Source organism: Hakea prostrata, chromosome 10 (assembly GCF_041222555.1).
Source record: "Hakea prostrata isolate BN-2017 chromosome 10, UWA_Hpros_2, whole genome shotgun sequence".
In the NCBI taxonomy this organism is placed as follows: domain Eukaryota; kingdom Viridiplantae; phylum Streptophyta; class Magnoliopsida; order Proteales; family Proteaceae; genus Hakea; species Hakea prostrata.
The window spans coordinates 2,672,084-2,734,191 of record NC_142609.1 but is presented as its reverse complement, the minus strand read 5'-3'; the positions used below and the strand labels follow the sequence as shown (position 1 = coordinate 2,734,191).

At 33.8% G+C, this 62,108-nt stretch overlaps 3 protein-coding genes, 1 non-coding gene and 1 pseudogene across 4 annotated transcripts; 2 read left to right on the top strand and 3 right to left on the bottom strand.

The window, feature by feature from the left end:
• Nucleotides 1-9,803: 9,803 nt before the first annotated feature.
• Nucleotides 9,804-11,718, bottom strand: LOC149001462 (rho GTPase-activating gacO-like protein). The gene is made up of 2 exons (XM_089138938.1): nucleotides 11,334-11,718; nucleotides 9,804-10,546 (listed from the first exon to the last, which is right to left on the bottom strand). The coding sequence occupies exon 2, from the start codon at nucleotides 10,497-10,499 to the stop codon at nucleotides 10,086-10,088; it is 414 nt and encodes a 137-aa protein (XP_088995064.1). The 5' UTR covers nucleotides 10,500-10,546; nucleotides 11,334-11,718; the 3' UTR covers nucleotides 9,804-10,085.
• A 12,337-nt stretch (nucleotides 11,719-24,055) lies between these two features.
• LOC149001461 (small nucleolar RNA U3) lies at nucleotides 24,056-24,273 on the bottom strand. The gene has a single exon (XR_016170500.1). It is a non-coding gene; the product is annotated as a small nucleolar RNA U3 (small nucleolar RNA).
• Nucleotides 24,274-29,516: 5,243 nt separating this feature from the next.
• LOC149001460 (uncharacterized) lies at nucleotides 29,517-35,512 on the bottom strand (annotated as a pseudogene).
• Nucleotides 35,513-49,616: 14,104 nt separating this feature from the next.
• Nucleotides 49,617-57,035, top strand: LOC149001459 (S-adenosyl-L-methionine-dependent methyltransferases superfamily protein). The gene is made up of 11 exons (XM_089138171.1): nucleotides 49,617-49,926; nucleotides 50,018-50,115; nucleotides 51,030-51,134; nucleotides 51,309-51,371; nucleotides 51,569-51,642; nucleotides 52,840-53,365; nucleotides 53,448-53,567; nucleotides 53,812-53,967; nucleotides 54,462-54,568; nucleotides 55,094-55,168; nucleotides 56,485-57,035. The coding sequence occupies exons 1-11, from the start codon at nucleotides 49,832-49,834 to the stop codon at nucleotides 56,575-56,577; spliced, it is 1,512 nt and encodes a 503-aa protein (XP_088994297.1). The 5' UTR covers nucleotides 49,617-49,831; the 3' UTR covers nucleotides 56,578-57,035.
• A 462-nt stretch (nucleotides 57,036-57,497) lies between these two features.
• On the top strand, nucleotides 57,498-60,741 carry LOC149001458 (transcription termination factor MTEF18, mitochondrial-like). Its single transcript, XM_089137285.1, has 2 exons — nucleotides 57,498-57,751; nucleotides 57,900-60,741. Exon 2 carries the CDS (start codon nucleotides 58,048-58,050, stop codon nucleotides 59,815-59,817), a length of 1,770 nt encoding a protein of 589 aa, XP_088993411.1. The 5' UTR covers nucleotides 57,498-57,751; nucleotides 57,900-58,047; the 3' UTR covers nucleotides 59,818-60,741.
• The last annotated feature ends 1,367 nt before the right edge of the window (nucleotides 60,742-62,108 follow it).

The following is a 62,108-nucleotide window of genomic DNA, read 5'->3' as shown; positions in this document are numbered from 1 at the left end:
CGGACTGGTTGGGTCGGGCCTTGTTAGAATTGGATTAGGCTTAGCCATTTTAAAACCCTAATAGGGATAGGTTGGCTTGGGTTTTAATTTCAGTTTATAGGGTTGAGTGAGAGTTCAAGGCTAGCTCGGCCTAACCCGACATGTTGACACCTCTACCCAGTGGAGGTTCATTGGGCTTCTAGAATAGTAGTGGATGACATTGTAATCCTTGGTTTTTAAGTTTGACTTAATTTTCTTTGACTTTCTTTGTTGACTTTGTAACGGGAATTTCTTGTTCTTGTTGGGGTAAACTTGTAACGGTAAATGCTCACTTTTATATTAAAGGGAGCTTTTAAGGTTGAGGCTCTCTAAATCCTGTGGGATTCTTCCCCTTTCTTAAGTCTTGATGCGTCCAAAATCTGCTCAGCCCTTGGATCTCCACGTGATGTCCTGCAAAACGAAAGCGTCAGATGTGGCCCGACCGCTGGGGTCGGGAGTCCACCTCCGAAGGCTAAGTCAGTTGATGAACTTAATCACAAACGGCTCTGCTAGAAGCGCAGAGCTAAGGAATGAAGAACTGGAAAAGGTGATCTAGATAGCAGATCGCGGATAGTTTAGGTTTATCAGTATGTATCTGAACCTGAGTCTCAGATAGTATTCTTCTTGATCGATTGATCCGTCCCTCACCTTGTATGGTAGTGAGGTTTATATAGAGTGTACCTTCGAATCTCCTTCGTTGGATGCACTTGAGCCTTCTTCGGGTAGTCGTTGGATCTTATCAGTTAGATCCGTTGAGCGATAGACTTCTACTAGTTTGGGCTAGTAGAGGACTCCTGAGATAACCTTTAGGTTATGCGATAATTATCCCTTCGATAATGATTATCCGCAACCGTCAGTTTGAGTCTGCCATCATCAGGGTGATTACCCTAATCCATAAGTAAGATTAGGGCACGCTTGTAGCCGAATAAGCTTTCTTCTTCAGCAAGCCATCTTCCTGATCCGGTTCGCTCGGGAGCGATTCGGTTTTCTCCGTCTCGACCGGGGTCGAGGGTCGGACCAGGTATGAACCCTGTCGGATCATAAACTCTCCATATCACAATATGCGGCAAAGCAAGAGGTTAATCTCTTGGTTTTCTTAAGCTGCATTTGTTTACTGGAATAAAGGCAGGTGGGAAAATTCTTGAAAAGAATGTAGATTTCTTACTTTTTCCTTAAATTCTAAAATTGTAGATTGTTTGGTTGCTTAGGGTAAGAAAGTGAGAGACAAGCTTCTTTGAATCAAGGAAATTTGTCTAGTGATGTGGCAGCCCAACTTTCCCACCCTGAGGCTTTTTAAAACCCCACAAATTTGGTGGGATTTTGTGGAAAAGTTTAAAAAAGTAAAAAGTTATGCCCACCACTATCACTTTCCACAAAACCCTTTCATTTTATTTCCTTCTCTTTCACCTCATTACACATGGGGCCCACATGTTTTTTTTTTTCCCACCTCACTTTTGCAAACAAACTCAACCTCAAAGAAATTCTCTCTTTTGTTTAAAATTTGAATATATTTTTTTTAATATTCACTTAGGGGACCAACTCATTGAAGTGGAGCTGGATCCATCAAGATGGGACAGTTGATTCTATCAATCTAAATCAGCAATTGAACTGGTCCAATTCTAAATAAGTTCTACCCATAAACACTAGATAACTACCCCATGGAGGCCAAACAAATATTGAGTCGATCATCTCTTTGTCAGGGAGCACTCTGTGCTCTTCGACGGTGTTACAACCACAAATCATGTGGGGTCCACAGGTAAAAAATAATAAAATATAATAATAATAAAAATTCATCACCTAAATCCTGTAAGGTCCCTACAATTTGTGGTCAATAGCTGTCAAGGGAGCTGATCCGGACTCAAGCAAATTTATTTAGGGCATGTTTAGTTATATGAGTCTGAAGATTTCAAATATCTAGAGATTTCAAATCTATGGAGTCATAATTTATTAAATTAAATGTTTGGTTGTGGAATGAAATCTGTGGATTCATTCTAAAAAACTATTTGATCGACATAATTTTTGTGAATGTGCAAATGTATAGCTTTTTTGAAATTTCTGGATTTCACCCTTACCCATAAATTTACAGAGTCACGTTTTTTGTGTAAAAAGGTGAATCTCTAGATTTCATGAATCTAGAGATTTTTACAATCAAACCGGTATAATTCTCAGATTCACGAATCGAGAGATTTCAAATCTCTGGATTCATGTAACCAAACAGGCCCTTTTGGACGTCCAGATGGTTAATATTTACCATACAACCTCTATATATGGTAAACCAAATCATAATATTTAAACCTAAAGACAGTCTAGTTTTACTGGGAAATAAATTCTTCGCTCTACACGGGAATACACTACCACAAGATGACATGTGAATTAGACCAAACAAACGGTCGGAGATTAAAAGAACAATTTTAAGTGATTTAAACTCAGAGGTGAGACCCATTTAAATTACACCAGCCCGTTTCGGAAAAAACCCACCCACCTATATTTATTATATATTCACATTTTGAAACCCCTAATTGAAAGTAAATTCACAAAAGAATGACCCATTTTGGTGGAAACAAGAATGAGAGAAATTTCCCAAATTTCAATTTCAATTTCAATGGATTATAAGAAAGTATAATAGAATATGGTATAATTACTATTGCCTCCTTATACTTTGGTTTTATTACTAATCAAACCCCATTCTTTGTGAAACTACTATTGTTCCCCTCAATTTTAAAGGTGTTAAGTGACTGTTAACATCAAATATAAAATGTCTATTTTTCCCTTAAAATTAAGAAGTAAAAAAATATGGCATTACCCTCATTTATAGAAACTATATTGCATGTCAATTATATACTTAAAATCTTATATTTTAGAATTAGTTTTGGATTTGGTGGGACCACATACTTATGATTGTTGAAACTTTCACATTCCAATTAAATTTTTCATAATCACCATGATGGAAGTTTTATAAACAAATTAGCATATAAACTCTAATTGATAGAAAATTTGGTAACATACATAATGATTAGCATATATTATGTGATTTTCAATTTTCAGGTTTGAATATTAAATTTGATATTTCTTAATATTTTAGTTTCTATTTAATTACATCTTTCCTTTATTTGGTGATTTAATTTTAGAGGGAAAAAAATCACATCTTTCCTTCATTTGGTGGTTTCTTTTTAAAAAAGAAAAGTGAAATTAAAGTTAATTTTTTCCTATTAAGGGTAGTATTATAACTTGAAAAAAGAACAAATAAGTAAAAAGATAATTGCAGAGTTATTTTTGAAAATTTGAAAAAATATATAGATGCCACATCATCTGTAAATCGACGGAGCTTGACGATAAGGGGGCATTAGTAATTGTTGACAAAGTTAAAGGTTGGAATAGTAATTTTAAAAAGTATAGGAGATAAAGTAGTAATAAAATCAAAATACAAGGGGACAACAGTAATTATCCCATAGAATATTTATGTGGTAAGTATCTCCATTTTTATTTTGTTACCTCAAGGAGTTGATTAATGAGCAATACCCAACCTACCTATTTAGGATGTTAGGATGCAGTCTGTGCTGCAGACGGATGTTCGTCTGGTCACAGAGACCCAGACAGAGATTCTCTGTGATCAGACGAACAACCATTTGGCTCAGACGGACATCCATCTTACGAACAGACTTAAGCCCAACGGCTATCTATTAAATAAAAAAAAGTGTGCCCATTTTGTACACTGACTTTGTACATACCATACAAGATTTTGTGTCAATTTTACCAGAGAAACATCTCCATCTGTGTCCAATCATACAAGATTTCAATACAGATTATGTGCTACATTTGTCCAATTTGGCACAGAAGCATAAAAAGTGCATTTTGTGCCAAAATGAAAATTTTTGCACAGAATCATTACCATATAACCCCTAACTTGCTTTCCCCAACTCTGATTACTTACCAATCTTCTTCGTTATTCATAGATAGACTTAGGGCGTGTTTGGAAACGAGTCAAAGAACAATTTTTAGTGTTATTTCATTCTTAGAAAGCCAAAAAGCATTTGGTAAGGTTCTTTTGTTTTCAACAAATGAACTGTCTAATGTTCTTGTTTGAGAAGACTTTTTGCAAAACAACTTTTACTTGTTTTTTCATTATTCAAAACAAAAAGCATGTCTCAAAATTATGTCAATGAACTCTTGACCCAAAATTTTGAATTTATTCCAAGAGAAGCCAATGTTGTGGCTCATTTCTAGGCACAAGTTGCCGTGACGATTGAGGCATCGTTAGATTGGCATCTCTCCACTGCATGGTTGAAGGAGTCTATTCCTCAGCTTGCTTATGAGTCTCAGTTTACTTAATCAAGTTTTCTACAAAAAAAAAAAAAAAAAACACTTGACCCAAATTTCATTTACACCCAACTTCTAACTCCTCACTTGACCCAAATTTCATTTACACCCAACTTCTAACTCCTCACAGTTATAAGAAACTACTTTATATATATATATGATAAAAACGTTAAAAATGATTATTGCAGAAAATATCATTCTTAGAAAAAACTGTTACCAAAAGCGCACTAAAAGTTGTGATTTGAAAGACTATCCAAGAGATTCTTGGATGCAAGACGCAACATCGCAATCTATTTTTGTTTTGCCAATGTTTATACTAATCATAGGATTGTGGGCTCACAGGCTCAAGGGGATGAGAGAGGAAAAAGATAGATTATGGTAACAACGGATGATTGAACCATAGACCTCCTTTAGACTTTAAGCTTTGACTACCACCCATTGTGCTAGAGGCACATAATTTCCTTTCACACCTTTTTGAGACATCCATTATGCATGAGGATGAGTTGCAAGTTCTTAATGACTTCCATCACAAAATAAACATACATGCCACTGCTCACTCATCTTTTGATCAATATCAACCGTTTGCAGATGACATAATGTATGTTACACTTTAACTTTCATTAAATCTATGAATGTGGATTGGGAAAAAGAATACTGAGATATGGGGGAAGCAAATAGATATTTGACTCCAAAGAATTCATTAAACTGCATTTTTCCAACTAGCTCAATGATCATTCATTAACTCACATTAGGCTAGTTCATTAACCTGCATTTCCTACATATGACCAGCAATCAACGTAATTCGTCGAATTTCGACTGTTTCAATAAATGACGAATAAAAACGGCCACCGATTTTTTGGCGATATCTAGCTATTTCTCTCCAAAATGTCGAATTTTCGCCAACCAATATATTGTCAAAATATCGATATTTTATCGATTTTTCGCGATTTTTAGGCGATTTCTCTTGCGATTCTATAGTGAAATCTTTAGGGTCAATGGACGATTTTACCAATTATGTCCCAATGATTCAAGACTCAAAATGCAACGTCCCAAATGTAATTAGGGTGGAAAATCTACATAGAATAATTTATAAAAATCATTCAAATTATAAAGACATTTTATACCAAAATCTTAAAGATTAATGAGCAATCTTACCAATTATATCCCAGTGATTTAGGCCTCAAAAGTTAATATGCCAAATGTGATTAGGGAAGAGTATATACATGAAAGAATTTATGAAAATAATTTAAATTATGAAGGAATTATGTAATGGAATCTTCAAGTCAACAGGTAATCTTTCTAATTATGTCCGAATTATTTAGGCCTCAAAAGGCAAAATGTTAAATGTAGTTAGAAAGGAGAATTTTGATGGAAGAATTTATAGGAAATAATTCAATTTACCAAATATTGACATCAAATTAGGGTAGACACAAAATTTCGTTCATTGCCTACAATACATGAACTATTTTGAGTTTTTTTCAGCACCCACTTAAGTTGGGTTGAAATAAGAGTGTCAATTGTGTACCGAAACTGTTTAACCGTACCGAACTGCATCGTCTAAAACCCTATCGTACCGCACCGTTCAAAATTCAGTAGGATACGTACCGAAATTGAATTTCTTCGGTATGGTTCCGATTTCAGGTACTCATGCCGTTGGTATGTACCAATACTGTACCAAATTAAAAGATATAAAATGTAATTTTACAATTAAAACACTTTACCTTTAACCTTATCCCTAATTCTCTGTTTCAATTTTTTCGTTTCGTCATGTGCCTCTCTTCTTAGATTTATTTGTTTTGTCTCTATTAATTAGATTTACTTGCTTTGTCTCTGTTAATATCATATTCTATCAATTGTTTGATCGCAATTTCATTAGGATCTTAATGAATTAACAACAAAAGTGATATGAGTTCGTTCGTACCAAAATTGTACAGCACTAGATACTGTGTTTAAACCATTTTTCTGCAACGATTAATACTGAAACCGTACCAAACTGTTTTTGCAAAAATGAAACCGTACCGTACCATGTGAATTCAGTACGGTACTGTTCTGATTTTCAATATTCAAAGTTGGTATTGTGCAGAAACCATACTAAATTACCGAAACCGTACCGATTGACACCAAAAATCCGTCACCACTACAAGTGTTGAACACCAGATGATCCTCATAGAACTGGTGGGGCTCAGTGTCAAGAAACAAACAACAACAAATTCGAACTTAGGCATGAGCTTAGAGGTGAAATTATAAACATTTGGAAGAAAAGGATTGAGAGAAACCCAATAATGGATCTTGCTGTTGCTGGTGGTGACTGAACGCTTATCAGAACGAAAATTCAGAAATCGTAAAATAGTCAGTCGTTCTGCTCTAGCGCGCTGCGAGTCCGGATCAGCTCCCCGTCAGGGAAGCACCGAGTGCTCCCCAACAGCTTCCCAACCACAAAAAGAGTGGGGCCCATAGGTGGAAAAAAAAACTTATGCTTTTCACATGTGGGCCCCACATTGTTTTTGTGGTCAGGAAGCCGTCGAGAAGCACTCTGTGCTCCCCTGACGGGAAGATGATCCCGATTCGCACGCTGCTAGGTGCATCTATCAGACTTTCATACAGTCATACAGGATACGCTATTTCATTGGTTCCGAAACCAAGAGGGCCTTCCTTGCTAAAAAGTCCGCACATCATTGGACAACAGTTTTGAAGAGAGATAGTGAATATCATCAATAATGGATTGGACCTCACAACTAGGTTAGGTCGATCCATTAAGGATATTGATAAGTAGCTGGCTATAAGACTCTGACTTCAGCAAATTCCATATATTTCCCAATCGCATAGAGCAACCCAGATCTGAAAGCCAGTGCCTCACCTTCTAAAAACAGAGTTGAACTCCTACCTAATACCCAACATATAACCACAAACATTTTGTTAACAAATAAAAACTCAAATTACACTAGGATTTGTTATGATTTCCAATTTATATTGGTTACAGTGTAGTGTTAATTCCTTAGGGTTTCAACACTCATGCTTTCACAATTTGAATACTGACTCCTGTCTCAAAGCAATGCATTCAAATGTTTATTGGGCACTCTTTAGGGGGACAAACTCATTGGAGTTGAGGTGGATCAATCAAGATGGGACTCAACTGATTCGAGTGTGGATCATCTCCCTGACGGCTTTACAATCACAAATCATGCGGGCCTACAAGTAAAAAAAATATCATCCCTCTAATCCTGTGGACCCCTTGTAATTTGTGGTCAACAGCCATCGGGAGAGCACAGATATCAGGGAATACGATCCGAACTCAACTGATTCTATCAATCTAAATCAGCCTCGAAACTGTACATTCTTACTTCTACCCATAAGCACTAGAAAACGACCCCATGGAGGCCAAGCAAATCTATTTAGATACTTTTTCTGGACATCCATATGGTTATATCTACCATACAAGCTTTTCATGGGGCAAACCACACCTTAATGTTAATCCTAAAGACACTCTATTGTTACTGGGTTTTGAATTTTTTTTCTTCCTGTTTTGTATTTTATTTTTTGATTAAAAATATCAAGCAAATGCCTCAAAGAAAACCATATGATGCTTGTTTTAATTGGTAAAAATCCAATTTGATTGTGGTCCATGTCTTTAGTACCTGTTGTGTCCAAATTTGACTCCTTGATTGAATTACGATCGAACCCCTATATGAGCATAAATCTATTTATAGGGATAAAACAGTGACAGTGGACTAACCTAGGGGTCGTGAAGCCACTTCTGACAAGCAAAGTCAGATCACGAAAGCAACACTACCCCAAGAATAAGGTGTAAAGGACTCTAAAGGAGAATTGTCAAGAGCTTGTAGGAGATATCAAGCTTTAACTTTGAATGGTGATGAGCCATAGGATCATACAGCAGGAGCAAAATTCTCTCTTTTATTGACATGTTGGTTCCTTTCGGCGCAAGTTTCGCTTCAAGCATATCAGATCATAGCATCGTGTTGTGAATCACTTCGTAGATATTAAGCATTAAGCATTACGACTACACAACTTTCTGATTCAAACCAATTTGTTTATATATGACATGATGTATATAACATTTTAACTTTTCATTAAATTATGAATGTGGGTTGTGAAGAACAATAATGAGATATTGGAGGAAACCAATATGCCAAACAAATAGATGCTAGGTCATTCTGTAAGTCATTCTGTAAATCATGAGCAGTCATTCAGTATTATAAAATGCATCAAGCATCTTGAATGTCTACATTTTTGAATCAATCAAGATCAATTATAAATAATTGGCATTATGAATGATTAGAAGTATTTTTGGTCTTTCTGAAACAAATTTGCAATTTTATTAGATAAAAGCTCTTGTAAGGAATCCCAACTTCTCATTTCCTTCATATGTTTTGAATTTTGGAGTAATGGCCGAAATAATCTATATAGAATCAGATGCGATGTTCCTGAATACCAAGATTTTTGTAAAACTCTACAAATTCTCAAATTATCATTCAAGGATGAACCCTACCCTTGATTTAGATGTATTCTTACCCCAGAGTTAGGAGAAAGAGATCATTAAATGGTTGTTTTCATAAACTAAACTACATTTCTCCAAAACATTAAACTATTACCTAATACTCATACAACCACAAACATTCCCCCTAACAAATGAAATTCAAATTTGTAAAACAAAAGCATTATTCATATGATATGGTCCAGCTACATCAGACATGCCATTCAAAGACCTAATGTAGGCTTTGTTAGTACCTGGAAATACATTAGAAGTTGTTATGATTTCCAATTCATACTGGTTACTGTGTAGTGGTAATTCCTTAGGGTACAACACTCACGCTTTCAATGTGAATGTATTAATTTCTGGAGACTAATAATAAGCATCCTAATGTTTATTCCTTGTTACATCCCAAGGAACTAAACACTGACTCCTGTGTCAAAGCAATGCATTCAAAGATAAGACAATCCTTTTAAGTTTAACAAGACAACTCAAGAAGAGAACAACCCAAATAGAAATAAAGTTGCTGTTAAACTACAAGAAAATTTTGATGTTCGATAATGTTAACACCCATGGTTCAACCTTGAGCCTTGTCAACAAAATCAAAATACAGGATTGGCAGACAACTAGAAACCACATCATTCAGATCATATAGTAGATTAGACATCAAAACTATTCTAATAAGATTATAAGGACACAAGAGCAATGAAAGCAGGAGAAAAAATGTGAAAAAGCCAAAAACCAGAAGGAAGAAGAGATAGCAATACAGACAATAAGGCAACTGCGGGGTTTGGGGTGGATCATAATGCAATCTTACCTCAGATTTCACAGAAAGGCCATTCCCAAATTCGAACATGTGATCAATTGGTCACAATGGAGCAACCTTCACCATCCCACCAACACCCACCCTCTTTACAATAATCAACACAAGGAGAGAAGATTCAGTTGTACAAAACAAACGAGTGTGCCACATCAAACATATATATGATAGAACCAGTACAAATCCAACATTAATACCTTAATGGAAGATTGAAAAACAATACAACCTGTTCCAAACCTCCCAAACAAAATCATTCATAAAGACGGAACTAAAAATAAAAAATTACAAAAGAAGGAAAGCAAAGGAAGCAGCAAAATCTGACAGAAAAGGAAAGATAAAGAACCAGAGATGAACCAACAACTGATTCTCAGACCCATGTGTTAGCTGGTGCAGGGAAAAGGAAAGGAACTCACTGCAAGGGCCAAACCAAGTACCCAACAATCACTTACACTCAACCCCAGCTTCAGCAGCCCTCCTTGGCTTGCTTTTACGCCTATTCCCATTCGGTCGAAAACCATTGGATTTCACCAAGTTAGCAGTGGTTGATTTGGTTCCCATACTGTTCTCCTCTTTTACAGAATCTGTATTCTCTTTTGCTTGTGAGTGCCTCTTCCTCTTCTTCCCATTATCTGTAACTGATGGAGCTTTTATCTCTTTGTTTGAAATAACTGATTTAGTGTCCTGCCTATCTTCCTCTTCAATCTTAATAGCCACTTCTTCATCGATCTCATCCTTTAATGGCTTTTGAGGCCTCCCCCTTTTCTTGTATGCAGGAAGTGATTCCTCTCCACTATCAGGATCCTCATGACTTGTAACAACAGTGGACTTCTTCCCCTTTCCTCTGCCTCTACCCATAATCTTCTAATGCCCAAGTGAAATGCTCAAACAATTATAGATGATTCCTGCAACAACAAAAAGGAAAAACACATTTTTTTTTTGGGGGGGGGGGGTAAGGGAGATTGACAATTAAAAAGAAGTGATATACTGGATGAATTCAACAGTCTGTAGATTCACAGTTCCATTTAACAAAAAAGCTGGTGGGAGATAAAGGATCATATCCATGGTCTAAAGCAGGAATTTGTGCTTCAAATGAAAAGATGAAAAGGGTTGGGTGCAATCAGTGGGAAGTGAAAAATCCAAACCCTTCAAATATCATGCCCAGGTAATCAACAAAAGAAATTTTTATCGTTCCAGGGAAAAGGTTACAAATTTGTGTTCCTTTGTAAGAACAGATTGGAAATAAAGCCAGAAAACAGTTGGAATTGGAAGCTATGCATAAACATAAACGTCCCAGAAATATCTCAGATCCTCAACATAGGGCAATAGAAATAAAAGAAAAAGAACAGGAACCAGTAGAATAAATACGAATAAAGGAATCTTTGCAAAACAATCTTCTAAAGCATACTGAATCGAAATACATGCCTAAGTAGAGAAAGAGATTAACTTTACAAACAAAAACGCTAACAAAGCGATCTAACTTCACTTTCAATGCTTGCAGAAAGGGGGAAAAATTGAGCAAATAAACGGACAGAAATGAACTGCTCATCAGAAACAAAGCAATTAAAGCTTAGAAAAACACAAAGAATCCGTTGTGAAACGATAAATCATATCTAAATAATAAAGGAATAACTATAAATAAAACATTTTTGTCAGTGAAAAATTAGTAAGAACAAATAAATGAAAGCTAACCTTAATGATACTGGGCTTCTCTCCATCTCCCGATAAAACCCAGTTTTTCTGAATGATAAAGGAAATAGCTTTCCAATACCCAACACCAGAAGTGTGTTATTGAGAGCTCTAAGCCCTGTAACAGTAGAAGCTGAAAAGAAAGGATTTAATGGAGAAGGTGTGATCTAAAGAGAGAGCAAGAGAAACCAAGACCAGATCAAACAAACAGGAAACTTTTCAGCCGCAGGTCAGAGTGGAAGAGATTGCTCTCTACCATCTGAGCCTGAAGAACTACCCAGATAGCAACGAAATAGAGAAGACTAGACTAACATAGAAGGAAAGAAAGAAGAGAAACGATGAGGACAGAAGAGAGAGAGAGAGGGAAGGAGTTAGAGTGAGGCGATTAGATATTTCTTGATTGGCTTTTCTATGGAAAATTCTAAAGAGATATAAAATAGTAATAAATATTTATATTTGTTGATAGGCTTGTGTTTGGAGAATTAGAAGAAGAAAATGAAATTGTAATAAAATTTCATTCTTTGAAATGAAATAATAATTCTGGTACCCAAAAAAATTAATAATTTAATAAAGCAAATTGTCTGGTCAAATTGTCAAAAATAAAGCAAAGAGTAACTAAATAGATGTATTACATTCATCTAGGGTTAGGATTATAATTAGGTATTTTTTTTAATTATAATTACAACTTTTACCTTGATTTAAACTATAAAGTTGGATATGTTAAGATCTTTCATGGCCAAAGAAAGAAAATAACTATATGCCTCTTCATGTAAAAAATTCTTTACTTTTTTTTTGTTGGGAAATTCTTTACACAAGTTCACAATTTTTGTAATTGATACTAATATCAGACTTAAAAGTAATTTAGATCAATCAAGCATACCCTCACCTAAAAAATAAAGCATACCTTTCTTGACAAAAAAACATATAATAATAATAAAAAGTATACTTGCTATTTCTTTCATCCTTTTTTATTTTTCTTTCCAATCAATGTTCATCTCTATCCATGGATAGAATTGATATCAATCACCGCTCTCAACTAGTATTGGCATGAATCGATTGATTTAGTCAATGATGACTCCCGAACCGCGTTCACAATGAAAAGGTTCAAATCGATATAGAGTATCAGAATCTCGAAATTTTACTTTACCATTTTAACAAAACGTCTCACACAATTGTGCAAGACACATAACTAAGTAATACTTATTTGTTGATGAGGCTCAATGATGACTCCCGAACTGCGTTCACAATGAAAAGGTTCAAATCAATATAGAGTATCGGAATTTTGAAATTTTACTTTACCATTTTAACAGAACATCTCACACAATTATGCAGGACACATAACTAAGTAATACTTATTTGTTGATGAGGCATTAGGGTATCTCACTCTATGCTATAAAATCCTTTTTCATCCTCCAAAAAAAAAAGAGAGAGAGAGAGAGAGAGAATTATGGATGAGAATTCATGATGCACTCCTCCACTCCAGGTGGTTGTTGCACCAAGCATGATCATTCACAAAACCTCAAATTCTTTTAAGAAAAAAAATCTATTTGTTAAATTGCAAAGAGTAGAGTATCTACTGAAGGGTGATAATCAGTGAACTATTTTAATTCATTACTTTGTTGATACTAAACCAAATTGTTGACGAAGTTAAGGTTTCTTTCAATGTGATGCATTTCTCTTATTGGATGTAATTAAAATACTAATGGGGTGTCAGCCTCTCTAAACCTTAATCTTAATTTAAGGACCTAAACCTATCTGGCTCTGTAAAGCCCTAAAAACCCTCGACACAAACTCTAACATGCAAGGTTTTTTTCAATCCCACCTAGGCCCTTATTGACCTTCATTGGGCTAGATAAGCTTAGGGTAGCCCTAATTGACCCCCAACCAGGAGCTAGTTCTTAGCTTCTTCTAATGAACACTTGACTACCAAGTTTTTCCCATAGCAGTATAAGATACTTGGAAGCAAGGAGATTGATGAACTAATGGCAATTGAAAATCCAAAGGGAGTAAATCAATCTAACTTGTGTACAAATTTAATTTTATTTAGTTATCATAGGGTTGTAGGGCTGAGCCAAGATAGCCCAAGCCTTTAATCTTATCTGGCGATGGTAGATGCCGATTTACTTGTATCCCAAATCCACCATTTACTTTGATAAATCACAGTGGACTCAAGATGAGTTTGAGTCGACATGATTTTTTTTTGATATGAGGTTCATCCGAGCCAGCTTGCGCGCACCACGATTTACATCCTTAAGGGAGCTTTTTTATATTAATGCCGCCGAGTGGGTGCGAACCCAAGACCTCCCCTAGGGATGTTGGATCTTTAACTGCTTTAACATACTACCTTATTAACACCCTTAAATACTACAAGTCCGGATCATCTTCCCCAGCAAGGAGCACAAAGTGCTCTCCCGATAGTTGTTGACCAATGACTACGAATTACAGGAGGCTCACAGGGTTAGGGTGATGAAGTTTAATCTGTTTTTAATATTTTATTATTTTTTACTTGTAGACCCTACATAATTTATGGTTGTAACACCATCAAAAGAGCACAGATCAGGGAGATGATCGCCACTCAAATACTACCATATGGTGTAATTTCAAAGTTCTAAACTTTTCATATGTACATTGGAAAATGACTTTCAATTTCTTGTAGGATTACTATTGCATCAGTTTTTGAGGGTCAATCAGGGTTTTGAATTCTAATTATTATGGAAAACCCTAAACGAGGGTTCAATGGTAATTAGATCCCTCCAGTCCCTTTGTGGTATCATGCTCATCGTACGGCTGTTCATGGAAAAGATTCACATCCAATGGCTACACATATAGGGTTTTGTGGTATTTTAATCTTTATATTTTTCATTTTATTTTTTCAAAAAAAATATTCATATGTTGTTGGGGCGTCGTTTTCTAACCAGATTCTGAAAACCAGTCTTTGTGGGCCCATGGGGTCCACAGTTTTGGTGGGAAACCTCCCAAGATCTTTCTTGCATAAGCTTAAAGGTACTTCTGGCTGTTACAGCTGCCATGATTATAATATTATTTTTCGAATTTAAAAAATTTATCTAATATTTCTTTAAAGAGTCTTTCGCAAGCAAAGAATATAATTTCCAAACGGTCGGATCTTTCAAGATCTCGGTGAATTGTTGCACGTGTTTAAATTGATTTTGAAATTAATTAAAGAATATATATATTCCATTAAATGCATGGAATGAGTCACTAACGTACACATATCTGTATCCCTATTGGTCTCGTAATGCCTACATTGACATGGACTGATTGGATTCGCTTAAATGTTAATTTATTAATTACCAAACAAAAAATATATATTAATTTATTATAAAAAATCGTTATTCTTCATTAAAATGACTTTGTCTTACAATTCAAAGCCAAATTCTTACCAAAAAAAAAAAAGCCAAATTTAAATTCAACCAAAAAAACCCCTTAATTGCTAATGTAGAGTTGTTCTATAAACCCCTTAATTGCTAGTGTAGAGTTGTTCTATTTGTAAAATCCATGTTTCTTTGTGAACAAGTTATAGGTTCGACTCTCACTGAGGCATCTTCCCTTAAAATGTAGTCGATGTGTGTGCAAGCTGACCAGAACATTAATGTTTATAAGATCAATGAGGGATAATGGAATTTACGAATTTGGGTATTTGGGTATAAGTTTCATGTATCTTATTAAATTTCTAATTTTTGTTTTGTGTGTTTTTGTTATGTGTACATAGAATAACAATAACAAGCATTTTTTTCGATTATATGAGGTCAATTATATAAATCCTTACTTATTCTATGGACTCTATCTAATAACATATACTCGAAGATACAAGGTCTAATTTATGCATATTCATTATCACTACTTCTCTATCACTACTTCTCTTTAGGGTTTTTTAAGTCTATCCCTCATTTTTTCTAATTCATTTGGTCATCTAAAGATATTGGTTAATGTGGTCATACCATATCAATTGAGTTTTCCATAACTTATTATTTATCGGAGCTACTCTCAAACTAGTTCTAATATAATCGTTTTTTTTACTACTTTTATAGTTTTGCCAATCACCCATCTTAGCATCCTCAATTCTATTATTCCTATCTATATCACCATGTGATGCTTTTTAACAGTCCAACATTTTATATCATATATTATAGATGGTTACTCTCTGCCCCCATTCTCCTTTGGTTTTATTACTAATTAGAGTAGGATGTGAGTTCCATAATGGCTTTAAAGTTTAACCAATAAACTCTACTTTTAACCTTACACCTTCTCCTCTATCCCCCCTCCCCCAAAAAAATTTTTTAATAAAAACAGTAAAATGAAGGGTTTTTTTTTTCAATTTGTCAACTTATATTGGACCCAAAATCTTGTTCGCAAACTTAAGTGAATTTTACATTAGTTGGCCCAAAGTTATGAACTTTAGAAATTACAAAAAATCCAATGTTAACTTTCTAACCCTTACAATTAAGTTTTCATTTGTTAAAACATAATTACAGCTCACCTATAAGAATGATCAAAATACCTCTCTCACTAAATGTGTATATAGTCTCTAAGTGTGTAAAATATCACTTCACCCCACCTTCTTCTTACATCTCGCTTGAAATCTCACCACCCCTGTACCAAATAAAGCCCCTTCCCCAGCAAAGTTCCACCTTCCCCACCTCCCTATCATATATTATAGCTTGTTGAAACTCTCTCCCCCGATCTCTTGGGTTCTTTTGTTAGATAGAATAGGATGTGAGTTCCATAAGGGCTTTAAAGTTTGATCAATTTCCCCACCCCCCCCCCCCCCCCCCCCCAAAAAAAAAAAAAAAGGAGAGTAAAATTTATGATATTTTTCCTTAAATTTTGCCCACTTATATTGTAGCCCAAAATTATGTTGCCCCCTTAGTGAATTTTATATCAGTTGACCCAAAGTTATGAACTTTAGAAATTACAAAAAATCTTCATAAGTTACTACTAAGTTTTTATGTGTTAAGACATAAATACACCTCACTTATCCGCACCCCTTAAAAAAGAGAAAGAAAACCTTTTGGTCATTTTAAAATTAAAGACCTCACCTAAATTTTGGTGGAATTTATGTAGAGAAATACAAAATCGGTTGGAGCAAATATGGACTACGTATCACTAGTATTCTAGCAAAAACATGCCTTTAAGAATTTAAATCCCCTCACCCCACTACTCAGGGTGTGAAACCCACATGTCTTTTTGAAATCTCACCACTCTTTTCTTCCACCCCTCCCACCTTTGCAACATACCTACCGTCCTTAACCCTTAATGAAGGAAAGAGAATGAAGAAATGTCACGGAAAAATCCGAAAAACCACCTGGAACCACGTGAAATTGAAGAGTCTCAACATAATAAACTAACTAACGAGACTAAAAAGAAGATTTTGAGGAATCGAAATGGCCAGAGAGCAAAAATTTTCACTTTCCTTAGAAATTATCAATCGGTGCTTCTTAAAGAAAAAATGACTTAGTGCCCTTCAAGGTTCTCAATTCTCACAAGCATTTTCATCAGCCATTTAAAAAGGAAAGGACGACCCAACACTGAGAGCTTCTGCAACTCTTATATAGTTTTCTAAAATCCGTCTTGAGTTTTCACATTCTGTGTTTAGATTTTCTCTGAACTAGATTTTTGGCGAAGTGACACAGATCTGAGTTTATGGGGTTCGCAATGACTACGTAGCGGAACCAATTGATCAGATCATCGTTTTGAAGTCTTGATTTTTTTTTCTCTTCTACAGGAGAGGTTTTTCCTTTTTTCTTTTGTTTTGTAGCTTTCAATCCCTTTCGGGGTTTTTATTTATTTATTTGGGGCTAGTGAAACCCAAAGAACCCCACAAACCCTAGACCATGAAGGAAACAAGGCAAGAGAACGAAGAAACGACATAGAAAAACGGCCTGGAACAACGTGGAATTGGAGTGTCTCAACGTAATAGGAGACAATGGTGGTTGGATCGACATCGTAGAGAGCAGAATCGGTGGGAGCGAAGAATGTGAAGGAGCTTCTGGAGAGGATTTCGTTGTGGATATCCGATGTAATCAAGGCATTGCCGAAGAGTTCGTACCCTCTCGATCTTAGATCACTCACCATCGCCAAGAATTCTTGTTCCATGACTCCATTGACGCCGTTGCAGAGAGTGAGGACTAGGAAGAACCAGATCTCTGACGCGAAGTTGAATCACCGGAGAATTGATGCCATTGTTTGTAACAGAGAGGGACAATTTCTTGGTCCTCTCATCATGCTAGGGTTTCATTCCAGTTTCTGTTTTAATTTCTTAAAATAATTTTTGCACTTTTGCTCCACTTCGACGACCCGTACAGGGAGCACAGAGTAGCTCCCAAACGTTCCCATTTGTACCTGGAGCCACACATGTAGTGGATGTCTTTTTCTTTTTTTTTTAATAAATAAACATTTTTATTAGAAAAAATTATAAAAAATTTATATCCTCCACCCACTTCTTTGTCTAAATGGATTACTATTTTTCCCTCTTTTCACCATTCAAGTTTTACCCTCACTGATGTTTAAAGTCAGTCACGAAAATGAGATTAACCATGTGGAGAAGATCCGATTCAGGGCCTAACTACCTTACCTTGGTTTATGAATTGGTAGACTACCGGCTGGGGGCAAATTATAGATTAATATTGTATGTAGCAAGGTTTAAAGTATATCTATTCTTATTAATTCTCTAATGATCTATCGGTCAAGTGATTTTAAGAAATGTATCGTTCTGGTTAATGTAATTTAATGGAGAGTATCGCATCGGTTGAGTCAAATATGGATACTTATCGGCTAGTATTGTATGGTATCTTAGAATACTTTAAACCCTTCTGATGAGTGTGAGGAATTAGACCAAAGATGAGTATGTAGCGAATCATCCTGCTGTAAAAATTGGTAAAAGCCTAATCTTCAAGGTGAAAATGGCTATGACTACAATCAAAGGACTACGAGGGGGAGGTGGGGAAGTGGTCCCTAACAAGGGAAGGGGCGGTGGTGAGGTTAAAAAGAGATGTTGGGAGGGGTTTGAAACTATGGGCAATATAGTAATTTGAGTTGGGTAAAGGCATTTAGGTCAAATCACATTTCAGTTTATGAATGCGCAAATGTTTAGTATTTTTATAGTAGGGATGAATCTGGTGATAAAATCACGTTAAATTTAGTGTAAAAACTGAACCACTTATAATGAATGATTCAGATTTTTTTGAATTTAGGGTGCTAGTTTTGACGTTCAACATGAATCTAGAAAGAGAATTTCAAAAATCTGCAGTCAGAGGCCCTCCTGCGCGGCCCCCGGGGATTCCATGGGGGAATCTGAAACGCCAATGTATACCCGTTTGACCAAAAGTTCCGTAAAAATCTCTAGATCCCAACCATTTCATCTGAAATCTCAGATTCACGTTTTTAGTCGTAAAAGGTGAATCATACATTTGATGGGACGGGGATAAGGGGTGCCCTAAGATCCAGATCATTTCAAAAAAGCTATACAATTGTACATTCACAAAAATCATGTCGATCAAATAAATTTTTAGGATGAATTCAAGCGATTTCATTCCACAACCAAACACTTAATTTTATAAATTATAACTCCATAGATTTGAAGTCTATAGATTTGAAATCTCTAAGATATTGGTGAAATCGAGAGGTCCGAAGAGGAGCTCATCGAAGGAAGAAACGGTTTCCGCGCGCGACCTTCCTCAAATCTCTCCTGGGTAGAAATCTACGATTCATATAACCAACGACTACCTTAACCAATCAGTTAATTTTATAAATTAAACAAATTCTACTATTAAATTTATTGAATTAAATCTGAATTCCTCAAGATAAAAAATTTAAAAATAATTCTATTAAATTTAATGGTAAGATATCTTGGGATATTCAACCAACTAATTTACACAGCCATTTAACAATCGCCTTTCCATAATAAATTAATAGAATTTTGATTAATAAATAGATATCTATTTGAAATAGATAAATTAATTATCAGATAATACAATTTAAATCCTCACACCCACTTACATTTGTCTAAATGGATTACTATTTATTCACAACATATAGAAAATATTCACCATTACAAGTTTTGAGCCCTTCATTGGAAAAGTCAATAAGCTCCTCTTAACAAGTCATTCACTGAAAATGAGGTTAGAGTGCATGTCAAAGTGATGATTCATCTTCATCACTTAATAAGTATTCATAGAATTAATCTTTATTCACATAATTTAGAATGCGATTACCTATAAATTCCTAAATATATGGTCGACATATCATATAGTTAGTTTATGGATTTAAAAGTATGTAGGCTAAAATTGAGACATGGGAGGAAGCCAATAAACCAATAAATATAATTAATTATTAAATCTTAATTATGTATATATCATTCTTAATCATAATCTAATACTTACCATTAAATCCTTACTTTTCAGCAACAAAAAGTTAAAACTTAATTAGAAACTAAGTCACCATCCATAAATTTCCCCTGTTTATTCTCTCATATTTCTATTCTTATTAATTCTCTAATGAGTCTTTTTTTCTTATTTTCTATTTTTCTTTTATCTTTTTCCTTGCTTCCCTCACAAAAATCTTAGATAGTTAGGAAAAATTTGTAAAAACTAGCACACATTGGAGTTTTCCTAAAAGTTGGAAAAACTATCATACGTTTGAGTTTTCCTAAATCATCTCCAGAATCATCAGGTATTCATTCTCTCTTTCTTAATTTTTTTTTTTTCTCTCACTCAATATTTTCTAGTATTCTTTTCAGAAAACTTTAGCAAATCATGAAGGCATGGATTGATTTCTTCTTTTTCAATTTAATTACTGAACTAATTGTTTTTTCTCACATTATATGAAGTAATATGTATTCTCTCTTTCTCTCTCTATTTTTTATGTTATTCTTTTTAAAAAACCAAAGACCTAATTTTTTTAAATATTTAATTATTAAACTAATTAAATTAATTGTTTTTTTTTAAATTGTATATAAGGTATATGATTGATTTTTAGGTTTTAAATTTAAAATTTGACCAATAGATATTACTCTTCTAGATATTCAATGATCAAGAAAATCATACATGGGCAAGAGAAATCTACATGTTTAATTCAGTATAATTTTCATTTTGCAGGTTGATTGAAGGATACATACACCTAACATGACCAGCTACATATATTATGTTCCATTTTCACATATTACAATAATAAAGCATCCACCTCATTGAGATATGATATATTAGAGAAAAAAATTTGTTAGTGCCATGGAGAAAATAAGAATTCTGAGTTTTTATAGAATGCAATGTATTCTTGGAATAGATGTTATTGAAAAATCAATTTTCTTTATTTTTTTGTTAGTGCCATGAAGAGAATGAAAATTATACCTTGTTTATAAAATGATGTTAAATTGGAATAGATGTTATTGAAAATCAATTTTCTTTACTTTCTTTTACATTTTTGTGATGTGCAAGACTTTGCAAAGGTACACAAACCCTTATTCCAATTTTCAACCAAAAAAAGATCCTACTAATAAATTTATTGAACGAAATTTGAACTGCTAATGATGAACGATTCAGATTGAATTTTTTTATTAATAAACATAAATGTGGTTGTGTAAAAAAAATCCTACTAAATTTATTAAACAAAATCTGAACCGCTTATGATAAATGATTCAGATTTAATTCTATTAAATTTGATGATAGAATTTTTAAGAACGTTCAACTAAGCAATTTAGAGAGTGGTTTAGCCACGACCTTCACATAATAACTTATTAAAATATTTATTAATAAATGAATATATATATTTGAATTAGATAAATTAATTATCAAATAATACAATATAAATCCTCTCACCCAATTACATTTGTCTAAATGGATTTGGGTGTGGAGAAAATTTAAATACTAACTATTTATTCACAGCGATATAGAAAATATTCACTATTACAAGATTTCAGCCCCTCATTGGAAAAGTCAATAAACCCCAGTCAACCAGTCATTTAATAAAAATGAGGGGTTAGAGTGGATGTCAAAGAGATGATTCATCTTTATCACTTAACAAGTATTTATAGAATTGATCTTTATTCACATAATTTAGAATGCAATTATCTATAAATTCCTGAATATCATGATCGACATATCATATAGTTAGTTTATGGATTTAAGAGTATGTGAGCTAAAATTGAGACATGGGAGGAAGCCAATAATAAGTAAGTAAATATGATTAATTACTAAATTTTAATTATGTGTGATACGATAAAACCAGTTAATTACAATCATATACGTTCTTCCCTCTTTTGTGAGTAAAGAATTTCAATCACACTAAGTAATTGCCCCGAGAAAAAATCGTCTGCTGTGCACATCTCTCTGCTGTGCACACCAGTGCACCATTATAATGTGACACCTGGATTATACCTCATTAATGGTTGAGATGAAACCTATAATTTTTAAGTGATTTGAACCTAATTTTAATACCCATTTTAGCTATACCCGCTCAAACCCGATTATGTAAAACTCCTCAACTACCACGACTCTGTTCCTCCGTCGCTCTTCTTCTATCTCTCGTTTACCCTCTTCCACTTGTTTGTGAACTCTCCTTTCTTCATTTTTCTTCATCCTTAGGTGGTAACCTAAATTCGTCAAAGCATCTACAAATTTGTAAGACATTTTGTTTCAGATTTTCCTGCTATATGCTTCCTTGAATATGGTTAATCTACTGCTATTACCAGAAAACAATAGTATGGAGACCGATATAAAACAACTGGGATAAGAGGACAATATTCAGAGAGAGCAGCTTCTTTCAATTCTTTCGTTTATCCATCACACGAAGGCTAAACTAATTTATATCTACCAGTTGAAGGAATAATGTGTATGCACAACAGTTCACTGGTCTTTCTTCTTTCTTTTCTTTTTTCTGGTAGAAATGTTCATTGGTCTTTCACCATTAAATCTTTAATCAAGCAATAATTTGGATGAATTTCTGAGAAGCCAATGTCTTGGCAATAACAGAGTGCTTGCTTTCTTCAACATGGCCATGTTTGATTCTTGGGGAATTGAGAAGAAAGAACTGGATGGTATCACACTCAATCCCATAATACTGTTTGATATGATGACAGTCTCCAAAAGCTTGCAATTTTTGAACTTGGAAAGTAGAGCAGTACCTGTAAGCCCGTCGCAATAGCGGAGCGGTGGTCGTTGTCCAGATCAAGAGGTAGACTAAGGTTGAGCTTCAACAAAGAGGGCCTGCAATGGCTAATGAAGTGGTGGAGACCATCACGACTTTCCTTCATCATGCAGAAGGAGCGAGTTGAGCGAGACATCGTATTGAGCTAATCGGAAACAGCAGAACAAAATAAGAGGAGGGTAAACGAGAGATAGAAGAAGAGCGACGGAGGAATAGAGTCGCAGAGAAAGAGAAGTCGTGGTAGTTGAGGAGTTTTATATAATCGGGTTTGGGCGGGTATAGATAAAATGGGTATTAAAATTGGGTTCGAATCACTTGAAAATTATTGGTTTCATCTCAACCATTAATGAGGTATAATCCAGGTGTCACATTATAATGGTGCACTGCTGTGCACAGTAGAGAGATGTGCACAGCAGACGATTTTTTTCCAATTGCCCCCACTCTAGTTGTTGTCATTCGTTTGAAAAGAGGATTCTTTATTTTTTTTCCATCAAAACCTTGCATAAAAGAAACGAAGTAAATAGAGATAAACGTATATGAAAAAAGACAATCTAAGATAAAGAATATAAAAGAAATGAAGTAATGTTGTTTTAACTTATCAGCGATGTCTTCAGATTAAACTTGTTCAGTTCAATCTCTGGGAGGTTTAGTATTGGAGTGGTGTCCGTCGTCACTTTGTCTTTGAGATATTGTAGGAGCTTGACATTGGTCGCTTCAAACATAATCCCATGGTGCAGGCTCTCCAGTTCGGTGGCATTGTTTATGTCCGCATGACTACAAGAACCAGAAGCGAAGGCTTTCTTTTTAATCGCTTCAAACATAACCCCATGGTGCAGGTGGGGGTTCTTCTCCTTCGATAACAATTACAGGTAAAGATATCTTCATTAATCATAAACCAATTAATTTTTTTCTTTTTAAATTTAATTACTGAACTAATTATTTTTTTCTAACATTATATTTGTAATAATTATTTAAGTAATATATATATTCTTTATTTCTTTTTCAATTTATACTCTTATTGCTTGGAAAGACCATTCAAATCTATAGTTTGTGTTTTGCACAACTTCCTTGCATTTTCAGATTTTGGGTATCCTTCTCTAATCCTCTTCTTAGCATTCTCCATTGCAGCCTTGAGTCGAGCTTAGTAGCAAGAGCTGGTAACTCAAGCGAGGACATTAAGGTGATGGGACACCAGACTCAACCTTGTGGTTGCTCTCGATGGTGGTTACTATTGGTACGTCCGATCCAAGTTCAGGGGGCATTGCAGCCTTGAGCCTAAACGAGGGTTCAATGGTAGTTGTATTGTATCCCTCCGGCCCCTTTGTGGTATCATGGTCATGGTACGACTATTTCATGGAAAGGATTCGCATAAAATGGTTACGCATAATAGGGTTTTATGGTATCATAATCCTTATATTTTTTCCTTTATTTTTTTCTTCGTACAAAGGTGTTTTTTATATACTGGGGATAGGAATATTACATGGTCGGTAGGAGTTGAAACCATGACCACAACACTAAAAAGTCAAGTTCCTAACCATCCTACTGCCCCTCCATTGGCTTTTTTTTGGAGTCTGTGAGACAGCCGTGCAACCACCCAACGATTGGAATCAACCTTGAGGACGATCCTCTACAACTTGCTGGAGTTTTATAAACCTCAACAGAACCATTAATCATGTTCTAATCACACGGCCATGATTCATCCACCAGACTTAGATTCCTATCTCCTTAGAACTCAAGGATACAGAGCTACGAGCCTATAGAACAGATCCTATTCAAGTAAAGTCGTAAAAATATTCATATGTTGATGTGGCGTTGTTTTCTAACCAGATTCTGAAAACTAATCTTTGTGGGCCCATGGGGTCCACAGTTTTGGAGGAAAACCTCCCAAGATCTTTCTTGCATAAGCTTAAAGGTACTTTTGGCTGTTACAGTTGCCATGATTATAATATCATTTCTTGAATTTAAAATATTATCTAAGATATATATTTTTTTGTCTAATATTTCTTGTTTAAAAAGTCTTTCCCAAGCAAAGAATACAATTTCCAGAGGGTCGGATCTTCAAGATCTCGGTGAATTGTTGCACGTGTTTAAATTGATTTTGGAATTAATTAAAGAATAAATATATTACATTAAGTGCATGGAATTAGTCACTAACGTACGCATATCTGTATACCTATTGGTCTCGTAATGCCTACATTGATATGGACTGATTGGATTATTTCAAATGTTAATTTATTATGAAAAATCGTTACTCTCCATTAAAATGGCATTTTCTTACACTACAAAGCCCTAATTTAATTCAGCCAAAAAAATATAAAAATCCCTTAATTGCTAATGTTGCTCTAATGGTAAGATTTACACTCTTAGTGAACCGTTTATGGGTTCAACTCTTGTCGATTGTAGTCTTGAGAATGTAGTAAAGGTGCGCACAATCTATTGCGAATGAACCTCAGCTCAAAAAAAAAAAACCTCAATTCAAATACCGTACAGAACAAGTAATGTTTCTAAGATAGGGATAATGAGATTTACCAGATTTGGGTATAAGTTTTTCATGAATCTTATGAAATTTATTGAATTAAATCTGAATTACTGGGCGGCACCGAGATTTCAAATCTCTGGATTCACAAATGGGAGATTTATACCCGTTTGGTTGTGTGAATCTCTGGATTCATGAAATCTAGAGATTCACATTTTTACACTAAAAACGTGAATCTATAGATTTATGGGTATGAGGTGAAATCCAGAGATTTCACTTCTATTATAAAAACATTAAACATTTGAACCATGACTCATAAATGTTTTTTTAAGATGAATCTATATATTTCATTTCAAAGATTCAGGCTAACCAAATAGTTAATTTTATGAACCATGACTCCATAGATTTGAAATCTATAGATTTGAAATTTAGAGATTTTTGAAATCTCCAGACTTAAGTAACCAAACAGGCCCTAAGATAAAAAATTTAAAATTAATTATAGTTTATTTAATAGTAAGATATATAAGAATATTCAACCAACTAATTTACACAATCTCTTTAACAATCACATTTTTATAATAAATTATTAGAATTTTTATCAATAAATGGATATCTATTTAAATTAGATAAATTAATTATCAGATAATACGATTTAATTCTAGACACTCACTTACATTTGTCTAAATGGATTACTATTTATTCACAGCGATATAGAAAATATTCACTATTACAAGTTTTCAGCCTCTCATTTCAATCAGCTCCTCTTATCAAGTCATTTACTGAAAATGAGGTTAGAGTGCATGTCAAAGTGATGATTCATCTTCATCACTTAACAAGTATTCACACAATTGATCTTATTCACGTAATTTAGAATGCGATTACCTATAAATTCCTGAATATCATGATCGATATATCATATAGTTAGTTTATGAATTTAAAAGTATGTATGTTTAAAAATGAGACATGGGAGGAAACCAATAATCAAGTAAATATATAACTGCAGAAAAATTTTCTTTATTTATTTTAGGAAAGTATTTTCTATATAGTCTCACACTAGAAACTGAGAAGTCGGAATCCAAGTTAATTAATAGGTTGTTGCCTATTAATTTTGATTTATAATAATAAAACACGTCAATGCATGTGCAATGTACGAAGCAGATCTAGGGCGATGGAAGTAGATTCATACATAGATTGTCCTTGGCCTCTTTTGTTAGATAAAAAGGATGTGAAAAAACCTAAAAAGATACAATATAAAACTGAAAAAATAGAACTCGCCATTTAAAGAAAACATTAAAAGAAATTTGAATTTAAAGTTATTAATATTGGATCGATTAAGGAGGATTTTCTTTTTTTGAGTTTTGAACCATATATTTATGTGTAAAACTATAATGAGTTAGAATTTTTTTTATTAATAAACATAAATGTAGCTGTGTAAAAAAAATTATACTATTAAATTTATTGAACTAAATTCGCTTATGATAAATGATTCAGATTTAATTTTATTCAACTTAATGATAAGATTTATAAGAGCGTTCAACTAAACAATTTATACAGTGGTTTAACCACCACATTCATATGATAAATTATTAAATTTTTTTATTAATAAATGGATATAAAATTGAATTAGTAAATTAATTATTAGATAATACGATTTAAATTATTATTTTTAGGGTTCGGATCCATTATTCATTCAATGGAAATTATTGTTGGATATTCTCCAGATAAAAGTCAGAACATGGTTTTCGACTTTTCGGGAATATATTGGCGGATGAGTTAGTAGTTCTTGTTCTTATTTCTCTAGTACCTTCGGTGATTCCTATACCTATTATGCTTTTTGGACTATTTACAAGTGGTGGAAATTCCCTTATTTATTTTTATTAGAAAATAAAAAGAAAGATCCCCGCTGGGAATTAGATCCCACTCTTTGTTCCCCTCTTCACAAAAAATGGAGAGAGATATTGATGCATTCATCGGATACTAGGTCGGGACTGACGGGGATCTCCTTCCAAGCCGTACATACGACTTTCATCGAATACGATTTTCCATAGAATTCTATATGTAATTCACTAATTCGTGGAAAGATACTGAGCTTTTTTTTTTTTTCATTTTCAGAAGTAATTCTCGAGATCATGCACCTTTCTTTCCTAATTTTGAGTTTTTAATTTGAAAGAATAAAAAAAGAGAGAAGAAAGTGGTGTATCCTGACACCCACTTACATATGTCTAAATCGATTTGGGTGTGGATAAATTTAAATACTAACTATTTATTCCCAACAACGTATAAACTATTCACTATTACAAGTTTTCAACTCTTAACCAGTCATTTACTAAAAATGAAGTTAGAGTGCATGTCAAAGTGATGATCATCTTCATCACTTAACAAGTATTAATAGAATTGATCTTTATTCACATCATTTAGAATGCGATTATCCATAAATTCCTGAATATCATCTTCTACATATTATATAGTTACTTTATGGATTTAAGAGTGTGTGAGCCGAAATTGAGACATGGGAGGAAGCCAATAAACAAGTAAATATGATTAATTACTAAATTTAATTATGTGTGATATGGTAAAAACCAATTAATTACAATCATACATGTTCTTCCCTCTTTCGTGAGTAAAGAATTTCAATCACAATAAGTCGTTACCATTCATTTGAAAGATTCTTCATTTCTTTTTCTCATTCAAAATCTTGCATCAGATTTTCATCTCGCACGACTCCTAATGGATAAAAGAAGAGGCAATTATGTGCAAGATGCCATTTGATTTGTCATTTACACATGTGAAATACCATTATCTGTCTCTCAATATTAAAAATCAAAATTTAAGATGAAAATCATAGGCATAGATATATTTCTTAATCATAAACCAATTATTTTTTTATTTTTTAATTTAATTACTAAACTAATTGTTTTTTCTTACATTATATTTGAAGTAATTATTCGAGTAATATGTATTCTTTCTTTATTTTTTCAATTAATACTTTTCTCTCTATTTTTTGTGATGTATTGAAGTAATTGTTCTATCAAAAAAAGAAGAATTATTGAAGTAATTGAATTAAAATATAATAAAATAGTCTAACAGTGGATCCTACATGAGCCACAAAATATGTGCGGTTGCTCGACCGATGGGGATATGATCTAGACTTATTATTCAGTCCCTTTTCAATATTTAATATAATCATGGCTTCGGCTGTGTAAGTAGAATACATAAGCGTATATGCATATTTGTGTAGTCCAAATAGAATACTTTGTAATCTTGGGTGTAGTGGGAGAGATCCAAAATTTTGTATTTGGACAATAAATTCAATAGAAATACACCATCAAAGATTATACATATAGAGAATGAAAATGCATATTTTTTTATTATTAAGAATCCTAATTTTATATAGGAATATGGATATATCTTTAAAAAATAATAATAATATGGACATATCATGCGGAAAACTAATTGGTCATTTTTATTGTACAGGTCATGCTGATTGAAAAGACAAATTTGAATCTATGCTATCGATTGAATCCCATTAAGTATAAGACCAAAACCATAACTACATGCATGTAGGAGTGTAAATGGATCGGATAGTGGTAATACCATATCCTCATCCTATTATATTCGGATGGATTCAGATAATATCCTATCAGATTTCGGACGGATTCAGCCGGATTCGGATGATAACCGGATAGTTATTTTATTGAATAAATTATTCTAAATGGCAATGAATATAGATTGAATACAAATTTTTGTCTACCTAGTAACATTTTTACCACTTTATTTGTGAGGGTTAGGTTTCAAATTTAAGAATTTAACAACTTTAGTAGTTATTTTAACAAAAAATCTAGAAAAATACTCACATATTTCAAGTAAAAAATATATAAAATAAGAAAAACAAACTCCAAATAAGTAATTTAATCGGATAATTTTATCGGCCGGATAATAACCGAATAGAAACGGGTATACCATATCCGCATCCTATTAGTAATCGGACGGATTCGGATACCTCTAAACTGATATGGATGCGAGTTCGGGAGCGGATTTCGGTTATCCATTTACACCCCTACATGCACGAGACTGCACTGGTATTGAATATGACTAAGTAAAATAACAAATCCAAAATAAAAATGAAGGTATATGGATAGGATGTGAGTTTATTAAAAGCAATACATCTAATTTCATTTGTACAATAAAACAATATGTTAAAGTGGTTAAAGACCCAACTACCTTATGAGAGGTCTTGGATTTGAACCCAAGAAACCCAAAAACAGAAATTTACAGCATCCACTACAGTACCAATGAAACAATTTGCTTTATCATTTTTTTTCAGAACTCCAAACAGACAAGAAGAACAACTAAATTCTCTTCCTAACTCCTGCAATGCCCAGTTTCCTATTTACAGGGAAATCACTATATAGAAAAACAGAGTATAATCCCATGTGTAAATAGATGTTCCACAGGGGAACAAAAGGGTATTTTAAAGTGATACGAGGAACAAAAAAGGCTCAGAAGTCAAGCAGAGACTTACCAATACCCTTAATGACTCCATTTCAGTGCTGTTAACCATACTTCTTCAAGGCCCTGCACATGGAGAGATGGTCAAGGTCAAGAGGTAGACGACGAACCTCTTACTGGAACTGCAATGGCTGATGAAGTAATGGAGACCATCACGGCTTCCTCCATCGTACAGAAGAAGCGAATTGAGCGAAAAACTGAATTAGTCTAATCGCAGCAAAATCCCATCTGCTATAGTTCTGCAAGTCCAAAGCTCCAATTCTTGGAGACCAGGCAAGCACCTGACGAAGGAAGAGAAGGAGGCGCTGTCTCAGGTGCCTTCGCAGCTACGCAACTACAACCTGTGAAGCTTGGTACATCTCCTCCATAACCAACCTAGGCCGCGATCGCCGGTTCTGATTCCAGAAAAACAGAGGCTCTCAAAGGGTACTTCCAATTCCGAAGCCGATTCTGATTCTGCGACAATCAAAAAGGGAAATATCTTTCAGGGCAGGGTAGGAGGTAAGCCATCGTAGAGAGAAAGGAAAAATGGAGGTGAGGTTGAGGGAGGACTGAGGAGATGTGTTTGCAGGAAGAAGAGAGAGAAAGAAGAAAGACGTTCGAAAATAAAGGCTGGAATGAAAAGAAAAAGAAAGTAAGAGGTTCGGTTCGATCCGCAAATTCAAACCGGTTTGGTTTATGCTTTGTTGAGCCGACCGGTTTATTCACTTAAAACAACCAAAATAGCACAAGGATCCAATGACGGTTATTGATATTTTAGATGACGTAAAATGCGCAGCACTGAAGCAAGACCCTATCCAATGTATTCTTTTCAATGCCATGTGGAATATGAAACAGACTCAAACCTTCATCTCAATGAAAATTATATATTGTTCATAGAATGATGTTATTGAAAAATTAATTTTATTTATTTCTTATACATTTTTGTGGTGTGCAAAACTTTGTAAAGGTACACAAACCCTTTTTCCAAGCTTAAAAAAAAATTGCCGCGAGTTTATTTGGGATTGATAGATTGAATTAAGTTCAAAAGATGAGAAAGAGGGAGAAGATACAGAGAAACAGAGGTACGAACCAGAGATCTCTGCATTGGAGGCTACCACCCTTATGCTAAAAGCACATGGACAAAACTTAGGTCTTCTAACTCGGAGATCTTTGGTCAATCCGGGTCAATTCGGTCTTAAGGGTTCGGTCGAAAGAGTTTTATAGGATTTTATTCGATCCGGTTTTGGATTGGACCAATTCGATCCAAAACCCCGAGAAAGAAAAATGCCATAACAGACCATGACGATCCACAGCGTTTCAAACCAACCGAGTTAACCAGGTAACGACTTCACTCAAGGAGTCAAGGATACCTAAAAATCGCCGTTAACTCTCTTTTTCCTCTGGAAAAATCAAAATCGGCGAATTAACACAGTTTTCGCGCCGTCAGGTTTTTACACGTTCGAAATCTCTCTGCAACTTCACTTGTTTTACGAGCTCGAGCTTCATTTTCTCTCTGCAACTTCACTTGTTTTATTAATATAAATGGATATAAATTTGAATTATATAAATTAATTATCAAATAATTCGATTTAAATCTTGACACCGGTTACATTTGTCTAAATGGATTTGGGTGTAGAAAAAATTTAAATTCTAACTATTTCTTCACAGCAATATATAAAATATTCACTATTACATGTTTACAGCCTCTCATTGGAAAAGTCAATCAATTCCTCTTAACCAATCATTTACTAAAAATGAAGTTAGAGTACATGTCAAAGTGATGATTCATCTTCATTACTTAACAAGTATTCATAGAATTGATCTTTATTCATATCATTTAGAATGCGATTACCTATAAATTCCTGAATATCATGATCGATATATCATATAGTTAGTTTATAGATTTAAAAGTATGTGAGCTGAAATTGAGACATGGGAGAAAGCCAATAAACAGGTAAATATGATTAATTACTAAATTTTAATTATTTGTGATATGGTAAAACCTAATTACAATCGTAGACATTCTTCATTACTTTCTCCCATTCAAAATCTTGAATGAGGCTTTCATTTCTAATGACTCCTAAGGGATAAAAGAGAAAATACTACTATTTGTCTCTCAATATTAAAAATCAAATTTTAAGACAAAAATGATAGGTATAGATATCTTTCTTAATCATAAACCAATTAATTTTCTTTTTTAATTTAATTAGTGAAGTAGTTGTTTTTTTTCTAACATTATATTGGAAGTAATTATGAAAGTTATATGTATTCTTTCTTCTTCTTTTTTTCAATTTACACTCCTCTCTCTCTCTATTTTTTGTGTTGTATTGAAGTAATTGTTCTATTAAAAAAGAGAATTATTGAAGTAATTGAATTAATATATGATAAAATAATCTAGCAATGGGTTCACCCAATATGGAAGGTTATGGGGAGGTGATCTAGACTTATTATTTGGCCGCCTTCAAATATTTAATATTGGTTACAGCTGTGTAAGTAAAAAATAGAATGTCTATGCATATTTGTGTAGTTCAAATAGAATACTTTGTAATCTTCGCGTGTAGTAGGAGAGATCCAAAAATTTTGTATTTAGAGAACAAATTCAATGGAAATACACCATCAAAGATTATATATATAGAGAATGAAAATGCATTTTTTTGTATTATTAAGAATCCTAATTTTATCGAGGAATATAGATATATCTTTAAAAAATAAAAGAAAAAAGAAAAAGAAAAATAAGAATATGAATATGAATATAATATATGGAAAACTAATTGGTCATGTTTATTGCACAGGTCATGTTGAACGGGTCCGTTTGTAGGCATAGTCATTGATGAAACAAACAAACACAATAAATTACCCCCCACACGCAAGCGGAGATGGACCCAATAGAATTTACAACAAAAGAAGAATTCGCCTTTCTAGGTTTTCTTTAGAAAGTGTTATCTGATTCGAATTTCTTGAAATGGAAACAGATAGATTATGAGGAAAGAAAAGAATGAAGATGTAAAAGAAAAAAAACGGAAAGAGTGACAGCCAGAGAGAAGATTTTTTCTTTTTTCTGGTAAACTTAGTTTTCATTCAGAAGAAGAACACAAGGCAACAGAAGAGGAAAACTCTTGGAGCCAAAGAGAGGAAATCAGCCAAGAGGTCTTTCCCTGAATAGACATGACCTTTCGGGCTAGAGAATCTGCCAACACATTGGCTTCTATAATACCATCCCTTATTGCCAGGGAGGACAAAAGGGAGTTGACTCCGTTAAGCAGATCCACCACCGGAATCAGATTCTAATATTATATCAACCATACCTAACTGGATACTTTCTATAATACCATCCTTTATTGCCAGTGCCTCCCCAACTTGAATATCATCAAAGGAGCACGCTTGCGATACCACACAAATGATATTATCAGAGCAATCACTAATTATTTTCTAATTTAATTACTAAACTAATTATTTTTCTAACATTATATTTGAAGTAATTATTTAAGTAACATGTATTATTTCTTTCTTTTCAATTTACACTTATCTCTCTTTCTCTCTAATTTATTTATTTATATGTTGTATTGAAATAATTGTTCTATTAAATTTTTTTATTGAAGTAATTGAATTAAAATATGATAAAATAATTTAACACTGAGTCCTACATGAGTCACACAATATGTGCAATTGCTCGCCCAATGGGGAAATGATCCAGACTTATTATTCGGCCCCTTCCAATATTTAATTCAATGGAAATACACCATCAAAGATTATACATATAGATAATGAAAATGCATTTTTTTTTTTATAATTAAGAATCCTAATTTTATCAAGGAATATGGATATATCTTTAAATAATAATAATAATAATAAGAGATGTTGGTTTCAACCACTAGAACGACTCTACGTTGGTGTCATGTTTATAAATTTAAATCTACTCAATTGATTGAATAAGACTAAGTAAAAAAATCAAATCCAATAATGCAAACGATAACTACATGCACGAGAATGCCCTGGTATTGAATATGACTAAGTAAAAAAACAAATCCAAATAAAATGAAGGTATATGAGTAGGATGTGAGTGTATTAAAAGCAATACATCTAATTTCATTGGTGCAAGTATTAGGGTCCAATACGCTAGGGATGTGAGAAGGAAGGTCAACCTAATATTTCTTTGATCTTACTATCTCTACATAGGCTGCTACTATTAGAAGCACATCCTCAAATAAGGTATATGATTGACTTAGGTTTTGAATTTAAAATTGAGTAAATATCACTTACCTGAACAAATAGCACTTACACCCCTTTTAGTTGGATAATATCACTTGTCTCCCCTCTTACTTGGCAAATATATCAAACACTAGTTCTCTGTTAACTTTCTCGATTAAATTTAACTTTTACCGTTAAATATTTTTTAAAACCAAAAACCTCAAATACCCTTAGCTAAAAATATTTTTTTATTTTAAACCTAAATTACCATAATCATCTTAACAGTTAAAACATTAAATCACCCTCAATTAAAATAATTATTAAAAATCAAAACACCATAGTTAAAACCCACATTATCTTTAATTATTAAAAGCCCAACATACCTTTTTTTTTTTTAATCAAACAATTATAAAAACACGTACTACTATCAAGTAAAATTAAAAATGCAATAAATAAAAAAAAAAGGTTACGTTGATAAAATTAAGCAGTATTACTATTTTGGGTTTTTTTAATTATTTGATAATTAAAAAAAAAAAACTATGTTGGGCTTTTAATAATTAAAGATAATTTAGATTTTAACTATGACACTTTGATTTTTAATAATTATTTTAATTTGAGGGTAATTTAGTATTTTAATTGTTATGGTGATTACGATAATTTAGGGTTTTAAAAAAAAAATTTTGCCAAAGGTAGTTTGGAGTTTTAGATAAATATTTAACGAAAAGTTAAATTTAACTGAAAAAGTTAACAGAGGGAAGGTGTTTGATATATTTGCTTAATAATAGGAGATGTAAGTGATATTATCCAACTAAAAAGGGATGTAATTGCTATTTGTCAGCTAAGAGGGGAGGTACGTGATATACACCTTTTAAAATTTGACCAATGGATGTTACTCTTCTAGATATTCAATGATCAAGAAAATCATACATGGGCAAGGGATTGCCTTTTATTTCTTCGAGTTCCATATATAGATTATTGAAAAATGTATATGTTTAATTCAGTATAATTTTTATTTTGCAGGTTGATTGAAGGATAGATACACTTAGCTAGTGATATTCTCTCTCACTTTCACATATCACAATAATAAAGCATCCACTTCATGGAGAGATGATATAGTAGAGAAAAAAAATTTGTTAGTGCCATGAAGAGAAGTATATCTTGTCTGTTTTTATACAATGCAATGTATTTTTTCAATGCCATGTGGTAAATGAAATCGGCTCAAACCTTCATCTGAATGAAAATTATATCTTGTTTATAGAATGATGTTATTGAAAAATCTATTTAATTTATTTATTTATTTATTTACTTTTTTACATTTTTGTGATGTGCAAGACTTTGCATAGGTACACAAACCCTGTTTTCCAATCTTCGCCACAAGTTTATTTGGGATTGATAGATTCAATGAAGCTCAAAGGATGAAAAAGAAGGGAAAGATATCGAGAAACAGAGGTACGAACGAGAGACTCTACATTGGAGGCTACTAGTCTACCACCTTTATGCTAAAAACACATCTACAAAACTTAATATATTAAATTTAATGGTAAGATTTTTCAGAGTATTCAAACAACTAATTTCGTAGTCATTTGACCAATGAATGAAAGTTCGTTCATCCCGTACAGTCGCTGCCCAGCGAAATGGTGAAATATCGCCACCCAGTTAATTTAGCATGAGTTAATCTTTGGTCATCAGTAATCGGTGATAGCTTTTTTAGTTTTCTCAACGCCTCTTCTCTCTCTCTCTCTCTCTCTCTCTCTCTCTCTCTCTCTCTCTCTCTCTCTCTCTCTCTCTCTCTCTCTCTCTCTCTCTCTCTCTCTCTCTGTATTGCTCTCGATCTTTGCAGTTTCGTTCTATCGTTTGTCCTATACCTCATTTCTGATTTTCAATCTTTTCATCAAGCTTCAATTATGGCGTCTACTGAAGAAGCTACCGTTACCGTCGAATTAGTTTTCGATCCTCCGGTTATAGAGCAGGTCAAAGAGAAACCAGAAACAAAGCCATCGAAAGTGAAGAAAGCCACTGCTAAGAAATAGAGACAATAACAAGAAACAGAACAGAGAGCACAAATTTCTTCTCCTTCAACGATCCGACCATTTTCTTTTGATTCGCCAGAAAATCAACGATTTTCGTTGAATCTCCGGAATATCGTCGATTTTGAGGCGATATTAAACCAATCTCGTTTCGCCCCTTGGTTTCAGTTCGCCAAGGGGCGATATCACGGAATTTCGGCGATAAAATGTTCTATGCGTTTAACAATCACCTTCTCATAATAAATTATTAAAATTTTTATTAATAAATGGATATCTATTTAAATTAGATAAATTAATTATCAGATAATACGATTTAAATCCGGACACCCATTTACATTTGTCTACATGGATTACTATTTATTCACAGCGGCATATAAAATATTCACTATTATAACTTTTCAGCCGCTCGTTGGAAAAGTCAATCAACCCCTCTTAACAAGTCATTTATTAAAAATGAGGTTAGAGAGCATGTCAAAGTGATGATTCACCTTCATCGCTTAACAAGTATTCACAGAATTGATATTTATTCACATAATTTAGAATATGATTACCTATAAATTCATGAATATCATGATCGACATATCATATAGTTAGTTTATGATGAATTTAGAAGTATGTAGTTTAAAATTGGGACATGGGAGGAAACCAATAATAAAGAAAAAATAATTAATTATTAAATTTTAATTAGGGTAATTTTCATCGGCAGAAATGGTATGCCAGAGTGAGTTTTGTTGCAAATGGCACCCTACAAATCGGGCAGGTTTCAATGGTTAAACTAGGTTCATTGATTGTTGTCAAGAACATCACGTTTTCGAGATACCGGAACTCAACCTGTCCATTCTGCAACAGGAGTCTGAAGTCTAAAAACTTCAATGATGTAAGTTGAATAGTAGGATCTCAAATGCTATAGAGCGTGATCTCTTTGCAAAGGAAGCACTCGTCCCAGTTCTCATCTCTTATTCATACAACTCTAGTAAATTAGTCAGCGAAATTCCGCCTACATAAATGAAATTTTGATTCGTAATCAAGTTCGAGCTAGATGCTATGAAGTTTGTTTGGAAAGAATCTCTCAAATAACGAATATGATTGATTCAGGTTTTAAATTTAAAATTTGACCAATAGATATTACTCTTTTAAATATCCAATGATCAAGAAAATCATACATGGCGAGGGATTGCCTTTTTTATAGTTTCATATGATGTTATTGAAAAATTAATTTTATAATATCGCCGAATTTTGGTGATATTTAGTTCCCTAGTTTATAGAATGATGTTATTGAAAAATCATTTTTTGTTTACTTCTTTTACATTTATGTGGTGTGCAAGACTTTGCAAAGGTACACAAACCCTTATTTCCAATCTTAAAAAAAAATAATAATAATAATAAAAAAATAAAAATAAAAAAAAATCATTGGGAGTTTATTTAGGATTGATTGATTGAATTAAGCTCAAAGGATGAGAAAGAGGGAGACCCCTGCATTGGAGGCTACCACCCTTATGCTAAAAACACATCTACAAAACTTAGGTCTTCTAACTCGGAGATCTTTGGTCAATCTGGGTCAATTCGGTTTTAAGGGTTTGGTTCAAAGAGTTTTATAGGTTTTTATCCGATCCGGTTTTGTATTGGACCAGTTCGATACAAAACCCCAAGAAAGAAAAACGCCATAACGGACCATGACGATCTACAGCGTTTCAAACCAACCGAGTTAACCAGGTAACGACTTCACTCAAGGAGTCAAGGATACCTAAAAATCGCGGCAACTCTCTTTTTCCTCTGCAAAAATCAAAATCTTGGAGGAGTTAAGGATTATTTCATCAGGATGATTATTTTTTAAGATAAAATTCATGATTCCTAATGTTTCTTTTATTACCCTTGCTATTATCCATCAATGCCCTTTGCATCCTCTACTGAGTTTGGAATTATAAAGATCATACATTTTTCCAAGAGAAACTTTGTTCTTATGAGATCAATACTCATAAAATGTTCGGTAAAGACTAGAGTCGGTCACTACTTTGGGACTGTGAACTTCCTTTATAAGATGATTGTTGTGTAGGTTGCTTGAGTATGGTCCGGTTTGTGAAATGAAGTTATGATTATTTGTTCTTGTTTGAAGATTTGATTTTCTCTGTCATTCGTTCCTGTGTCTAGATGTGGTCTTTTTCGCATCTTGCGTATAAATATGTCATTATCTCTGGTGTTTTTATCGATCTATGAGATCTTGGATAGATATTCTTACTGTGGTATGGTATAGAATCGATTAACCCATGGATTGTTGGATGCTTAGGGTTCTAGAATGGAACCTATGAAACTTGTGAATTTGTTCTCCGATTTTTTTAACAAACCGTAGGGTTTTTTGTCATAACTTTTTCTGGATTTTGAAATCTAAAACTACCACTGCGTAGATCTCGACGAAGATTGATATATTATGGGTCTCCATCGGACTTCGGAGCGCCGCAATCACTGCCGAATCCGCGCATTTTTTTGATTTTTTTAATTTGTGCGATGTGACGTGGCGTTTGACCGGGTCACGGGTCGGGTCACCCATGACCCGCCAGGCGACCGATTTTGACCCGTCAGGTCACGGGTCGAGCCGGTTGACCGGTCATCGGTCCAACCGAATGGATTAACTTGGGCGCCGGTTTATTGTTTGACCATTTTGGACCAAACTCGTTTTTGACTCAGGAGTCCTCGCTGTTTCTTTTATTTATGATTTCGATCCGTTCTTTTTTCTTCATTTCGTTTCTTTTTCGTTCTTTCATCGTTTCTTTTTTTTGGTTCATTTTATTCTTCTTCTGATTTCATTCGTTCATTTAGTTTTTCATTGCTTTTTCTTCTTCCGGTTCGGCCTTAGATTCTGATTTATTAGCCTTTTTTTTGCTGTTGAACCAGTTTAATAATAATAAACCGTCTTTGTTTGTATTTGTTTATTTCACCCCGTGAACTTTCTTCTTCGGGGTTTTATATTTTGGATCATTTCAACGCAATGGAACCATTTTCAAGACCCTTCTACCCCTATATATGTGAAATATTATATATCTGTTTTGGTTGAGCCGTATTGGAATGCTTTTTTTGTATTTTTTAATTTCCTAACCGTAACTTTAAAGCATTCTTTTGGGATTTATGTTTTGGACCCTTCCACACAATGGATTATTTTCTCCAATTCCACTTTTATATGTATGAAACATGATATGACATATTTATGTTGTATATGTAATTTCACCGTTGTGAATTTTTAATATAGATTTTTTTATCAAATGGCTTTGTATTGTAAGCATGTTTTATATGATATTATACAATTGTAAAATATATATCATCATGCCTTATAAGGTTTGATTACTTCGTTCCTTTTTTTATGCAAATGTATTTTCGATTGCCTTTTGGTAATCCGAATTTTAAATGTATGATGTATTTTATACATGCTTTGATTGCCTTTTGGTAATCCGATTTTAAATGTATGATGTTTTTATACATGCTTCATTGCCTTTTGTAATTTGAATTTTATATAAATGTGTGATGTATTTTATACATGCTTCGATTGCCTTTTGGTAATCTGATTTCTTCCAAACTGTATTACATTATTTGTGGGTAACATAAGTATATCCCAATATGAGAATTTCATGAGCTTGATTGTGGTGACTCCAAGTGGCATTCTGGTTGGTTTATGGAATGTCCCTATATAGTAATGGGATGTCTCTTGTGTTAATGCATTTTTATCCCCGGTGGTAATTATGTGATAGCATTAAGAGGGAGACATGTCCTTTAGTTGGGGTTGATTAATCTGTTTATACCCCAGGTGGTAAAATTTTCGGTTGGAATACTCTCATGGCGCCGCGTTGGTATCCACTATATGTCTGATTCTCCGGTGTTTTCATGATGATATTGTGTCTCTTTAAAGTGATGCACTTATAGTTATATGTTACCCACATTGTGATAATAGCTGTACTTATAGTTTCATATTAAAGTGCTAATAGTGATGGGTATCCCTTTGTCTGATTCCCGTGTTTTCATGATAATATATGTGTGCTCTTTCTGTGTGTACTTATGTTACATATTAAAGTGATAATAAGTGATTGGTATCCCCGTATGTCTGTTCCCGTGTTTTCATGATAATATATGTGTGCTCTTTCTAGTGATGTACTTATGTTACATATTAAAGTGATAATGTGATTGGTATCCCCGTTGTCATTTCGCCCGGTGTTTTCATTGATATATGTGTCTCTTTCTAGTGATGTACTTATAGTTACATATTAAAGTGATAATAAAGTGATTGGTATCCACGTTGTCTGATTCTCCAGGTGTTTTCATAATGATATATGTGTGCTCTTTCTAGTGATGTACTAATAGTTCTATTAAAGTACTATAAGTGAGGAGTATCCCTGTGTCTGTTCGTCCGGTGTTTCTGATGTATTGTGTCTCTTCGTTGTCACTTTCCTATAACAATATGTTGTTATTGGATTCTAAAGTCAAACTTCAAGAAATTGTTGTGTGTGTTGTTCCCCTTCTTTGTTCCGAGATCGATGGATATGACTCTGGTTGAGCAGTTGTTTTTTGCGGGTGAGTGTTTGTTCTTTTCTCGCCCTTGGTCCATCAGGAACACTTGATGATTGTTTACCTCGATGCCTGTTTTGTTGTTGTGCGCGTAAGATACTAAGTCTCATCTGTGTTGAAATGTATATTTCGGGTTTTTATCATGGTATGTTAGGGTTTAGAGGAGGACCTAGCTCCTTTATATGGCAAATCCGTTAGTCGTCCCCGATCTACGGTTCCTTAGCCCACCTGCCATCCATTAGGTTCTAGTCCGTATTTCCCATCGCATAGAAACCATCGTGTACACTCTGGCCCCCTTATGTGGAATATTCATTATTTCTCATCAGGATACCTAAATCGCCAACTCTCTTTTCCTCTCGCAAAATCAAAATCGGCAAATTAACACAGTTTCGCACCGTCAGGGTTTTTACACGTTCGAAATCTCTCTGCAACTTCACTTGTTTTACAAGCTCTAGCTTCATTGTCTCTCTCTTCGCTGCTGTGAATCTTTCTCATTCGAAGTTTACAAAGATGGGAAGAATATAGTTTGATTTCTTGGTTTCCACCTAAGTAACAATGCTGGACGAAAGCAACTTTGATGTGCATCTTCAGTTGTGGGCACTTAGAATTCCTTGTCAACTGTGCACACCTGTTCTTCGTATACTGAATGGGTACTTCATGGCATAGCTTCCTTTCAGTTAAAAAGATAGAATATCAGCTTAATCATTTATTTAGTGACATTAAATGGTGACTTTTCTTTTGCAGGTATTTGCTTGACAAGCTCCGTGTTAAACCCATTACTGAAATCCATCTTGTGAAAAAAACCGCTATTTGATATTATCTGAAAAGATTCAAAGTTCTGGTAAGAAACATATAACATCCAGAGGTGTTTTAGGTTATATGTGAAGCTAAGTGAAATTTACTTAAAAGTTAAAACAATAGAGAGTTTGAAAGCTTGATTTATAATATGCAATGTATGAGTGAGGATAGCGAAGAGGGTGTACCATCCAAATTTGATAATCCAAATCCAATTTGATTTCCTATTTTCACTAAACTTTATTTATTTTGAATTAAATAAATGAGCAAAATCAAAATTCAATTTGTTTTCCACCTTCACTAACCTTCATTTATTTTGAAAATATTTTTAGTGATATTCAGTTTTCAATTTGAGTTAGAATTCGATTTTCCTTCATCTTCGGTTTCTATTTGAGTTTTATTCAATCATTCTCTTTATATGGTGGTGTTTTTTTTAGAATAAAGCGGCATATAGTTATTTTTTTCTCCACAGTTAATTAAGGGTACTACTGTAACTTGACAAAAAGGTAAATAAGTATAAAAATATGTATAAGGGTATTTTGTGGTTTTTGATAAAATATTAAGATGCCATATCATCAGTAAACTAACGAAACTTAACGATAGGGAGACAATAGTAATTGTAGACAAAGTTAAAGGTTGGATTAGTAATTTTAAAAAGTAAATGAGATACAGTTGTAATAAAATCAAAGTACCGGGGGACAATAATAATTATATTAATGGAGGCAATAGTAATTGTAGACAAAGTTAAAGGTTAGATTAGTAATTTTGAAAAGTACATGAGATACAGTTGTAATAAAATCAAAGTACAGGGGGACAATAGTAATTATTCCTATTAATATTGGATTGATTAAGGCAAATTTTCTTTTTTGAATTTTGAACCGTATATTTATGTGTAAAAATATAATGAGTTAGAATTTTTTTTTATTAATAAACATAAATGCAGCTGTCTAAAAAATTGTACTATTAAATTTATTGAACTAAATCCGCTGATGATAAATGATTCAGATTTAATTCTATTCAATTTAATTATAGAATTTATAGGAACGTTCAACTAAACAATTTACAGTCGTTTTATCACCACCTTCACATAATAAATTATTAGTTTTTTATTATTAATAAATGAATATAAATTTAAATTATGTAAATTAATTATCAGATAATACGATTTAAATCCTGACACTCTGTTACATTTGTCTAAATAGATTTGGGTGTGAATAAAATTTAAATACTAACTATTTCTTCACAGCATTATATAAAATATTCACTATTACATGTTTTCAGCCCCTCATTGGAAAAGTCAATCCAACTCCTCTTAACCAATCATTTACTAAAAATGAAGTTAGAGTACATGTCAAAGTGATGATTCATTTTCATCACTTAACAAGTATTCATAGAATTGATCTTTATTCACATCATTTAGAATGTGATTATTCATAAATTTATGAATATCATCATCTACATATCATATAGTCATTTTATGGATTTAAGAGTATGTGAGCTGAAATTGAGACATGGGAGGGAGCCAATAAACAAGTAAATATGATTAATTACTAAACTTTAATTATTTATGATATGATAAAAACCTAATTACAATGGTACATTTTCTTCCCTCTTTTGTGAATTAATAATTTTATTCATACTAAGTAATTGTTCTACTCCATTGTTGCCATTCGTTTGAAAGTATGACTTTTCATGACTTTTTCCCATTTCAAAATCTTGAATGAGGCTTTCATCTCTCATGATTCCTAAGGGATAAAAGAGAAATACCACTATTTGTCTCCCAATATTAAAAATTAAATTTTAAGACAAAAATGATAGGTATAGATATCTTTCTTAATCATAAATCAATTAATTTTCTTTTTTAATTTAATTAGTGGAGTAGTTGTTTTTTTTTCTAACATTATATTGGAAGTAATTATGAAAGTGATATGTATTCTTTCTTTTTTTTTCAATTTACACTCCTCTCTCTCATTTTTGTGTTGTATTGAAGTAATTGTTCTATTAAAAAAGAGAATTATTGAAGTAATTCAACTAAAATATAATAAAATAATCTAGCAATGGGTTCTACATGAGTCACCCAGTATGGAAGTTTGCTCGCCCGACGGAGAGGTGATCTAAACTTATTATTTGGCCCCCTTCCAATATTTAATATTGGCTCTAGCTGTGCAAGTAAAAAATAGAAATGTATATGCATATTTGTATAGTTCAAATAGAATACTTTGTAATCTTCGCGTGTAGTGGGAGAGATCCAAAAATGTTGTATTTAGAGAACAAATTCAATGGAAATACACATCAAATATTATACATATAGAGAATGAAAATGCTTTTTTTTAATTTTTTTATTATTAAGAATCCTAATTTTGTCGAGCAATATAGATATATCTTTAAAAAATAAAGAAAAAAGAAAAAGAAAAATAAGAATATGAATATATCATATGGAAAACTAATTGGTCATGTTTATTGCACAGGTCATGTTGAACAGGTCCATTTGTAGGCATGACCATTGACGAAACAAACAAACACAATAAATTACCCCGCACATGCAAGCGGAGACAGACCTAGATAGAATTGCAATAAAAGAAGAATTCACCTTTCTGGGTTTTCTTTAGAAAGTGTTATCTGATTCGAATTTCTTGAAATTGAAATAGATAGATTATGAGGGTAGAAAAGAATGTAGATGTAAAAGAAAAAAAACGGAAATAGTGACAGCCAGAGAGAAGAGCTTTTTTTTTTTTTTGGTAAACTTAGTTTTCATTCAGAAGAAGAACACAAGGCAACAGAAGAGGAAGATTCTTGAAGCCAAGGAGAAGAAATCGGCAAAGAGGTCTTTTCCTGAATAGACATGGCCTTTCGGGCTAGAGAATCTGCCAACACATTGGCTTCTCTAGGAATAAAGCGGAAACAACACCTCAAAGGAGGGGAAACAAAAGATAAAATATCATCAACCACCATACTGACTCAAGGGGAGGGGAGGGAGGGAGTTGACTCCGTTAAGCAAATCCACCACTGGCCTTGCAATCGATTCCAATATTATATATTTTATAATACCATCCCTTATTGTCAGTGCCTCCCCAACCTGAATATCATCGAAGGAGCAAGTATGCGATACCGCACAAATGATATTATCCGAGCAATCACTAATTATTTTTTAATTTAATTACTAAACTAATTATTTTTCTAACATTATATTTGAAGTAATTATTTAAGTAACATGTATTATTTCTTTCTTTTTCAATTTACACTTATCTCTCTTTCTCTCTTTTTTTATTTATTTATTTATTTATTTATATGTTGTATTGAAGTAATTGTTCTATTAAAAAAAAGTTATTGAAGTAATTGAATTAAAATATGATAAAATAATTTAACACTGAGTCCTACATGAACCACACAATATGTGTGGTTGCTTGCCCAACGAGGAAGTGATCCAGACTTATTATTCGGCCCCCTTCCAATATTTAATTCAATGAAAATACACCATCAAATACTATATGTATAGTCGTATAGAGAATGAAAATGCATATTTTTTTTTTTATAATTAAGAATCCTAATTTTATCGAGGAATATGGATATATCTTTAAAAAATAATAATAATAAAAAGAGGTGTTGGTTTCAACCACTAGCAATGGCGGACCCAGGATGCAATAGTGGGGTGGCGAAGAATGAAAGCCAGTAACCTTCCTATTTGGGGTCCTACCGCTAAATTATTTTATTAAATTAAAGAATAGACCCATATATATTTTGTGGGGCCCACACATATTTGAAAAAATGATAAATTATTGATAATGATATATTTTTTTTCGACAAAATATAGGTAAAATTAAAGCAACAATATAAAAAAAATATACACATGACTTCAACTCTAAAAAGTTAAATGCAAACCAAAATTTTCATTGGTAGGAGATGTAAACCAAAATTTTTTTTAGGTAAGAGATGCAAATCAATGGTAGTTAGTTACCTACTAACTATAGACATTTTATTCACAATGCAAAATCAAATAACAAAAATTGCAGAAGAAATAAAGAAACATAGAATATAAAATCAAATTAAAAAGAATAACAAAAGAAAAGAGAAAAAAAGAAACAATGAATAAATTGAGAAAGAGAAAGAGACTTAATTGTGGAGTAGATTTTTTTCCAAATTTTCTTAAGCCACGCTTATAGAAGGGGAAGAGAATAAATAGAAAAAAAAAAGAGGATAGAGGAGAGGAGATAAGAGAATAAATAGGGATGAAGAGTTAGTTTTTAATTAGAAATAATATTTTGATTTTTGAATACCTAATAAGATTTTTTTTTTCAAAAATTTCCTTTAACCCACGTTAGAAACATAAGAGAATAAATAGAAATAAAAGACTGAGAGAGAAGAGGGGGGAGAATAAATAGGGATTGATGGATTAGTTTTTTTATTAGGAATGACATTTCTACCCATTATTTTACATTTAAAAATTATTCACAATATTGGGGAGGGGCCAAATAGTGACATTTCACATGTAGGAAGAGAAAAAACCGGAAAAATTAAAGGAATTAAGGGAATATGGATAAAATTTAAAAAAATCCGGGGGCCATGGCCCCCTCCGGCCCCTTCATAGGTCCGCCCCTGAGTCCACTAGAACAACTCTCTGTTGGCGTCATGTTTATAAATTTGAATCTACTCAATTGATTGAATCAGACTAAGTACAAAACCAAATCCAATAATGCAAACGATAACTACATGCACAAGAAGGCCCTGGTATTGAATATGACTAAGTAAAAGAACAAAGTATATGGGGGATGCGAGTGTATTAAAAGCAATACATCTAATTTCATTGGTGCAAATACTAGGGTCCAATAGGCTAGGGATGTGAGAAGGAAGGTCAACTTAATGTTTCTATCTTACTATCTCTACATAGGCTGCTACTATTAGAAGCGCATCCGTATATGATTGACTTAGGTTTTGAATTTAAAATTGAGTATATATCACTTACCTTGACAAATAGCACTTACTCCCCCTCTTAGTTGGATAATATCACTTACCTCCCCTCTTACCTAGCAAATATATCAAACATCACCCTCTGTTAACTTTCTCGATTAAATTTAACTTTTACCCCCTCTTAGTTGGATAATATCACTTATCTCCCCTCTTACCTAGCAAATATATCAAACATCACCATCTATTAACTTTCTCGATTAAATTTAATTTTTACCGTTAAATATTTTTCTAAAACCCCAAATATCCTTAGTTAAAATTCACATTATCTTTAATTATTAAAACCCAACATACCCTTTTTTTTTTTTTTTTTTTATCAAACAATCATAAAAACACGTACTACTATCAAGTAAAATTAAAAATGCAATAAAAAAAAATGTTACATTGATAAAATTAAGCACGTACTAATATTTTGGGTTTTTTTAATTGTTTGATATTAAAAAAAAAAAAATCCTATGTTGGGCTTTTAATAATTAAAGATAATTTAGATTTTAATTATAACGCTTTGATTTTTAACAATTATTTTAATTTGAGGGTAATTTATTATTTTAACTGTTATGGTGATTACGATAATTTAGGGTTTAAAAAAAAAATTTAGCCAAAGGTAGTTTGGAGTTTTATATAAATATTTAACGAAAAAGTTAAATTTAACCGAAAAAATTAACAGAGGGAAGGTGTTTGATATGCTTGTTTAATAATAGGAGAGGTAAGTGATATTATCCAAGAGGGGGTGTAAGTGCTATTTGTCTAGCTAAGAGGTGAGGTAAGTGATATTTACCTTTTAAAATTTGACCATTAGATATTACTCTTCTAGATATTCAATGATCAAGAAAATCATACATGGGCAAGGGATTGCCTTTTATTTCTTCGAGTTCCATATATAGATTATTGAAAAATGTATATGTTTAATTCAGTATAATTTTCATTTTGCAGGTTGAAGGATAGATACACTTAGCTAGTGATATTCTCTCTCACTTTCACATATCACAATAATAAAGCATCCACTTCATGGAGAGATGATATAGTAGAGAAAAAAAAATTTGTTAGTGCCATGAAGAGAAATATATCTTGTCTGTTTTTATGTTTTTATACAATGCAATGTGTTTTTTCAATGCCATGGGGGAAATGAAATTGGCTCAAACCTTCATCTGAATGAAAATTATATCTTGTTTATAGAATGATGTTATTGAAAAATCTATTTTATTTATTTATTTACTTCTTTTACATTTTTGTGATGTGCAAGACTTTGCATAGGTACACAAACCCTGTTTTCCAATCTTTGCCACAAGTTTATTTGGGATTGATAGATTGAATGAAGCTCAAAGGATGAAAAAGAGGGGGAAGATATCGAGACACAGAGGTACGAACGAGAGACCTCTACATTGGAGGCTACTAGTCTACCACATTTATGCTAAAAACACATCTACAAAACTTAATATATTAAATTTAATGGTAAGATTTTTAAGAGTATTCAACCAACTAATTTTGCAGTCGTTTGACCAATGAACGAAAGTTCGTTCATCTCGCCCAATTCGCTGCCCAGCGAAATGGTGAAATATCGCCACCCAGTTAATTTAGCATGAGTTACCTAATTTCTGATTTTCAATCTTTTCATCAAGCTTCAATTATGGCGTCTACTGAAGAAGCTACCGTTGCCGTCGAATTAGTTTTCGATCCTTCGGTTACAGAGCAGGTCGAAGAGAAACCAGAAACAAAGCCATCAAAGGTGAAGAAAGCCGCTAAGAAAGAGAGACAAAACAAGAACGCTGCTAGACACAAATTTATTCCCTTCACGTCCGACCTTTGCTTCGATTCGCCAAAAATCAACGATTTTCGCTGAATCGCCGGAAAATCGTCGATTTTGAGGCGATATTAAACCAATCTCGTTTCGCCCCTTGGTTTCAATTCGCCAAGGGGCGATATCATGGAATTTCGGGTATAAAATGTTCTATGCGTTTAACAATCACCTACTCATAATAAATTATTAAATTTTTTTATTAATAAATGGATATCTATTTAAATTAGATAAATTAATTATCAGATAATACGATTTAAATCCGGACACCCATTTACATTTGTCTAAATGGATTACTATTTATTCACAGCGGCATATAAAATATTCACTATTATAACTTTTCAGCCGCTCGTTGGAAAAGTCAATCAACTCCTCTTAACAAGTCATTTATTAAAAATGAGGTTAGAGTGCATGTCAAAGTGATGATTCACCTTCATCGCTTAACAAGTATTCACAAAATTGATCTTTATTCACATAATTTAGAATACAATTACCTATAAATTCTTGAATATCATGATCGACATATCATATAGTTAGTTTATGATGAATTTAGAAGTATGTAGTTTAAAATTGGGACATGGGAGGAAACCAATAAACAAGTAAATATAATTAATTATTAAATTTTAATTAGGAAATTTTTAATTGGCACAAATTTTCTGTCAGAATGAGTTTTGTTGCAAATGACACCCTACAAATCGGGTAGGTTTCAATGGTTAAACTAGGTTCATTGATTGTTATCAAGAACATCACGTCTTCAAGATACTGTAACTCAACACGTCCATTCTGCAACAGGAGTCTGAAGTCTAAAAATTTCAATGATGTAAGTTGAATAGTAGGATCTCAAATGCTGTAGAGCGTGATCTCTTTGCAAAGGAAGCACTCGTCCCAGTTCTCATCTCTTATTCATACAACTCTAGTAAATTAGTCAGCGAAATTCCGCCTACATAAATGAAATTTTGATTCGTAATCAAGTTCGAGCTAGATGATATGAGGTTCGTTCTCAAATAATCTCTCAAATAATGCATATGATTGATTTAGGTTTTAAATTTAAAATTTGACCAATAGATATTACTCTTCTAAATATCCAATGATCAAGAAAATCATACATGGGCGGCGAGGGATTGCATTTTTTTTAGTTTGTAAATTATTGAGAAATGTACATATTTAACTTAGTAAAATTTTAATTTTGCAGGTTGATTGAATGATAGATATACCTAACAACCACATGACCGGCTAGTGATATTCTCTCCCACTTTCAAATATTACAATAATAAAGTATCAACCTCATCGAGAAATGATGTATTAGAGAAATTTTTTTTGTTAGTGAATGAAGAGAATGAAACATGAAACATGCTCAAAATTTTATTTGAATGAAAATTATATATTGTTTATAGAGTGATGTTATTGAAAATCAATTTTATTTATTTATTTATTTACTTTTTTACATTTTTGTGGTGTGCAAGACTTTGCAAAGGTATTTAAACCATTTTTCCAATTTTCAGAAAAAAAAAAAATAGTCGCGAGTTTATAGATAGAGAGACAGAAGTACGAACGGGAGACCTCTGCATTGGAGGCTACCACCCTTATGTTAAAAGCACATCTACAAAACTTAGGTCTTCTAACTCGGAGATCTTTAGTCAATCTGGGTTAATTCGGTTTTAAGGGTTCGGTTCAAAGAGTTTTATAGGATTTTATCCAATCCGGTTTTGTATTGGACCAGTTCGATACAAAACCCCAAGAAATAAAAACGCCATAACGGACCATGACGATCTACAGCGTTTCAAACCAACCGAGTTAACCAGGTAACGACTTCACTCAAGGAGTCAAGGATACCTAAAAATCGCCGCAACTCTCTTTTTTCCTCTGCAAAAATCAAAATCGGCGAATTAACACAGTTTCGCGCCGTCAGGGTTTTTACACGTTCGAAATCTCTGCAACTTCACTTGTTTTACATGCTCTAGCTTCATTGTCTCTCTCTTCGCTACTTTGATTTTTTTCCCATTCGAAGTTTACAAAGATGGGAAGAATATAGTTTGATTTCTTGGTATCCACCCAAGTAACAATGCTGGACGAAAGCAAATTTGATGTGCATCTTCAGTTGTGGGCACTTAGAATCCCTCGTCAACTGTGCACACCTGTTCTTCGTATACTGAATGGGTACTCCATGGCATAGCTTCCTTTCAGTTAAGATAGAATACCAGCTTAATCATTTATTTAATGACATTATGTGGTGATTTTTCTTTTGCAGGTATTTGCTTGACAAGCCCCGTGTTAAACCCATCACTGAAGATCCATCTAATGAAAAAAACCGCTATTTGATATTATCTGAAAAGATTCAAAATTCTGGTAAGAAACATTTAACATCCTGAGGTGTTTAGGTTATATGTGAAGCCAACTGAAGTTTACTTAAAACAACAGAGAGATTGAAAGCTTTGCCATTATTCAGAGTAGTACTGTGTAACTAACTTGAAATCATTCTAAATTTCCTCATTTTCATTTAGACATCACTGAATTTTCTTTTAATGACATGTAATGTTGGTCACCAGATTCATTCTAGTTATGGTAATTATAAGTTTACATCGATTTCTGCCCTAAATATCACTGAATGTTTTGTAATGGCAATGTATAGTTCATTATGAGTTTGTCACACAATCACTCTTGTTCTGTAACTTTATTATTCTTTAAGCTTTTAACGTCACTTCACTTCTTCACATGTAACCAGCCAGAACCTCGTCTCTTAGATGAATGAAAGAGTTGTAAAAGATAAGAGCCTCTTTCTATGATATACTTTGCATGTTCTTTGGGAGAAAAGATGGTCTGAGGGGCTGGGCTGTTAACGTTCATAGTCAGAAGAGCCCTATTGATTGCTAACATTAACAAACAACTCATCATCTTTCGAGAAGTTTAGGAAACTTTTCCTCTAGGTTACATCTGGATGTCCTGAAGTTAAGTAAAATGAATGAAAGTGTACACAGTCTAGGGGACTGGGGATTAGAGATCTCCAGGCATTGCCAGCAAGCAAAGTCTGCTGGATGTATCACACTTTGTGTCTTTCAAAAGACTAAATGTTAACCTTTTCTATTCTGTAACTTAGCAGATGTCATCAAATCAGCATATCCATTTGCATTAGATATTTTTTATTTTTGGAGGATGTCATCAAATCAGTCTTGCTGTTCTGAAGCAGATTATTTTAAATGCTTGACCTCACAATTGTAAGTACCTTTGCTGACAATTTCCACAAAATTGAATGTGGAAAACAGACTTATCTGATATTCCAGATCAAACACTTGATGCCTTGAAGAAGTTATGCAATATTGAAGTTGTTCCATATTCATTGACGCTTGGGTATTCTTATTGGACTGCAGGTCAGTTGTTTACTTTGGGATTATTTGCAGAATTCATGTCTTTCAGTTGGCACTTTGTTTCTTAAATATTAGGATATTGGTAAAGAATATTGGCCTATAGTCTGCAATCATGTTTTTACTGGCTTCCTAAATCATAGTTATGTTTATACCTTATCATATTTCTTGTTTTTCTAGATCATATTTTGAAGCAGATATTACCTACTGGAGTAGAGGTGCCTTCATCTTTTGAAACAATAGGTAAGTGTTCTTTTTTCTTCTTCTTTCCTTCATGTGTTTGCATTGGACATCAGGTTTTTAATTTGTGTACAGCCTTTTTCCTGCTCTGGTTTTATTTGTATCATTTATGACACTGGTATTATGTTTTCAGTTGATGACAGTTTTTAAGATTTCATTTTTTAATTGAAGGAACTGACAGTGTTTCTTTTATTTTTCAGGTCACATTGCTCATCTCAACATAACTGAGGAACTACTTCCTTACAAGGATGTTATTGCAAAGGTCATTTATGATGTATGTTGGTTTTGATGGTACTTTATTTATTTAATTATCTTTTTTGTTTCGCGCGGGGGGGTACAAATAATCCTTTACTGTAGTTTATGTGAACATGCTTGTCAATTCTGCTGAAATGGTTCAGAATTTCTCTCTCTTTCTCTCCCCATTATACTTCTCCTAATTTTTCGCTGGTCCAAAATGAGAAAAACAAGTGTTAAGATGCTTAGGGACATTTTCAAACTTAAAAGCTGTGCAGATGTTTCAGAAAATAAGTGACACTGAATGATCAGATCCAAGAGATCTGATGTGCCTGTGGTTAATGATCTGTCCGGTAAGGATGGGTATAATATTGGGTACAATATTCTGTTTTTTAAACCCCATGAGTATTTCACTTGTCTGACTTGTGTTCCCACTGTTTTTCTTTTTCCGCGTTTCAACCTATTTTCTGTGTCAACTGCACCATTTTCTGACCATTAGAATTTGTTCTGGATTTTAGATTATTAGTTCCCCTTTAATGAGGAACTTAACCCAAGTTTCAAGTGATCCTGAGTTTTGGAACTTCAGATGCTGAAAACACCCCTATTTCACTATTATTTTGCCCATATTTGATTTCATTTTGAGTACTTCCAGTCTGCCTGTCAGAATTTACCTGGTATGGAGAATTAATTGATCCTATCTAGTGTAATGCTTGACCAAAGTTTTTGCCTAATCTGATTTGGATTTGATTGTTTTCATTAATTGTGTTCTGGATGTGGATTTCTTAAGTTGCTTTCTCTCCTTCTATTCATTCTCTTCCATCTTTTTTAGGATTCTTAACCTCCCTATTTGTGATTAATCTCTGTAATCTCGCCTTCATCTGAGAAGGTTTAGTGAGTTAGGTTTAAGAACACAAAGGGAGAGGGGGGGGGGGGGGGGGCAAGCCTATCAAGAGGAAGGCCTAATGGAGGAGGTGAGCCTCCAGGCACTAACAGTTAGCCTATTGTTGGGGGAGTCAGACACCCGGGGATGGGGAATATGGAGAAGTCTAGATGAGACCTCAAAACAGATTCTTGTCTGGGGGATCTTTCTACCCTACCAGATTCATTCTTCCATGGATTTGAGTAATGGAGAAAGTGAGAAAAATTTGTGTTCTCAACTTTTCAGTAGTATCACAAATTTCCTTAGTCTTATGATCTTTTAAGCACTCCTTACTTTAGGTTCTTTTCTTTATTGCAGAAAAATCAGCCAAGAATCAAAACAGTTGTTAACAAAGTTGGAACCATAACAAATGAATTCCGGGTTCCAAATTTTGAAATTTTAGCAGGAAAGTCTGACATGATTACAGAACTGAAGCAATATGGGGCAACGTTCAAACTTGATTATGGCTTGGTCTATTGGAACTCAAGACTCGAACATGAACACAAACGACTGGTCTCACAGTTTAAGGCAGGAGATATCATTTATGACATGTTTGCTGGAGTTGGTCCTTTTACGATTCCTGCTGCTCAAAAAGGGTGTATAGTACACGCTAATGATTTAAACCCTGATAGTGCTCATTATCTAAAGACCAATGCGAGCATCAACAAAGTAGAGGATTGTGTTTTTGTGTACAACATGGATGCAAGGGCATTCATCTCTAAATTATTGTCAGTGCCTGTGAGTGAGATTGAACAGGAATCTCAGGTTCCTAGTCTCGAAGCTTGTGACCAATGCATCATACCAGCTGATGGCAAAGAGTGTTCTGGAAATGGAGCGGGCACAGGTAATATTATTTTTGGGTTGATAGGTAGCGTTTCTGTTTTATATGTTTCTAGTTTCTTTTTGCAAATTCATATCCCTTGCAGTTGAGATGAAAGACTTGATGGGTACTGATTCAAGGAATAGGAAAGGTGTTGAAGGATCATTTGCAGACACTGATGCTGTGGGTGCTGCTGCTAAAAGACCCGTGGAAAGTTGTGAGGAAGGTGTGTTGGGAAACAAGTATCGATATCCTTATGGAATGAATAAGTGTCTGACATGTTATCTCTAATTTGAATGCAGCATGAAACTGCATTTATTTTGAAGAAATTCTAGAGCTTGAACATTTAAATTTGTTTTGGATGTTTTAGAATTGTTGAAGTTTTCACTTTTAATTTTCCAGTTGTCATTGTATACTTCTTGTAATATATAAATGACTGACTTTTTTGTGTTGCTTTTCCTGTGCAAAAGACAAAAATGTGGATGGTGACAGTGCATCTGTGCACCATAGGGGTAAAGGGAGCGCAAACAAAAGAATGAGACACTCTATGGTATCCAATACTAAGACATGGGATCATGTGGATCATGTGATTATGAATCTTCCTGCATCTGCCATACAGTTTCTTGGTAAGCTTTTCATCCATTCATGCTTGAGGTTATCCAAAATAGTTTTCTTGTTAAGCCCATCCATTGCTTCAGAACTGCCATCTTTGTTTGTGTAATGTAGTTCAGTTACACTGCTCCAATTCTTTTTCAATATGATGTTGCTTGTCCAAAGAAAAAAAGAGTCAGTGGGAATGTGATGCAGAACTGGTCTTGTATTTGTATTTAGTATGATTGATATTAAGATGTTATAAACTATTTTACATATTCATGCCATTGTCCTTGCAATATTTCAAATTGATATAGTGCTAACGATTTAGCACTTCATATTTTGTATTTATTTTAACATGATTCCACCTTTTCTTATAAAATTACCAGATATGTTCTTGTTTTGTTGATTTATCTAAAATGTTTCATTCCTTATGTTGTAGTTTCAATTGAGTTGCATATTTTGCCTAACTATTTGATGATGTCTCCTTATTGTTACTTGGATTAACTATTGGTAATCTTTATTACAGATGCTTTTAGAGGCCTTATCCAAAGGGAATACTGGAAGGGATCTTTGCCTTGGATTCACTGCTATTGCTTTATGCGGTCAAACGAATCAGAAGAATTGATAATCTCTGTAAGTGTTCATCTATCAAATAGATAAAATGTTTTACTGGGCGTGTAATTCTAGATTACTGCTGGTTTGTTCTTCTGTTGTGTATTCCGCAGGTGTTTAAAGTTTAGTGATAGAATGAGCATTTGAAACTGGATGGTATTGGAGGCATATTTGTATCATTTCCCCAATTTGTTCAGTTTTGCTTTTGAAATGGACGGTTCCATGTACTTGTTTGGCTCCAAACCTGCCAAAAGTTGCTTCTCCCGAAACAAAAAACCAAACAAAAACAGGCTGGTTTTTTTTTTTTTTTTGCACTAAACTTTGGTGATCAGGTGTCTTAAATTAGGTAAAGATGTAATTTAACACAAAACATAAGAGATGGGGAAAGTTAATTCCAATGATATGCAGCATTGTTGAAGTATTCCTTATACTTGAACCATTACATGTCTCGATTACTCTCGAGTTCCAACATAAGCGATATCAATTTACCTAGTGTTTACCACTGTATTCTTTGTTTATTGAGGCTAATTTTTTGGTACCATGCAGGTGGCAGAGTCTGCTTTGGATGCTAGGATACAAGACCCAATATTCCATAGGGTTAGAGACGTTGCTCCAAACAAGGTACAAGCTGGTAGTGGATGTTGCTGTTGATATTTTGTCTAGTCTCAAAAGCATTCAATGGCTATGTTGGTTCAGTCGATATACTTTCATGAAATGCACGTTAGATGAACATAGAATGCATCACAATTAGGTGTCTTGTGAAGTGCTTTCATGGCCTGTTTGAGTCAGTTCTCTGTTGATCTGTAAATGGTGTTTGACTACAGATGAGAACTAGACTGAGAACAGTTTTACTGGCTGCCTGTTTTTGATTGTTGGGACTGTCTCAACTGGACAGATCAGTCATTAAAAAACAAGTGGTTTTGCTGAGTTGCATAGTTTTCTTCACAAAATATGGTACAGTTTGACTTGAATATGGTGTTTCATGTGACTTTGGACAGAGTCATGGGCTGTGGGTAGTTGGACTACCTGAGTGATAAATCAGGTGGAACTGCCAGTTTAGTTTTAGAGTATTGGTTCTGGCTTGAGTATTGATGCACTTTGCTCTTTCAGAATATCTTCATTTATTTATCAACATCATGTTTATCTTCGTATATTTTTTCACATCATGGTTGTCAATGAGGATGGGCCTTAGTGCAATGTTAATGGTTGCTCCACTGTGACCAGATGGTCCAGGCCTCAAATCTGGAAACAGGCTCTCTGGTAAAAGCAGGGTAAGACTGAACATTGACCCTCCCCAGATGCTGCAGTGGCTGAAGCTGCCTTGTGTACTGGGTACAACCTTTATGTATATCATTTTGTGTAAGTTGTGTTTAACTATTTACATACAAGGTTCTACACAAAGGTTGCAAAGTTCTCTTTGTCATTAATCTCTTCTTTCCCTGTGAATATTTGGATCAGAAGAAGTGATTGATGAGAGCAGATCATTTATTGCAGTGCTCTGGTATTACTACTGCTGGGCAGGCCATGAGAACAGAAAAATGCAGTATGCATTCCTGTAATTATAGCATCTGTTCTGTTATATGCTTTCATTAACCCTAACACACACAATCCACTTAACACTTTCACAACTCGATCACTTCATGCATATCGCTGACTTTCTGGACTGATGGTTTGCTTGCTAGTGTTTGTCCCCCCTTCAAACAAAAAGCGACCTCTCCTCCTGGAACTTCTGCCCTTTTTTATTTTGTAGTTACAATTACCATGTTGCTGGTTTGTAATTTCCACCTAAAATTTTGGTTCTGGTGTTTTCTCCATCTGTGGTTTGTGCTTCATATCCTGCAGCCCCACACAGCTACACATCTGTAACTGATTTGTGCCTGTTATTTACTGTTATACTAACTTCAACCCTTCAACTAATATATGTTTATCTATTGCAGGCAATGTTTTGCTTAAGTTTTCGGCTTCCAGAGGAAACTTGTTCCAATGAACAGACTGAAGTTACCATACAATCTGCTGAGAAGACGCTTTAACTTCTAACTGAATTGGTTCCTTTTGTATCATGAACCCCTCCATCACTTGTATCATTTGCAAGGCGACAGTTCAATTGATCTGGTTTCTTCCTTTTCCGTGATTCATCATGAGGTCTTCATCTACAGAGATACCATTTCCAAGTCGGCCGGCAGTGAGCACCCATGCTCGATTCTTAGCACCTTGAGCTTTTCCACTCACTGGGGAACCATCTGGCTGTTGGGCTTATACTCTTCTGGCTGGAAATAAAAGACACAGGGTATGGAGGAGTATGTTGGAGTAGCCTGAGTGCATCTTTTTGTAACAAAGTTGGTGAAGTCAGAAATTGTAACTTGCTGTTAATTTCTTCTAGATTCAACTCCAGAGTAGAAATGTATTTCAAAACATTTTGGATTCAACTTTTGTATCTGAAGCCCAGAATTAATGAAACTGTTTTCCAAAACAACAATCTTTAGTCTTCTCTTAGCTTGGGCGATGGGTCAATCCTTGTTCCACTCCATGAATTCATGCCTTTCCACTGTTCAATTTTACTAGTAAAATCACAGTATTGGTTTCTTCAAAGTTCATATCAAAAGTAGAGTGCAGCTCTGCTATTAAACCGTTAGTAAATACCAAACCCATAAAAAGAAAAAGTAGATTAGCTTTGATATATAAAAAACTCTCAGGTGGATTTATGTAATTTGTTTTTAATTCTTACAAATGAACCACAATTTAGATTTAGATTTCTGTTCAATCTCAGTAATATCGGTTTTCTTTAGATGCCGTTTGTTTGCAAAAGTGAGGTGAGAAAAAAAGGAGGGGAAGAAAATACACAATTTAGCCACACTATCACTAAATTAAATTAATAAAAAAAAAAACCAAAAATAAAGAAAAGAATTCCAGTGACAGAAAATAGTGTTTAAACTTTAAACCCCGAAATCCCTCGCTAGTCGCTTCTAGGGTTCGACCGCTCTTAGTTCAGTTTTCTCGATAATAACGGAGCAGAGGCTCTGAAGTTGAATTAGCAAGCAAATTTTAGTTTTTATCGATTTACTCATCTGTAACCAGTTGATGCTTCCGTATTTCAAGTAGAATCATCGAAGGAGGAATTCCACACGATCAAATAGTGAATAGTTGACTGTAATTGATTGATGCTTCCGCATTTCAAGTAGATTTATCAAAGGAAGCGGTCAAATAGTAAGCAATTGACCTCTTAGGTTTGTTTGTTGGATTTTGTTAGTGGTGGTGAACCTTTGATTCACTTTCGTGTATCTTGTTTGTACTTTCTGCTTTGTAGATGGAAGCTCGATGTGTTTTATTTATTTATTCGATTTTTGTTTTGCAGGATTACGAATGGCTGGAGGATCAGTAGTAATAGAACAAACTGAAATAGATAAGAATTTATGTCTTGGGCTCTTAAATTTTCGGCAATATGAGAACTATTCCGGTTAGATTACAGTTTTGATCGTTCTTTCTTTTTTATTGCCTTTGTTATGCTAATTCAACTATTCAGGAAGACCCTTCCCCGTTTTGCTGGAATGTTTTCATTGAAATTGCATTGCCCTTGGGTGTCTCCTGTCTTTCATGTGAAATCTTTGAATTTGCGGAAGAACGCATCTTACACTTCGCAGAAAGTTTATTCTTCATACACCATTAGAGCTGTGCACACTGAAATTGCAGCTAGAGTTTCCCGGGTTGCCCAAACTGAAGCACAAGATGCGCTTTTTGATTACCTCCACTGTACTAGAAACTTTCACTTCACTGATGCTGAACACATTAGCAAGAACTCGCCTGTTTTCATTCGTAATCTAGTATCCAAGGTCGACGATGGTCAAGATGTAGCCCGATCACTGTCTAGGTTCCTTCGCTTTCACCCGATTAATGAGTTTGAGCCATTTTTTGAAAGCTTAGGATTGTCACCGTCTGAAATCTCACCCCTTCTTCCACGTAACATGATGTTTCTTAGTGATGATGAACTCATGCTTGAGAATTATCAAGTTCTTTGCAATTATGGGATTCCTCGTAGTAAGATTGGTAGAATGTACATGGAAGTTGCAGAAATTTTCAGATATAGTTTTGGGGTCTTGGCTTCAAAACTCCATGCTTATGAAGAAATGGGTCTGAGTAAACCAACTGTTATTAAGTTGGTAATTTGCTGCCCTAGATTTCTGATTGGGGGTGTTAATATGGATTTTGTTAAAGTTTTTGAAAAGTTGAAGGGGTTGGGAGTGAAACAAGATTGGATCCGAGGATATTTGTCAGATGACAGGACATATGATTGGAATAAAATGCTTGGCGTGATGTGTTTTCTAGAAGAAATGGGTTTCAAGGGAAAGGACATGGGGAAATTATTCAAAAATCATCCAGGCTTCTTGTTGGAAGGTTCAGGGAAGAAAATCTATATACTGGTTGGACTTTTGCTCAAGTTGGGCCTTGTAATGAATGATGTTTTATGTTTGCTCAAACAGCACCCAAGAATCCTAGCTGGGAATTTTGCAACCAACTTGTGTGAAGCAGTTCAGTTCATGTCAGAAATTGGGATGGAAACTGAAGACATTGGAAAGATTATATCTAGCAATACAAAGCTGCTGGGTTCATATTCTCTGTTGAAACCCAGAACTGTTTTGAAGAAACTAAAAATCAATCCAGCTAAGTTGTGTGAGGTCATTAAGGATGACCCTCAAAAATTGATAAGTCTAGCTTCCCAGACAAAGATTACCAGCATTGAGGATGTATGTAGCTTGGACAGACGGCATAAAGTAGCTGTTGATGATGGAAGGCATCTTCTAGAGAAAACAACATTTTTAGTGAGATTAGGGTATGTTGAGAACTCAGATGAGATGCTTAAGGCTCTAAAACAGTTCCGTGGTAGAGGTGATCAGCTTCAGGAGAGATTTGACTGCCTTGTAAATTATGGATTGGACTACCATGATGTCTCTAACATGATTAAAGTGGCACCACCAGTGTTGAACCAGACCAAGGATGTGGTTGAGAAGAAGCTCGACTATCTAGTGAATTGTTTGGGTTACCCCCTGGAATCAGTTGTATCGTTTCCTACATATCTATGCTATGATATAGAGAGGATCAGACTGAGGTTTTCTATGTATATATGGCTAAGGGAAAGAGGTGTAACAAAGTCCATGTTTGCCTTGAGTACAATTCTTGCGTGTTCAGATGCAAGATTTGTAAGATACTTTGTAGATTGCCATCCAGAAGGTCCAGCAGAATGGGAAAGATTGAAGAAATCTTCATCTTCAAGCTAGGTGCTGATTAGCTTCTTGATTTATGGGACAATGTATTGCTGGTATATTGGCGAATATATCTTTGTCTGTCATCTCTGACATGTCATCTGGCATTTCTTGATTGATTTAATTGATTCTATTTATTATTTTTTCACTACATCTTTGTTATTTGCAATCTATTTTGTTCATCTCCACAATCTTTGGTTGTTCATCTGCATAATCCTCAGTTGTAGATCCACGATTAAAAAGTTGAAACACCAATGGGAAATGGACTAGAATCATCTCCTCATAAGTTGGCTTATTCACGGTGGTTGGGACAAATTATGGTCAGTTTGGATGTGCATTTGTAATGGAACAGAAAGTGTGATGAATATGAATTGAAAGCAAATGGTATACCATGCACTCATCAACCCACAAAAGTTGGTGTAGTAGTAAACTGCAACATGACTTTGACAAGTTATACTACTACCCCCTGAGTTTCCAATCATCACTTTAATTCTGATCATATGGTATAAATTGGAGCCAAAACAAATTAATACCAACAGAGAAATCAATTCTGTGAATAATAACTCAGTAAAACAATAGTACATAAGACCAAGACAGTTTAGAGATTTCATTGAATGTGCATATCCTGACCTGATCTGTACCAAAGTTGTTAGGTCTGAGAGACCACTGGTCAAATTTTGGATGAATTTTAATGGCAGGATTGCTTATTCTCTGAAAAATAAACTCTGTATAGAACAGAAGTTGCAGAAAATATCCAGAATTCATCGCAGCATTTTTTATTGAAATTTCTCCAATCCAAGAGCTTCTCAAACTTACAGAGCATCAGAGCATGCATACTTTCTCAGTAATGAAAGAGGAGGTCCAAGACAAAATCCAATTATTGCAATTTATCTACAAGGTTGTAGCACCTTACAAACTTAAATATAAGATTTAAAAACAGATTCTGAGCAATAAAAATAAATTCTTGATCGAATCCATGACTAATAAGGTAACATAAACTGTATATATTTTTTCTTTTGGTGAAGGTAACATAAACTGTATGGAAAGCCAAAATAATGAAAGAACTAACTCAAAAACAGAACTCTAGCTAAACCAATGAAGTCCTGTTTTCCTATAGTCTACCCATAAACCAATGGGTTCAAAGCACCAACACATGTGTAACCCAACCCAGTTTGATATACATGATCTGCTGTGAGCCCTTCCTCTTTGATTGGCAGGTTGATGACTTGCAGAAACATTGACTGAACTCGGTAAGGGACCCAGTAGTTTCTTGAGAAGGTGAAGGAGATTGGCAAATCTTTGTAAATAGTTGAATTATATCAGAGTCTTATTGCCAGTTTACTGTCTATTTCTATCAGAGATGCCAAGAGCAGGTTTTGGTTTATCCTCATGGTGGTGTTGGAGATAGGTCGACCAATCTGTTGGCCCTTTCATATCATTGGTGATCAATTGTCAGTGACAAGCTGGGGAAGCTTGTGAACAGTTTTATGTTCTGGGTTGCAGTGAATTCTCAAGGCTCAGTTTGTATATGAAAGAACATATTTTTGACTGAAAATTGCACAGAAACAAACTCCATAGTATGGTTGGTTCTTCCCTTAATTTTGCTTAAAAACTCTCCTTTGTGTTGTACAATAAAATGAACAAGTGGCAAATAATTATAGAACCATCTTCACGACTTTTATCTACAAAATCCCACAATTCTATGTAATCTAATACGTTTATTTTTCAGAGCAATATTAACTCTGATAAGTTAATTAAAGTAAATAAAAAAAGTTATAAAGACATTTTAATCATAAAAATAATTAAATTAATAAAAATCATTTGGTCATTAATGTAATATGTTTGGTCTTTTTTGGATATTATAGGGGAGGTAAACGTAGAATTTTACATTTTTTTTTAAATCAAAAGTGATTTAGAGTAAACCTTAAGAGGATCAAAATTTAATCAAAATTACTCCTTATGATGTTCATTGTTGTGATAAGAGTATCAACTTGGAAGTCAAAGTTGATTAAGAGACAAATTCGATGTTGAAGGTTTCGGCACAAATTAAGTTTAGGGGGGTAATTTTCTTACATAATCTTACCTCAGCTTCTTCTTACTAAGAGGTTATTTCAATACTTTGACCTTAGACTACAATAATAGTCTGCTGACATGATTAATATCTTCTTATTCACATCTTTGTGGATGTATTTTTAGCACAGTGGTGGCAACCACCTATGTAGATTCAAGAAGTCCAAGAAAGTCGTGGGTTCAAACTTTTGTCTAAATGGTGTAAATGGATAACCGATATCCGCTTCCGAATTCAC

Excerpts from the sequence above, each read along its gene's own strand:
- LOC149001458 (XM_089137285.1), top strand. The coding sequence starts at position 58,048 with ATGCTAATTCAACTATTCAGGAAGACCCTTCCCCGTTTTGCTGGAATG.
- LOC149001462 (XM_089138938.1), bottom strand. The coding sequence starts at position 10,499 with ATGGGTAGAGGCAGAGGAAAGGGGAAGAAGTCCACTGTTGTTACAAGT.
- LOC149001459 (XM_089138171.1), top strand. The coding sequence starts at position 49,832 with ATGCTGGACGAAAGCAAATTTGATGTGCATCTTCAGTTGTGGGCACTT. Across the intron at positions 49,927-50,017 it reads GTTCTTCGTATACTGAATGG|GTATTTGCTTGACAAGCCCC; the intron begins GTACTCCATGGC and ends TTTCTTTTGCAG. Across the intron at positions 53,366-53,447 it reads TGGAAATGGAGCGGGCACAG|TTGAGATGAAAGACTTGATG; the intron begins GTAATATTATTT and ends TATCCCTTGCAG.